Source organism: Oncorhynchus kisutch, linkage group LG29 (assembly GCF_002021735.2).
Source record: "Oncorhynchus kisutch isolate 150728-3 linkage group LG29, Okis_V2, whole genome shotgun sequence".
In the NCBI taxonomy this organism is placed as follows: Eukaryota; Metazoa; Chordata; class Actinopteri; order Salmoniformes; family Salmonidae; genus Oncorhynchus; species Oncorhynchus kisutch.
The window spans coordinates 41,353,569-41,425,657 of NC_034202.2; the positions used below are offsets into that span (position 1 = coordinate 41,353,569).

A 72,089-nucleotide genomic window follows, 5' to 3' on the forward strand; every position below is an offset into this window, starting at 1 on the left:
CTGCAGTAGAAACAAGGTCATGCTCAAAAATGTTTAATTATCTTCCCTCATCTTAAACGGGACCGATGGCAACTGCTCCCAAGGGAGTTGTTTTCCTACCAAAGGCTGTGCATCTGTTGCAGGTCAATAATATATTAACGTTACTATTAGAAAGGCTAACAACTTTGCTCTATCAAATAAGAATAACTCCTCCTATGCTAGTTAGCGAACTCCTTTTAGATGTGAGTAGCAACAGATAACTAGTTGCCCTTTCTCAGTGTAATTTTAGTGTCGTCGCTAATCCCGGTTCCAGACTGTATTTAGTTATTTGGTCGTCAAACACTAACTCGAGATGAACCGGAACATCATCACATTCCCTCCCCTGATTGGTCGGGTAGGAGGGCCTTATAGTCGCAGTGGTAACAAGTGATGACCTGTTCGTTAGGGACCAGCACAGACCAATACCAGAATGCAGTAATGTTCCTAGAATAGGTACAATTGATGTTCGCAGTTACTACATGGAACAAAAATATGAAAGCATCATGTAAAGTGTTGGTCTCATATTTCATGAGCTGGAAATAAAAGATCCCAGAAATGTCCCATATGCACAGAAAGCTTATTTCTCTCAAATTGTGTGCACAAATGTTTGAAAAACTGTTAGTGAGCATTCCTCCTTTGCCAAGATAATTCATCCACCTGACAGGTGTGGCATATCAAGAAGCTGATTTAAACAGCATGACCATTACACAGGTGCACCTTGTGCTGGGAACAATAAAATGCCACTCGAAATTGTGTAGTTTTGTTACACAACACCACAAATGTCTCAAGTTTTGAGGGAGGGTGCAATTGGCACACTGCAGGAATGTCCACCAGAGCTGTTGCCAAATAATTTGTTCATTTCTCTACCACAAGCTGCCGCCAATGTTGTTCTAGAGCATTTGCCAGAACATCCAGCCGGGCTCACAACCGCAGACTATGTGCAAACAGCCCAGGACCTCCAAATCCGTCTCCTTCACTTTTTGAATCGTCTGATACCAGCCACCCGGATAGTTGATGAAACTGAGGAGTATTTCTGTCTGTAATTAAGTCCTTTTGTGGGGAAGAACTCACTCTGATTGGCTGAGCCTGGCTCCCCATTGGGTGGGCCTATGCCCTCCAAAGCCCACCCATGGCTACGCCCCTGCCCAGTCATGTGAAATCCGTAGATTAGGGCCAAATATATTTATTAAAATTGTAACTCAGAAAACTCATTTAAATTGTTGCATTTATATCTTTGTTCAGTATATTTATCAACAAACATAAGACCGGCCTTAGATTCTTTATTTATTGTCATAAACATGTACAAAGCATAAAACAAACAAACAGATAGACAAAGTCCTTCCCCAAATCAATGAATTCCCAGTTGATCGTACGAGTCCGTCTCGTACAATAATCGACAGAGCGTAAGTAAAGCATCATTCCCAACATAAATAAAACCATCTAAACCTTGTTGCTACAGTGAAAGACAGACCTGTTGCTTCCAGATCAGACAAATAAAAGACAACTAAAACCATTTCAACATCGCCACGGTGATGGCATCAACCCCCTGCCACCAGTGGTTTCAGACTACAGCAAACGCCTGGTTTTCAGGGGCCGCATATGTATCAAGTATCTCAGTCAGAGGTTGGAACCGGTTCAGGGAACATAACTGAAAAACATTTTCCGAGGAACGAAATCAGAACCGGGAACGAAAGGGATCTCTAGTGTTCCAGGAACAAAACCGTTATTTTCAAATCTTGATTACCGGTTAATAACTTTTTTGGGATCTAGGATCAGGTCCCCCCCCGTCCATATAATCAGAAGAGTGTTGATCTAGGATCAGGTCCCCCTGTCTATTTAATCAGAGGAGTGTTGATCTTGGATCAGGTCCCCCTGTCCATGTAATGTTATTCATTGTGTTCTGAAAGGCAAAACTGATCCTAAATAAACACTCCTATTGTGAGAAGTTTGATCAATACGGCCCCATGTATTTCTAATGGTCTTAACATAATTTCTGAGTCCAGACAGTTTCCTTTAAACACTTTGTTGATCAGTGAACCAACTGTGCGTGTGCCCGTTCATCGGTCGATCTCTCCATCTTAGTAACTTCCATCTCACTCCTTCTTGTCCTGTCTCTCCCTTCGCCTCTGGCGGGCCTCGGCGGCCATCTTGAGCAGTGAGAGCAGGATGGGGACACACATGGGCAGGAAGAGAGGGATGTAGATGGCAAACTTCTGATCGTCAGGGAAATAGAGGAGGTGGAGGAGGGAGGGGTCGAAGAAGGCTCGTTCTGAATGGAGGATAGCTTCCTTACTGTACTGCAGGGCCAGGCCCAGGTTCCCCGCCTCCAACTGACCCACAGCCAACTGGAGAGAGGCAACTGCTGCTGACACCTGACGGACAGGAACAACAGCCAATCACCAGTTAGAGACCATGACAATAGCACGACAAGACTACTATTTCTCACACTCACACACACACACACACCTGTTCTGCGATGTTGTCGTTGATGACGATGTTTCCTATCTGGTCCAGCAGCTGGGCCAATGAGGTGATGGTTGTCGTTGCTGTGGCAACGTTCTCTACACTGCGACTCCACAGGAGGCGATCCAACTCCCAGTCAGCCAATCCCGCTGGGCCACACGGGCCAACCAGGAAGCCAGGAGGAGGGGTTGACGACTGGACACCCAGCATCAGCCTGAGGGAGAGACAGAGGGGACAATGGACACCAAGTTGGAACGGATTAATTTTGGTCCATCTGAACGTTTTGTCAGTGGATGGTAATTGTATGGATGCGTCATCTCCACTGACCGCCAACGTCCGTCTCCCAATAAAGACTGGAAAACCCGGATCAAAGCAACACGCCACTAGGACGTGGCCTTACTCAAACACGCCACTAGGACGTGGCCTTACTCAAACACGCCACTAGGACGTGGCCTTACTCAAACACGCCACTAGGACGTGGCCTTACTCAAACACGCCACTAGGACGTGGCCTTACTCAAACACGCCACTAGGACATGGCCTTACTCAAACACGCCACTAGGACGTGGCCTTACTCAAACACGCCACTAGGACGTGGCCTTACTCAAACACGCCACTAGGACGTGGCCTTACTCAAACACGCCACTAGGACGTGGCCTTACTCAAACACGCCAGTACTGACCGTAGCTGTGCTAGGAAGACTCCCATCACTCTGGTCATGTCTATGTTGATGTGAACAGGAAGCTCTGTCCCATTGACATTATACACCTAGAGAGAGGGAGAATACACACCTTCTTCACAAGACATTGTGTGTTGAGTACATGATGTACACTCCCTTCACAAAGTATTCACACCCTTCCACATGTTGTTGTGTTACAGCCTTTAAGGATTAAATACCCCATAATGAATTTAACATGGATTAAATACCCCATAATGAATTTAACATGGATTAAATACCCCATAATGAATGTAACATGGATTACATACCCAATCACTGGTCTACACACACAGTACCCCATAATGTCAAAGTGGAATTGTTTTTTTCAGATTTTTTACAAATTAATAAAAAATGAAAGTCAATAAGTATTCAACCCCTTGGTTATGACATGCATAAATAAGTTCTGGAGTGAAAATGTGCTTAACAATCACATAAATTGCATGGACTAAATAGTGTTTAACATGATTTTTGAATGACTACAGATCATTTCTAGGTAGGGCTCAGTTGAGCTATGAATTTCAAGCACGGATTCGACCACAAAGACCAGGGAGGTTTTCCAACACCAATTGGTAGATGGCAACAACGAAAGCAGACATTGAACATCCCTTTGAGCATGGTGAAGTCATTCATTACACTTTGGATAATGTATCACTACACCCAGTCACTATAAAGATACAGGAGTCCTTCCTAACTCAGTTGCCGGAGAGGAAGGAAACCGCACACCATGAGGCCAACGGTGACTTTAAAACAGAGTTTATTGGCTGTGAGGATGGATCAACAACATTGTAGTTACTCCACAATACTAACCTAAATGACAGAGTGAAAAGAAGGAAGCCTGTACAGAATAAATATATTCCAAAATATGCCAAATATTGCAACAAGGAACTAAAGTAATACTGCAGAAAATGTGGCAAAGCACTTCACTTTTTAATCCTGAATACTGAGTGTTATGTCTGGGGACAATCCAATACAACACATTACCGAGTACCACTCTCCATATTTTCAAGCATAGTGGTGGCTGCATCATGTTATGGGTATGCTCGTCAACAATAAGGACTGGGGAGTTTTTCCATGACAAAAACAATTATGGAATGGAGCTAAGCACAGGCATAGAGGAAAACCTGGTTGAGTCTGCTTTCCATCAGACACTGGGAGATGAATTCACATTTCAACAGGACAATAACCTAAAACACAAGGCCACATCTACACTGGAGGTGCTTACCAAGAAGAAAAATACATGGAGTGGCTGAGTTACAGTTTTGACTTAAATCTGCTTGAAAATCTATGGCAAGACTTGAAAATGGTTGTCTAGCCATGACCAACAACCAATTTGACAGAGCTGGAATAATTTCTTTCAGAATAAATGGGCAAATGTTATACAATCCAGGAGTGGAACGCTCTTAGAGACTTACCCAGAAAGACTCACAGCTCTTAGGGCCTTACCCAGAAAGACTCACAGCTCTTAGGGCCTTACCCAGAAAGACTCACAGCTGTAATCGCTGCCAAAGGAGATTCTAACATGTATTCACTCAGAGTATGTGTGTGTGTGTGTGTGTGTGTGTGTGTGTGTGTGTGAGAGAATGTGTGTGTGTGTGTGTGAGAGAATGTGTGTGAGAGAGAATGTGTGTGTGTGTGTGTGAGAGAGAATGTGTGTGTGTGTGTGTGAGAGAGAATGTGTGTGTGTGTGTGTGTGTGAGAGAATGTGTGTGTGTGAGAGAATGTGTGTGTGTGTGTGAGAGAATGTGTGTGTGTGTGTGTGTGTGAGAGAATGTGTGTGTGTGTGTGTGTGTGTGAGAGAATGTGTGTGTGTGTGTGTGTGTGTGTGTGTGAGAATGTGTGTGTGTGTGAGAATGTGTGTGTGTGTGTGTGTGTGTGAGAATGTGTGTGTGTGTGTGTGTGGTGTGTGTGAGAGAATGTGTGTGTGTGTGTGAGAGAATGTGTGTGTGTGTGTGTGAGAGAATGTGTGTGTGTGTGTGTGAGAGAATGTGTGTGTGTGTGTGAGAGAATGTGTGTGTGTGTGTGTGTGTGTGTGTGTGTGTGTGTGTGTGTGAGAGAATGTGTGTGTGTGTGTGTGTGTGAGAGAATGTGTGTGTGTGTGTGTGTGTGAGAGAATGTGTGTGTGTGTGTGTGTGTGTGAGAGAATGTGTGTGTGTGTGTGTGTGTGTGTGAGAGAATGTGTGTGTGTGTGTGTGTGTGTGTGAGAGAATGTGTGTGTGTGTGTGTGTGTGTGAGAGAATGTGTGTGTGTGTGTGTGTGTGTGAGAGAATGTGTGTGTGTGTGTGTGTGTGTGAGAGAATGTGTGTGTGTGTGAGAGAATGTGTGTGTGTGTGTGTGTTACCATGATGCCACCCCAGCGCGGGGAGCTGAAGGCGTTGGAGACAACAGTGTATTTGCGGTGGTCGGTGATGTAGAGGGGGGAGTGACGTGCGTCTGGAACGTACAGCAGGAAGTTCAGGACAGGGTTGGATGACGCAGCGCTGGAGCCTGGACACACACACACACACGAGAAATTACTGTAACTGTTCTCGATATTGGGACCTCGGGTCGGTCCGCACTGTGAACCCCAATGAATTATATATAACATTTATAAAATGCTAGGCCTATAGGCTATGCCTACACTGCGTTGTATGCCTTGAGTAAAACTGAGGCTGTAATATGCCAAAATGTGGAATAAGTCAAGAGGTCTGAATACGTTCTGAATGCACCGTACATAGGATTAGCTGAATGTGAGCGTATATACAATGGGTGTGTGTTCTCACCCAGCCTGGCCTCTACGGGGTTAATGACGTGAGACAGGCTGTCAGCGTTGAGTGTGTAGGCGTTGAGTGAGGGATCAAAACGTGGGTTGACCCCTAGGACAGCGTAGTAGAGGATCTGTGAGTCCAGACTGAAGTCGGCCACCGGGGCCAGCTTCGACAGGAGAGGCTGGATATAACTTTGGACTGCTGCCTCTATGTCCCAGTGCAGATGGTGAGACTTAGGGTCAGGGTTCAACAGGCTGAAGGTTATTTCATAACCTGCAGGGGGGGAGAAGAGAGAGAGAGAAAATGGAGAATCATTGTACCATCTACACCCCTGAGGATCATTGTACCATCTACACCCCTGGGAATCATTGTACCATCTACACCCCTGAGAATCATTGTACCATCTACACCCCTGAGAATCATTGTACCATCTACACCCCTGAGAATCATTGTACCATCTACACCCCTGAGAATCATTGTACCATCTATACCCCTGAGAATCATTGTACCATCTACACCCCTGAGGATCATTGTACCATCTACACCCCTGAGGATCATTGTACCATCTACACCCCTGAGGATCATTGTACCATCTACACCCCTGAGGATCATTGTACCATCTACACCCCTGAGGATCATTGTACCATCTACACCCCTGAGGATCATTGTACCATCTACACCCCTGAGGATCATTGTACCATCTACACCCCTGAGGATCATTGTACCATCTACACCACTGAGAATCATTGTACCATCTACACCCTTGAGAATCATTGTACCATCTACACCCCTGAGAATCATTGTACCATCTACACCCCTGGGAATCATTGTACCATCTACACCCCTGAGAATCATTGTACCATCTACACCACTGAGAATCATTGTACCATCTACACCACTGAGAATCATTGTTCCAGCTACACCACTGAGAATCATTGTACCATCTACACCACTAAGAATCATTGTACCATCTACACCACTGAGAATCATTGTTCCATCTACACCACTGAGAATCATTGTTCCATCTAAACCACTGAGAATCATTGTACCATCTACACCACTGAGAATCATTGTACCATCTACACCACTGAGAATCATTGTACCAGCTACACCACTGAGAATCATTGTTCCATCTAAACCACTGAGAATCATTGTACCATCTACACCACTGAGAATTATTGTACCATCTACACCACTGAGAATCATTGTACCATCTACACCACTGAGAATCATTGTACCAGCTACACCACTGAGAATTATTGTACCAGCTACACCACTGAGAATCATTGTTCCATCTACACCACTGAGAATCATTGTACCATCTACACCACTGAGAATCATTGTACCATCTACACCACTGAGAATCATTGTTCCATCTACACCACTGAGAATCATTGTTCCATCTACACCACTGAGAATCATTGTTCCATCTACACCACTGAGAATCATTGTTCCATCTACACCACTGAGAATCATTGTTCCATCTACACCACTGAGAATCATTGTACCATCTACACCACTGAGAATCATTGTACCATCTACACCACTGAGAATCATTACACTAGCTCCTCCTTCAACCCTTTGTTTCCACAGGACTGAGATCTGGGCTTGGACTCGGCCATTCCACAACCCTCCACTTCTTTTTGAGACATTCTGTTGTGGATTTGCTCCTGTGTTTTAGATAATTCTCCTGTTGCAAGATCCATTTTGGGTTCAGCTTTTTGACAGATGGCCTCACATTCTCCTCCTGTATTCTCTGGTACAATGTGGATTGATGATTGACTCAATGATGGCAAGCTGGCCTGGCACTAAGGCAGCATGCTCTATTGTTGGTGTGAGGTTCTTCTGTTTAAAGGCAGTGTTTTGTTTTCAGCAAACATGACTTCTGGCATTGTGGCCAAACAACTCCACCTTCGACTCATCTGTCCAGAGCACATTGTTCTTCACTCAGCTGTTGTCTGGCAAACTACAGTCGTGCATTTATATAATTTTTTTGAGAGCAGAAGCTTCTTCCTTCCTGACCTCTCACGTAGACCAAGTCTCTTTCTGATTGTTGACTCATGCAGTTCAACATCGATTGCGGAAAGAGATGCCTGTAGATCCCTTGATGTTACCCTGGGGTTCTTAGAGATTTCCTTTGCATCTTTCGGTCAGCTCTTGGGCTGAATTTGGTGGGACTTCCAGACTGCCAGTGGTGTGGAATTTTATCCATCTATAAATTATCACTCAGACACTGGAATGATTGACATCAAATTGCTTGGAAATGTATCTGAAACTCCTCCCAGACTCAACCACCTTCCTTCTGAGGACCTCAGAGAGCTCTTTTGATCTTGGCATAACGTGTTACCACACACCTGTATGTTTAAGACCAAACCAGACCCAGTTTCCGATCTTCATGGAAGGCTGGACCCTACCAAAACCAGACCCAGTTTCTGATTTTCATAGAAGGCTGGACCCTACCAAACCAGACCCAGTTTCTGATCTTCATGGAAGGCTGGACCCTACCAAACCAGACCCAGTTTCTGATCTTCATGGAAGGCTGGACCCTACCAAACCAGACCCAGTTTCCGATCTTCATGGAAGGCTGGACCCTACCAAACCAGACCAAGTTTCCGATCTTCATGGAAAGCTGGACCCTACCAAACCAAGTTTCCGATCTTCATGGAAGGCTGGACCCTACCAAACCAAGTTTCCGATCTTCATGGAACGCTGGACCCTACCAAACCAGACCCAGTTTCCGATCTTCATGGAAGGCTGGACCCTACCAAACCAGACCCAGTTTCCGATCTTCATGGAAGGCTGGACCCTACCAAACCAGACCCAGTTTCCGATCTTCATGGAATGCTGAACCCTACCAAACCAGACCCAGTTTCCGATCTTCATGGAAGGCTGGACCCTACCAAACCAGACCCAGTTTCCGATCTTCATGGAAAGCTGGACCCTACCAAACCAGACCCAGTTTCCGATCTTCATGGAAGGCTGGACCCTACCAAACCAAGTTTCCGATCTTCATGGAAAGCTGAACCCTACCAAACCAGACCCAGTTTCTGATCTTCATGGAAGGCTGGACCTTCCAAGTTGCTCTCTAATGATTTCTAAGCATCACCTGTTTTGGGCCGCCTGATTCTATGATAAAGGTGGGGGTTGGGCCGCCTGATTCTATGATAAAGGTGGGGGTTGGGCCGCCTGATTCTATGATAAAGGTGGGGGCTGGGCCAAGGTTTCCGCGGACGATAAAATAAATGAAGTCTATTGCTACACCCAATCAATCTGGGCGGACCGGTTTTGGAGAAAGAATCCCCTCTCGACGGGCACACTGGAAACGGATAATCAACACAGTTCTGCCCAGTCGGACAAGTTAGTCCCATATGAGGACCTCCTCTCTTCTTTGGGAGTTAGAATAGAAACACACCCGACACTAATGTCCCAGCAGCTAGAGGATTTATTATCCTATGAAGTTGGAGCACATCGACTAACCTGGACTAGGGTTAACTAGGGGTTGGGAGTAGGACTAACCTGGACTAGGGTTAACTAGGGGTTAGGACTAACCTGGGATAGGGTTAACTAGGGGTTAGGACTAACCTGGACTAGGGTTAACTAGGGGTTAGGACTAACCTGGACTAGGGTTAACTAGGGGTTAGGACTAACCTGGACTAGGGTTAACTAGGGGTTAGGACTAACCTGGGCTGGACTTGAAGGCTCTCATGCTGTCGGCCAGACCCTCCCTGCTACTGTAGTCGAGGCGGACGCGGTCGCTAAGGGCAGCGGTGATGTCACTGTGGCTGAATGACATGACCTTGAGAACCTGTTGTACCTGGGTCTCCAGGTGGGCTAGCACCTCCTTCAGGCCGACGCCCACTCTCATTGGCCTCCCCGCACGCAACAGCGCCGTCCGCCTCTGACCCACGTACACACTCACACCCTGGAACAAGAATGATAAGAATGTGTTCTTAACAGACTTGCCTAGTTAAATAAAAGGTAAAACACTATTTATTTTTAAAACACATAATATTATATGTGCAGTACCAGTCAAAAGTTTGGACACACCTCATTCTAGGGTTTTTCTTTATTTTCTACATTGTAGAATAATAGTGAAGACATCAAAACTATGAAATAACACATATGGAATCATGTAGTAACCAGAAAAAGTGTTAAACAAATCAACATAATAATTTATATTTTAGATTCTTCATAGTAGCCACCCTTTGGCTTGATGACAGCTTTTTTTATTCTACAATGTAGAAAATAGTAAAAATAAAGAAAAACCCTTGAATGAGTAGGTAACTTTTGACTGGTAGTGTATATAAATCACATACACACGCAATATTATAGACAAACACACATTCAAGATAATCAAATATGACGTGTATTTGTGTTCTCACCTCAGGTAGCAGTGTGGAGGATTCTGGGACCACATAGATGACCACGGAGCCACAGGGGCTCTCACTGAGCAGATGAAGAGACTGATCCGTCTCTGCGGGGGGGGGGCGAGAGTGTGAGATGAGTGTGAAGAGAGAGAGAGATGATAAATAATGACCGTTTTTATTCTTGATCTGATGAAACGCCACCCAGCTGATTGGCTGAGGCAGCCACTGACCTGCTGCAGTGGGCTGGTTCAGAGCATCTTCCTCCATGATGGTAGCTGTCCTGTATCTAGTCTCATACCTGTAACGCAACACTGTGGTCTCTGGAGGGGGGCGGATATGGGAAAGAGGGGAGGCAAGGGAGAGAGAGGGAGGGACAGAGGGATGGAGAGACAGAGGGAGGGACAGAGGGTCGGAGAGAGAGCGGGGGAGAGACAGAGAGATGTTAATATTTAGTAGGGCTGACCCCATATTGATTGTTTGGTTGAGCGGCTGTTGGTTGACTGAGATTTCTTTAGTCGGGCAGTAGAAAAACAAATAATGGTGCACAAGACTCCTGTCTGATTGGCTCCTGACTGATTGGCTCCTGTCTGAGTGTACTGATCCATTCTGGAGGCCGTGGGGATGGCACAGTCCATCAGTCTAAGACATGCTATTGAAATGGTATATGGTTATATTAACATGTTATATTACCACAACATGTTATATTACGTAACAACAATGGTGAATCATTAATAAATATTATTTTATCACGAAGCTGGATAGTGGTCGCTGTCCATGGTTCTGAAACACATCGAATTGGTACCTTTTCCTAGACCCCTCAAACTCAAATCTGGACCTCGAAGCCAGTTCCACTGCATTTTTTAATTGTGCATTTATCAGGTATAACAGAAAACCAGCAGGCTCTGGACCTCGTAGGGTAAGACTTGAGTACCCCTGTCCTAGACCATGTTGCTATGTGCATAATAGTGAACCAGCATATTGGTGTTGAGAACAATGAGGCAGCAGTGGAGTTAGGAGACGAGGAAACAGCCATTTCCTTAAATTGTCTAAGAAAAGTGATGAGAGAGGAAACTATAACTTAATTAGGTCTAGAATCAATAGTCTAACTGTTAAAATGTGCCTGGCTTTATAAATCATCTGTATTTTTTTACAGAAATAAGACAGACCTGCTTCTGTTGCCTGTTTCAGTGTTTGTTTAATAGCCTACTGATTCCCTGAGCACCAAGACTCCCACAACCACAACATGTTGGATAAACAAGTTCACAAATGTGGCTGTTTTTAGTCTTTGCTGAAAGAAAGGCTTTACTTTTTGGTTTGTCAGAACAGCTTCTCTGGTATTATTTATCATTTATTTAGTGTTGTTGACACGGTTTCAAATGGTCATAAATATAATATTTATAATAATAATAATAATCTCCTTTTTCTTGATCTACTTCAGATTGTTAGTTTTACAATAATTAATAGTAGTCTTAGTATCCCCATACTGTTTTTATTTTATTTACTTTTCTGCTCTTTTGCACCTCAGTATCTCTACCTGCACATCGCCATCTGCTCATCCATCACTCCAGTGTTAATCTGCTAAATTGTAATCATTCGCTCCTATGGCCTATTTATTGCCCACCTCCTCATGCCTTTTGCACACAATGTATATAGACTTTATTTTCTCTACTGTCATTGACTTGTTTATTGTGTTATTGGCTTGTTAATTGTTTAATTATGTGTAACTCTGTGTTGTTGTCTGTTCACACTGCTTTGCTTTATCTTGGCCAGGTCGCAGTTGTAAATGAGAACTTGTTCTCAACTAGCCTACCTGGTTAAATAAAGGTGATTTAAAAATAATTATAATTTATTAACAATAATAATAACAGCCTTGTAGATCCACCTCTCGTGGTATCTCCAGAACCACCCCCCTCCCCTCGTGGTATCACCAGAACCACCCCCCTCCCCTCTCACCGTCCACAGGGTGCTCCTCCAGGCGTGTGTGTGTGGGATCAATCTTCTTCTGGTGTTCAGCAGTCAGAGTTCCTCTAGAGAACACCACCTCCACTTCTACACTCAACTGTAGCTGTAACACACACAGCTCTGTTAACCTGCACACACATACACACAGCTCTGTTAACCTGCACACACACACACAGCTCTGTTAACCTGCACACACACACACAGCTCTGTTAACCTGCACACACACACACACAGCTCTGTTAACCTGCACACACACACACACACAGCTCTGTTAACCTGCACGCACACACACACAGCTCTGTTAACCTGCACGCACACACAGCTCTGTTAACCTGCACGCACACACAGCTCTGATAACCTGCACACACACAGCTCTGTTAACCTGCACGCACACACAGCTCTGTTAACCTGCACGCACACACAGCTCTGATAACCTGCACACACACAGCTCTGTTAACCTGCACACACACACAGCTCTGTTAACCTGCACACACACACAGCTCTGTTAACCTGCACACACACACAGCTCTGTTAACCTGCACACACACACAGCTCTGTTAACCTGCACACACACACACAGCTCTGTTAACCTGCACACACACACACACACAGCTCTGTTAACCTGCACACACACACACACACAGCTCTGTTAACCTGCACACACACACACAGCTCTGTTAACTCTCTCTCTCTCTCTCTCTCTGTTCTCTCTCTCTGTTCTCTCTCGCGCGCACGCGCAACACACATATACACACACAGCTCTGTTAACCTGCACACACACAGCTCTGTTAACTTGCACACACACACACACAGCTCTGTTAACCTGCACACACACACACACAGCTCTGTTAACCTGCACACACACACACACAGCTCTGTTAACTCTCTCTCTCTGTTCTCTCTCTCGTGCGCGCGCGCACACACACACACACACACACACACACACACAGCTGTGTTACCTGCAGCTGAGCTAGCTGGTTGATCTGGGTGACAGGTAGCCATGCCCTGTATGTCTCAGTGGTCTTCCACCACAAGGGAACTCCCACAGCGATCACCACCACTGCTATGGCCAGGGCCGCCAGACGCCCTCGGTGACGCTCTGCAACACACACATTATATTAGACTACTAGGGAATCAGAGAGTGATCCACACACAGTGATCCACAGCCTGTGGGTCATCTACAGCCATCTACTGACGGGTTATCTACAACCATCTACTGCCGGGACATTACAGTCATCTACTGACGGGACATCTACTGACGGGACATCTACTGACGGGCCATCTAAGGCTGTGGGCATCCAGCCGAGGAACTACACTTCCTCCCTAGTTAACGTTACCTTTACTTAGATGTTCGGAGCACACTAGATAATTAGCTCGATAATTAGCACCGTGGTCAACTCTGCCTTCCGAAAACAAGCGCAGTAACATGGACATATGGTCGTATGGGAGAACTAACCCTAATAAAAAAAGATGTGTAGTAATTTAACTTTTTGTTTTTTGAAAATGATTATTACTCGCTGATATGAAAGGGTACGTTCCTTATGTTTCCAAAACCGTACCCCGAGTTAACGTTCAGACCGAGCGTCGGGTCGGTTAATAGAAAGGCCCCGGTAGTTATCGGCTATGACTGAGAAAGCTAGACAGACAACTCTCTGGGCACAACACTACAACTAGGAAACAAACAAATATTTACAAATAGTCAATAAACGCTGCCTAATTCATTCTCTTCTGAATATACTGTTCTAAATGTGTGTGTGTTTTATAGCGCTAAAACTGCGGTAGTTTAAAGAAAACGACGCATTATTGTGCCAGACGCTTCACTCACCCACTTCTATCGCCGCCATCTCTGTCCATGCAACTGGGCAGGGCTAGAAGGGCAGGACAGCTGTCCAATCGAAAACTCGCTATTCCCCCTACATCCTACCCAATCACGAATCAAAAGGCGGGCTTTAAATATCTAGGGGAGATTCTCGTCCGTCTTCTTTAATTTAACCTTTAACCTAGCCAGGTCAGTTGAATAAGAACAAATTATTACTTTTTACAATGACGGCCTACCCGGAGTCTGCACACCCCATACAATTACAATCAGTCGATAAAAACGACAACTATCATCTGAAATCAAGCGATATGAATCAGACAGTGGAGCGCCGCCTGACCTATTCGTAGTTGATCAGAAGGTTCAAAATCAACATTTCATATCGTGATGTAAATGTACTGTACTGACAATAACGCGAGACTCCGACTACTCGTGGCACAGCTGGCTAGCTTAAGTGGCATTGCCAGACCGTGGTTGCGTTCCAGGATGCAGGTCGATTCGGGTGCGTTCCAGGATGCAGGTCGTTTCGGGTGCGTTCCAGGATGCAGGTCGATTCGGGTGCGTTCATTGCTAGGCTGCGGTTGCGTTGCTTTCCCGCGGGCGCGTCGCAGGTTTACACGGGTACTTTCCAGGTGGTCTTCATCACTTCATAATTTCTGGGGGTCTTAAAACGGATTGTTAATTTAACAGATTAGCATACTTGGTTCAGATTATTTCATTATTTACTGTTCTCTACTTTTATTTATTTTGTACAAATCCCAAATCACGATTGCAAGGATGACCAACTTTGTTCCTGGAGAGCTACCATCCTTTAGGTTTTCGCTCCAAACCCAGAAGTTACTAACGTGATTCAACAAGTTAGTTAGCTTGTAAATCTTAGTGGGGCAAACAAAACAAAAAAAATGTTTTGTTGAGATGCATACTAGCAAAGTCACTACATAACATAATACTAAACAATACATTAATTGCACTATAACGACGACAAATGTCGCCCACAAATGTTTAGGGCCGACATAAAGCTGTCCCAACAGCAGAGCTTTCTGTTCAGCACCATGGAGTGAATCCTTACCACTGCTACACCTGGCTATCAGCAGAGCTTTCTGTTCAGCACCATGGAGTGAATCCTTACCACTGCTACACCTGGCTATCAGCAGAGCTTTCTGTTCAGCACCATGGAGTGAATCCTTACCACTGCTACACCTGGCTATCAGCAGAGCTTTCTGTTCAGCACCATGGAGTGAATCCTTACCACTGCTACACCTGGCTATCAGCAGAGCTTTCTGTTCAGCACCATGGAGTGAATCCTTACCACTGCTACACCTGGCTATCAGCAGAGCCTTATCTGGCAGCAAAACATTTCATTCAGACTCATGTACTGCCTTTTAAATAAACATATCTAATATAGCTGACCACATCTCCCTGGCATATTGCATCATTTATACAGCAGCATATAAGACATGTTTGGACTCACCTTGTTGTGCTCGGCGGTCCTTCGTTGGCAAATTTTGTCGTCAAAGAAACAGATTTACAATTCTGAGTTGGATGACCGTTCAAAACGCATTGTCTGACTTCCCAGTCTGACCTCCCAGTCTGACCTCCCAGTCTGACTTCCCAGTCTGACTTCCCAGTCTGACTTCCCAGTCTGACCTCCCAGTCTGACTTCCCAGTCTGACCTCCCAGTCTGACTTCCCAGTCTGACCTCCCAGTCGGACTTCCCAGTCGGACTTCCCAGTCGGACTTCCCAGTCGGACTTCCTAGTCGGACTTCCCAGTCTGACTTCCCAGTCGGACTTCCCAGTCTGACTTCCCAGTCGGACTTCCCAGTCTGACTTCCCAGTTTGACTTCCCAGTCGGACTTCCCAGTCTGACTTCCCAGTCTGACTTCCCAGTCGGACTTCCCAGTCGGACTTCCCAGTCGGACTTCCCAGTCGGACTTCCCAGTCTGACTTCCCAGTCTGACTTCCCAGTCTGACTTCCCAGTCTGACTTCCCAGTCGGACTTCCCAGTCTGACTTCCCAGTCGGACTTCCCAGCTGCAATGCCTGCGGTTAGACACTGTCACCGATTCCTTCCAAACAACTCCTTGTTGAATTTACGATTTCCAACTTGTTGTGATGTTAATGTCCAACGGCCGATAAGCACAGATACGCTTTATCTATATTTTCTCCTCATTATTTCTCTTCATATGACAAGGATTAAAAAGGATTTGCCAGAAGACTTGATTCATGATGATGACTGCTAGCTAAGATTGTGAACAGTGTAATCTAGATGTAATTTTTATTCCGACATTTGGAACTACACAAATAAATATTCATGACATTTAAAACTATATAAATATAAAAATATATACAGAAATAAGACTCATAAATACCAAAAAGAAGTAACAAAGACAAATAGAAACAAATTTGTGTTGATTTGGCACTCGAGCATCACTACATTACCCATCCCCCAACACTGTCAACCAAGAGTCAAGACTACATTACCCATCCCCCAACACTGTCAACCAAGAGTCAAGACTACATTACCCATCCCCCAAAACTGTCAACCAAGAGTCAAGACTACATTACCCATCCCCCAAAACTGTCAACCAAGAGTCAAGACTACATTACCCATCCCCCAACACTGTCAACCAAGAGTCAAGACTACATTACCCATCCCCCAAAACTGTCAACCAAGAGTCAAGACTACATTACCCATCCCCCAAAACTGTCAACCAAGAGTCAAGACTACATTACCCATCCCCCAACACTGTCAACCAAGAGTCAAGACTACATTACCCATCCCCCAAAACTGTCAACCAAGAGTCAAGACTACATTACCCATCCCCCAACACTGTCAACCAAGAGTCAAGACTACATTACCCATCCCCCAAAACTGTCAACCAAGAGTCAAGACTACATTACCCATCCCCCAAAACTGTCAACCGAGAGTCAAGACTACATTACCCATCCCCCAAAACTGTCAACCAAGAGTCAAGACTACATTACCCATCCCCCAACACTGTCAACCAACAGTCAAGACTACATTACCCATCCCCCAACACTGTCAACCAAGAGTCAAGACTACATTACCCATCCCCCAAAACTGTCAACCAAGAGTCAAGACTAAACCAATTCACCTTGGTGATGTGCAGACTGGTTTTATATTATTCTTAACGATTTCGCACAAACCAGAAAAAAATGCAACAATATGTCTGTGAATCTATATATTCACAGTGTTATGAATTAATTGTGGTTTATTTGGTAGCATTTCGTAGTGTGACTGATTTTACTAATTGCATTAGTACTGTACAAAGTTAGAGGTGTGCTATTTGATAGATTCCCCCGCTCCCCCTACCTCGGGCTTCCAGTGGGGAGACCTGAGGTCAACCTACCCCCGCACCCCTCCCCATCTCGTAAAACTAGTTTTTCAACCACTCCACAAATGTCTTGTTAACAAACTAGAGTTTTGGCAAATCGGTTAAGACATCTACTTTGTGCATGACAAGTAAATCTTTCAACAATTGTTTACAGACAGATTATTTAATTTATAATTCACTGAATCACAATTCCAGTGGGTCAGAAGTTTACATACACTAAGTTGACTGTGCCTTTAAACAGCTTGGAAAATTCCAGAAAATGATGTCATGGCTTTGGAAGCTTCTGATGGCTAATTGACATCATTTGAGTCAATTGGAAGTATACCTGTGGATGTATTTCAAGAACTACCTTCAAACAAAATGCCTCCTTGCTTGACATCATGGGAAAATGAAAAGAAATCAGCCAAGACCTCAGAAAGAAAATTGTAGACCTTCACAAGTCTGGATCATCCTTGGGAGCAATTTCCAAACTCCTGAAGGTACCACATTCATCTGTACAAACAATAGTACGCAAGAATAAACACCATGGGACCACGCAGCTGTCATACCACTCAGGAAGGAGACGCATTCTGTCTCCTAGAGATGAACGTACTTTGGTGCGAAAAGTGAAAATCAATCACAGAACAACAGCAAAGGACCTTGTGAAGATGCTGGAGGAAACAGGTACAAAAGTATCTATATCCACAGTAAAACGAGTCCTATATCGACATAACCTGAAAGGCCGCTCAGCAAGGAAGAAGCCACTGCTCCAAAAGCGCCATAAAAAAGCCAGAATACAGTTTGCAACTGCACATGGGGACAAAGATTGTACTTTTTGGAGAAATGTCCTCTGGTCTGATGAAACAAAAATAGAACTGTTCGGCCATAATGACCATCGTCATCTTTGGAGGGAAAAGGGGAGGCTTGCAAGCCGAAGAACACAATCCCAACCGTGAAGCACGGGGGTGGCAGCATCATGTTGTGGGGGTGCTTTGCTGCAGGAGGGACTGGTGCACTTCACAAAATAGATGGCTTCATGAGGTAGAAAAATTATTTGGATATATTGAAGCAACATCTCAAGACATCAGTCAGGAAGTTAAAGCTTGGTAGCAAATGGACAATGACCCCAAGCATACTTCCAAAGTTGTGGCAAAATAGCTTAAGGACAACAAAGTCAAGGTATTGGAGTGTCATCACAAAGCCCTGACCTCAATCAATGTGCGAGCAAGGAGGCCTACAAACCTGACTCAGTTACACCAGCTCTGTCAGGAGGAATGGGCCAACATTCACACAACTTATTGTGGGAAGCTTGTGGAAGGCTACCCAAAACGTTTGACCCAAGTTAAAAAATTTAAAGTCAATGATACCAAATGCTAATTGAGTGTATGTAAACTTCTGACCCACTGAGAATGTGATGAAAGAAATAAAAGCTGAAATGTTTGACCCAAGTTAAACAATTTAAAGGCAATGCTACTGTAACGGATGTGAAACAGCTAGCTAGTTAGTGGTGCGCGCTAAATAGCGTTTCAATCGGTGACGTCACTTGCTCTGAGACCTTGAAGTGATGGGTAACGATGCTTCGTGGGTGACTGTTGTTGATGTGTGCAGAGGGTCCCTGGTTCGCGCCCGGGTATGGGCGAGGGGACGGTCTAAAGTTATACTGTTACACTACCAAATACTAATTGAGTGTATGCAAACTTATGACCCACTGGGAAAGTGCTGAAAGAAATAAAAGCTGAAATAAATCATTCTCTCTACTATTATTCTGACATTTCACATTCTTAAAATAAAGTGGTGATCCTAACTGACCTACAACAGGGAATGATTACGAGGATTAATGTCAGGAATTGTGAAAAACTGAGTTTAAATGTATTTGGTTAAGGTGTATGTAAACCTGTGAACTGTATATCCATTTCTAAAATCTTAGAACGCCAACTTAACAAACAGATCACTGACCATTTCGTATCACACCGTACCTTCTCCACGATGCAATCTGGTTTCCACGCTCAACGTCCTAAATGATATCATAACCGCCATCGATGAAAGACAGTACTGTGCAGCCATCTTCATCGACTTGGCCAAGGCTTCCGACTCTGTCAATCACCGCCTTAGATTTCTATGGCACTTGCTTGCAGTTCCTATTGCTTCCACTAGATGTCAACAGTCTTCAGAAATTGGTTGATGTTTTTCCTTTGAGAAATGAAGAAGTAGCCATTTCCTTTCTGGGAGTCGAGCCAAGTGTACTGTTGTGGTTGGGGCAACCTTGCTCCACTTTGTTTTCGTCCGGTATTGAACACAGTTTATTCCGTCTTAAATTTGATCATTTATTTACGTTGAAAAAATTCCTAAAGTTGGAATAGGAAAGTTGTTTGAAATGTTTGGACCAAGTTTACAGGTAACTTATTAGATCATTTGTAGTCATGTTGGGGGAGTTGGAACCGGTGTATTTTCTGAATCAAACGTGCCTAATAAATGGACATTTTGGGGATATAAAGAAGGACTTTATCAAACTAAAGGACCATTTGTGATGTTTATGGGACATATTGGAGTGCCAACAGAATAAGATCTTCAAAGGTAAGGTGAAGGTGAATTATATAGTTTTTTCTGAGGTTGATATATGACTGTCATGTGTTTGTTTGATGGGGTGCTGATAATCGCATGGTTTGCTTTCGCCATAAAGCCTTTTTGAAATCTGACACTGTGCTGATACTGTGTGATAACAAGAAGTTCATCTTTAAACCGATGTATATGATATTAATGTAATTATTATTATGAGTATTTCTGTTTTTGAATTTGGCACACTGCTATTTCACTGGGTGTTGTCAAATCCGGATTGGCGCGCGAAGGGATCACTAAGAAGTTAACCGTCTGATGGACTTGAGATAGAGGCTGTTTTTCAGTCTCTCGGTCCCAGCTTTGATGCACCTGTACTGACCTCGCCTTCTGGATGATAGCGGGGTGAACAGGCAGTTGCTTGGGCAGTTGTTGTCCTTGATGATCTTTTTGGCCTTCCTGTGACATCGGGTGGTGTAGGTGTCCTGGAGGGCAGGTAGTTTTCCCCCGGTGATGCGTTGTGCAGACCTCACTACCCTCTGGAGAGTCTTACAGTTGTGGGTGGAGCAGTTGCCATACCAGCCAGTGATAAAGTTTGTGATTGTTTTTGGTGACAAGCCAAATTTATTCAGCGTCCTGAAGTTGAAGAGGTGCTGTTGCGCGTTCTTCACCATGCTGTCTGTGTGGGTGGACCATTTTAGTTTGTCCATGATGTGTACGCCGAGGAACTTAAAACTTTCCACCTTCTCCACTACTGTCCCGTCAATGTGGATAGGGGGGGTGCTCCTTCTGCTGCTTCCTGAAGTCCACAATCATATTCTTTGTTTTGTTGACTTTGAGTGTGAGGTTATTTTCCTGACACCACACTCCGAGGGCCCTCACCTCCTCCCTGTAAGCCGTCTCGTTGTTGTTGGTAATCAAGCCTACCACTGTAGTGTCGTCTGCAAACTTGATGATTGAGTTGGAGGCGTGCATGGCCACGCAGTCATTGGTGAACAGGGAGCAGTGTTGAAGATCAGCGGGGTTGAGATGTTGTTTCCTACCCTCACCACCTGGGGGCGGCCCGTCAGAAAGTCCAGGACCCAGTTGCACAGGGTGAGGTCGAGACCCAGGGTCTCGAGCTTGATGACGAGTTTGGAGGGTACTATGGTGTTACCTGCTGAGCTGTAGTCAATGAACAGCATTCTCACATAGGTATTCCTCTTGTCCTGATGGGTTAGGGAAGTGTGCTGTGTGATTGCGTTGTCTGTGGACCTATTGGGGCGGTAAGCAAATTGGAGTGGGTCTAGGTGTCAGGTAGGGTGGAGGTGATATGATCCTTGACTAGTCTCTCAATGCACTTCATGATGACGGAAGTGAATGCTACGACAGTCGTTTATTTCAATTACCTTCGCTTTCTTGGGAACAGGAACAATGGTGGCCCTGGGAACAGCAGACTGGGATAGGGAGAGATTGAAAATGTCCGTAAACACACCAGCCAGCTGGTCTGCGCATGCTCTGAGGACGCGGCTATAAATGCTGTCTGGGCCGGCGGGCTTGCAAGGGTTAACATTTTTAAACGTTTTACTCACGTTGGCTGTGAAGGAGAGCCCGCAGGTTTTGGTAGTGGGCCGTGTTAGTGGCACTGTATTGTCCTCAAAGTGAGCAAAGAAGTTGTTTAGTTTGTCTGGGAGCAAGATGTCGGTGTCCGAGACAGGGCTGGTTTTCTTTTTGTAATCGTGGTCATGTGGCCATGTCGCTGGTCGGTAGCTAACGTGGTCATGTCGCTGGTCCGTAGCTAACGTGGTCATGTCGCTGGTCCGTAGCTAACGTGGTCATGTCGCTGGTCCGTAGCTAACGTGGTCATGTCGCTGGTCAGTAACTAACGTGGTCATGTCACTGGTCGGTAACTAACGTGGTCATGTCGCTGGTCCGTAGCTAATGTGGTCATGTCGCTGGTCAGTAACTAACGTGGTCATGTCGCTGGTCAGTAGCTAACGTGGTCATGTCGCTGGTCAGTAGCTAACGTGGTCATGTCGCTGGTCAGTAACTAACGTGGTCATGTCGCTGGTCCGTAGCTAACGTGGTCATGTCGCTGGTCAGTAACTAACGTGGTCATGTCGCTGGTCAGTAGCTAACGTGGTCATGTCGCTGGTCGGTAGCTAACGTGGTCATGTCACTGGTCGGTAGTTAACGTGGTCATGTCGCTGGTCAGTAGCTAACGTGGTCATGTCGCTGGTCAGTAACTAACGTGGTCATGTCGCTGGTCAGTAGCTAACGTGGTCATGTCGCTGGTCAGTAGCTAACGTGGTCATGTCGCTGGTCAGTAGCTAACGTGGTCATGTCGCTGGTCAGTAGCTAACGTGGTCATGTCGCTGGTCAGTAACTAACGTGGTCATGTCGCTGGTCCGTAGCTAACGTGGTCATGTCGCTGGTCGGTAACTAACGTGGTCATGTCGCTGGTCCGTAGCTAACGTGGTCATGTCGCTGGTCGGTAGCTAACGTGGTCATGTCGCTAGCAGCCTACACAATAAATCGTAAGGGGGCGCGGGTCTGTTGCAACCCACACTGAGTGTGACGTTTGGTGTGGCGTTCTTTTATGTTTTTAACTTGTACACTTTTTTTTGTAAACCATCTGTCAACAGTGGTGAGGTGTTGGACTGATCTTGTTGATCGTGTACATACCCGCTACAAACGGACTAAATGATGAAAACGCTGCTGGCAGCGGAATCCAATACAGCAGGGAGTTCCTACTACAATGCAACTCAAACACAAACGCGATGGATATCCCAATGGCCCATCTAATCCCTGATTGTCTGTGAGGGAATTACAAACCCAAATGCAAACGTGGAAAACGTGGGGGAATCAGACAAAGACTTACAAAATTAAAGAACAAACTTCAAGGATCTCTCTGTAGTTTGCTCTGTTCATCTTTCCCTCGATCCTGACAAGTCTCCTAGTCCCTGCCGCTGAAAAACATCCCCACAACATGATTCTGCCACCACCATGCTGCACCTTAGGGACGGTATTGGCCTGGTGATAAGCGGTGCCTGGTTTCTCCCAGATGTGACTCTTGGCATTTAGGCCAAAGAGTTCAATCTTGATTTCATCAGACCAGAGAATCTTGTTTCTCATGGTCAGAGTCCTTTAGGTGTCTTTTGGCAAACTGCAAGCGGGCTGTCATGTCTTTTACTGAGGAGTGGCTTCCTTCTGGCCACTCTACCATAAAGGCCTGATTGGTGGAGTGCTGCAGAGATGGTTGTCCTTCTGGGAGGTTCTCCCATCTCCACAGAGGAACTCTGGAGCTCTGTCAGAGTGACCATCGGGTTCTTGGTCACCTCCCTGACCAAGGTCCTTCTCCCCCGATTGCTCAGTTTGGCCGGGCGGCCAGCTCTAGGAAGAGTCTTGATGGTTCCAAACTTCGTCCATTTAAGAATGACAGAGGTCACGGTGTTCTTGGGGACCTTCAATGCTACAGACATTTTTGGTACCCTTCGCCAGATCTGTGCCTCGACACAATCCTGCCTCAGAGCTCTACAGACAATTCCTTCAACAATATGGCTTGGTTTTTGCTCTGACATGCACTGTCAACTGTGGGACCTTATAAAGACAGGTGTGTGCCTTTCCAAATCATGTCCAATCAATTGCAATTTTCCACAGGTGGACTCCAATCAAGTTGTAGAAACATCTCAAGGATGATCAATGGAAACAGGATGCACCTGAGCTCAATGTTGAGTCTCATAGCAAAGGGTCTGAATAATTTATCATTTTTTAAAACATTTGTTAACATTTCCAAAAAACTGATTTTGCTTTGAATTATGGGGTATTGTGATGTCATTATGGGGTATTGTGATGTCATCATGGGGTATTGTGATGTCATTATGGGGTATTGTGATGTCATTATGGGGTATTGTGATGTCATTATGGGGTATTGTGTGAAGATTGATCTGGGTTTGTATTTAATCCATTTTAGAATAAGGTTGTAATGTAACAAAACGTGGAAAGAGTGAAGGGGACTGAATACTTTCCGAATGCACCGTAGAAGCAACCCAGATTCGTCCGTCAGAACGCGTTTCCACTGCTCCAGAGTCCTATGGCAGCGAGCTTTACACCACTCCAGCAGACACTTGGCATTGTGCATGGTGATCATTCGTCCGTCAGAACGCGTTTCCCCTGCTCCAGAGTCCTATGGCAGCGAGCTTTACACCACTCCAGCAGACACTTGGCATTGTGCATGGTGATCATTCGTCCGTCAGAACGCGTTTCCACTGCTCCAGAGTCCTATGGCAGCGAGCTTTACACCACTCCAGCAGACACTTGGCATTGTGCATGGTGATCTTAGGCTTGTGTGAGGCTGCTCTGCCATGGAAACCCATTTCATGAAGCTCCCGACCAACAGTTCTTGTGCCGCTGTTGCTTCCAGAGGCAGTTTGGAACTAGTGAGAGTTGCAACCGAGGACAGGCGATTTTACGTGCTCTGTGAGCTTGTGTGGCCTACCACTTTGCGGCTGAGCCGTTGTTGCTCCTAGACCTTTCCACTTCCACTAGAGTATCCAATTAATGATAATTGATCTGGTACCATACTGTTTTTACCATGGACTTTCTACCTTAACCAGGACTCTAACGACTGGTACCATACTGGTAATAGATGGATCAGTCTTGCTGACTGCCTCAATTTCAATATAAACCTACTGGATAAGAGACTATTGTGATTGACAGGCTGGTATAAACCTACTGTATAACAGACTATTGTGATTGACAGGCTGGTATAAACCTACTGTATAACAGACTATTGTGATTGACAGGCTGGTATAAACCTACTGTATAACAGACTATTGTGATTGACAGGCTGGTATAAACCTACTGTATAACAGACTATTGTGATTGACAGGCTGGTATAAACCTACTGGATAAGAGACTATTGTGATTGACAGGCTGGTATAAACCTACTGTATAACAGACTATTGTGATTGACAGGCTGGTATAAACCTACTGGATAAGAGACTATTGTGATTGACAGGCTGGTATAAACCTACTGTATAACAGACTATTGTGATTGACAGGCTGGTATAAACCTACTGTATAACAGACTATTGTGATTGACAGGCTGGTATAAACCTACTGTATAACAGACTATTGTGATTGACAGGCTGGTATAAACCTACTGTATAACAGACTATTGTGATTAACAGGCTGGTATAAACCTACTGGATAAGAGACTATTGTGATTGACAGGCTGGTATAAACCTACTGTATAACAGACTATTGTGATTGACAGGCTGGTATAAACCTACTGTATAACAGACTATTGTGATTGACAGGCTGGTATAAACCTACTGTATAACAGACTATTGTGATTGACAGGCTGGTATAAACCTACTGTATAACAGACTATTGTGATTGACAGGCTGGTATAAACCTACTGTATAACAGACTATTGTGATTGACAGGCTGGTATAAACCTACTGTATAACAGACTATTGTGATTGACAGGCTGGTATAAACCTACTGTATAACAGACTATTGTGATTGACAGGCTGGTATAAACCTACTGTATAACAGACTATTGTGATTGACAGGCTGGTATAAACCTACTGGATAACAGACTATTGTGATTGACAGGCTGGTATAAACCTACTGTATAACAGACTATTGTGATTGACAGGCTGTTATAAACCTACTGTATAACAGACTATTGTGATTGACAGGCTGGTATAAACCTACTGTATAACAGATTATTGTGATTGACAGGCTGGTATAAACCTACTGTATAACAGACTATTGTGATTGACAGGCTGTTATAAACCTACTGTATAACAGACTATTGTGATTGACAGGCTGGTATAAACCTACTGGATAAGAGACTATTGTGATTGACAGGCTGGTATAAACCTACTGTATAACAGACTATTGTGATTGACAGGCTGGTATAAACCTACTGTATAACAGACTATTGTGATTGACAGGCTGGTATAAACCTACTGTATAACAGACTATTGTGATTGACAGGCTGGTATAAACCTACTGTATAACAGACTATTGTGATTAACAGGCTGGTATAAACCTACTGGATAAGAGACTATTGTGATTGACAGGCTGGTATAAACCTACTGTATAACAGACTATTGTGATTGACAGGCTGGTATAAACCTACTGTATAACAGACTATTGTGATTGACAGGCTGGTATAAACCTACTGTATAACAGACTATTGTGATTGACAGGCTGGTATAAACCTACTGTATAACAGACTATTGTGATTGACAGGCTGGTATAAACCTACTGTATAACAGACTATTGTGATTGACAGGCTGGTATAAACCTACTGTATAACAGACTATTGTGATTGACAGGCTGGTATAAACCTACTGTATAAGAGACTATTGTGATTGACAGGCTGGTATAAACCTACTGTATAACAGACTATTGTGATTGACAGGCTGGTATAAACCTACTGTATAACAGACTATTGTGATTGACAGGCTGGTATAAACCTACTGGATAAGAGACTATTGTGATTGACAGGCTGGTATAAACCTACTGGATAAGAGACTATTGTGATTGACAGGCTGGTATAAACCTACTGGATAAGAGACTATTGTGATTGACAGGCTGGTATAAACCTACTGTATAATAGACTATTGTGATTGACAGGCTGGTATAAACCTACTGTATAACAGACTATTGTGATTGACAGGCTGGTATAAACCTACTGTATAACAGACTACTGTGATTGACAGGCTGGTATAAACCTACTGTATAACAGACTATTGTGATTGACATGCTGGTATATACCTACTGTATAACAGACTATTGTGATTGACAGGCTGGTATAAACCTACTGTATAACAGACTATTGTGATTGACAGGCTGGTATAAACCTACTGGATAACAGACTACTGTGATTGACAGGCTGGTATAAACCTACTGTATAACAGACTATTGTGATTGACAGGCTGGTATAAACCTACTGGATAACAGACTACTGTGATTGACAGGCTGTTTGTTGACTGCAGAGTAGGAGGAAGAAGAAAGCGATTCACATCAAATGTTTCTAACTATTTTGCCATATTTATTGTAGATTTTCTGTAATTTTTCCCACTATTCATCACAGCAAAGCGCTTTCGAGAACAACAAACAAACAAAGGAACATCAACAAACGTCACAGTATTCCAACACAGTAGTGACTGACTTACTGGCCCCCCCCTACAAACCCCACACTCCACCCAGACCAGCCAATAGGATTCACCCTCACCTCCGGACTGTTCCACCGGTGGGGGAAAGGGGGTGAGTAAGACACAGAGTAAGACACAGAAGCATCACATAATAACTACAAGGTTACAACACAACACATAATAACACATTGATTGTGTACTTTAAAGCTATTATTATAATCAGAGAAGTGCAGTAGTCCTAGACAACACACTGGCCATTCCCACAAACAAAACACACTGGGCCATTCCCACAAACTGTTAAAACACACTGGGCCATTCACACAAACTGTTAAAACACACTGGCCATTCCCAGCAACTGTTTTAGATGGCAAGTAATAAAGTTATTATCAGTAGTTTATTGATCGATTGATTGACTGATTGATAGCTAGATAGTTAGGTGTGTGAGAAAAAGACAGAGGTTAGAGGATGAGACTTGGTGGTCAGTGGTTAGCTGTTTGTCTGTCTGTCCTTCCACCCTTTGTGTTCAGTCTCTACCTGACATTGGTACCTCTCTCTCTCCCTCTTCTCTCTCTCCCGCCCTCCTCTCTCTCACTCTCCCTCCTCTCACTCTCTTTCCCTCCTCTTACTCTCTTTTTCCCTCCTCTCTCCCTATCTCTCTCCTCTCTCATCCTTCTCCTCTCCCTCCCTCCCTCCCTCTTCTCTCTCTCTCTCTCTTCTCTCTCTCTCCCTCCCTCCCTCCTCTCACTCTCTCTCTCCCTCCTCTCACTATCTCTCTCCTCTTTCTCCCTCCTCTCTCATCCCTCTCTTCTTACTCATTCCTGGAACTCAACATGTCACACCCTGTTGTCTGTCAGATGTAATCTAGTATCTGATTGGTCCTTATCTGATGTTATCTTCTCTCTGGTTGGTCACTGTTTGATGTAATCTAGTATCTGATTGGTCCCTATCTGATGTTATCTTCTCTCTGGTTGGTCACTGTTTGATGTAATCTAGTATCTGATTGGTCCCTATCTGATGTTATCTTGTCTCTGGTTGGTCACTACTTTAGACCAGAGCCCTATGGCACCCTATTCCCTATATAGTGCACCACTTTAGACCAGGTCTATATAGGGAATAGGACTCCATTTGGGACTTAATAAAGCTTCTTCAGGATACCGCCCTCTCTCCCTTCAGCATCCACTTCATCATCAACTCCCCATACTAATTAATACTCATATTAACCACATCGTTATGTTGCCACGACAACGATGCTGTTTCTAAAATACGGTAGACAACGCAGGTCTGTGGTTGGTGGGTGAGGGGAGGGGCTGCAGCGGTGGGTTGTGATGTAGGCGTGGCCTGGGGTGTTCAGTACGCGTGATTGGCCACGTAGAGAGACTGTCCCGCCGCTCCGCTGTCTCCTGTTGACTCATACTTCCCCTGGGCAGCTAGACCGTTCACCTGGAGGAGGGGAGGGGGGAGAGGAGGGGGGAGGGAGGAGAGGAGAGGGGGGAGAGGAGGGGGGAGGAGGAGAGGAGGGGGAGGGAGGGAGGAGAGGAGAGGGGGGAGAGGGTGGAGAGGATGGGGGGGAGGAGAGGAGAGGGGGGAGGGAGAGGTGGAGAGGAGGGGGAGGGGGGAGGGGGAGAAGGTGGGGGAGGGGGGGGAGGGGGAGAGGGTGGAGAGGGAGGGGAGGAGAGGAGGGGGAGGGAGAGGTGGAGAGGAGGGGGAGGAGAGGAGGGGGGAGGGAGAGGTGGAGAGGGAGGGGGAGGAGAGGAGGGGGGAGGGAGAGGTGGAGAGGGAGGAGAGGAGGGGGGAGGGTGGAGAGGAGGGGAAAGGGAGGAGAGGAGGGGGGAGAGGAGAGGGAGGAGAGGAGGGGGGAGGTGGAGGAGAGGAAGGGGGAGAGGAGGAGGGAGGAGAGGAGGGGTGGAGAGGAGGGAGGGGGGGAGGGAGGGAGGAGAGGAGGGGCAAGGGGTGGAAAGGAGGGGGGAGGGAGGAGAGGAGGGGGGAGGTGGAGAGGGAGGAGAGGAGGGGGGAGGGAGGAGAGGGAGGACAGGAGGGGGGAGGGAGAGGTGGAGAGGGAGGAGAGGAGGAGGGGAGGGAGAAGCGTTACATTGAAAGATAGAAGAGATGGATAAGTGGTAGAAGACCGATGTAGAGTTAGATAGAAGGTCCTGTATTGAAGAGTTATTTTGTATCCACACCCCACACCCCCTCTCCTCAACTCACCTCAGCCCGTTTAAGGAACTCCTCGGCAGCAGCCTTCTCGTTGTCTCTCTCTCCTCTCCAGGCATTGAGGGCTGAGGCCTGCAGGGCACGACCATAGGAGAAGGTCAAGGCCCAGGGTTTACCCAGAGGACAGGTGTTGATAGCGTTCAGGTTAATACTGGCCTCCTCCTCTGACTGGCCCCCTGACAGGAACGTCACACCTGAGGAGGGAGGGTGGAGGAAGGGAGGGAGGGAGAGAGAGAAGAGGAAGGAAGGGAGGGAGGAAGGGAGAGAGGAAGGAAGGGAGAGAGGAAGGAAGGAAGGATATTGGATATCAGTTAGATATTGACAGAATGTAAAACAATCACACAAATATAAACTGTCTATGTGAGCATGCCAGTCTGTGTGTACCTGTGACAGCAGGGGGTACGGTGCGGCGGAGGGCAGTGACCGTAGCCATGGCGATCTCCTCGTTAGTGTATTTTTGGGGGCAGGAGTGTCCGGGAGTCACCATGTTGGGCTTCAGCAGGGTCCCCTCCAGATAGACGTGGTGGTCTGATAGGGCCTTGTACACCGCAGACAGAACCTACAGACAGACAGATAGACGTGGTGGTCTGATAGGGCCTTGTACACCGCAGACAGAACCTACAGACAGACAGATAGACGTGGTGGTCTGATAGGGCCTTGTACACCGCAGACAGAACCTACAGACAGACAGATAGACGTGGTGGTCTGATAGGGCCTTGTACACCGCAGACAGAACCTACAGACAGACAGATAGACGTGGTGGTCTGATAGGGCCTTGTACACCGCAGACAGAACCTACAGACAGACAGATAGACGTGGTGGTCTGATAGGGCCTTGTACACCGCAGATATTCTGTCACGTTCGTGTGTAGAGACGAACCAAGGCGCAGTGGATGTTGAGTTCCACATAATTTATTAAAAGTGAAACTTAGCAAAACGAAACAATAAACGAACAACGAACAGTGACTACAGAGATGCTACGTGCACTAACTCAAAACAATATGCCATAAACCACAGGTGGAGTAAGTCAGGGCATGACTGTGGGGCCAGTCTAGTTTATTATTTCTAGGTAGGGTTCTAGTTTAGTTTTTTCTATGTTGGTGTTTTAGTGTGATTCCCAATTAGAGGCAGCTGTTAATCGTTGTCTCTAATTGGGGATCATATTTAAGTAGTTATTTTTCCCACTGTGTCTTATGGGATATTGTTTAGAGTTAGTGCACTTAGCATCTCTGTATTCACGGTTCGTTGTTTGTTTATTGAACGTGACAGAACCACCACACCAGGACCAAGCAGCATGCCCGGGAGGAGATGGCATCCTGGTCTTTGGAGGAGGTTGAGGAGAGAATATCCTGGACTTGGGAGGAAGTCTTGGCAAGACACGAAAGCCTGCCGTGGAAATAGACGACAGGAAAAAAGGGAGGACAGCGACAACGCCAGGGTTCGCGGCCACAGAGAAAGCCAAAAAGACAGCTGGAATGTATTTTTTAGGAGGGGGGGGAGGCACATGGTGTGGTGCTCACCGGGGAGTGAGGGGGAGTTGATGGAGGAAGGTAATAAGAGATTCCGGAGAGAGATTTTGGGAAGGAGTATGCTGCAGTGCAGGCGCGTTGAAAAGCGCTTTCTCAGCCCGGCACCATCTGTGGCAGTTCTACGCACCAGGTCTCCAGTACGCCTTCTCAGTCCGGCACCATCTGTGGCAGCTCTACGCACCAGGTCTCCAGTGCATCTTCACAGTCCAGTACGTCCTGTGCCTGCTCCTCGCACTCTCCCACAAGAGAGTCTTCTGGCGACAGTTCCCAGTCCAGAGCTTCCGGCGACAGTTCCCAGTCCAGAGCTTCCGGCGACAGTTCCCAGTCCAGAGCTTCCGGCGACAGTCCCCAGTCCTGAGTTTCCGGCGACAGTTCCCAGTCCAGAACTTCCGGCGACAGTCCCCAGTCCTGAGTTTCGGTTCAGAGCTGAACCTCCTGAGACTGTCCATAGTACGGAGCCTCCTGAGACGGTCCACAGTCCGGAGCCTCCTAAGACGGTCCATGGTCCGGAATCTACTGCGACGGTCCACGGTCCAGAACCTCCAGCTCCATGGCAGGAGTCTTCCTCTGCGCTGATGTCCAGTCCAAACAGGGTGTCCAGTCCCACTCTGCATCTAGGTCCAGTCCAGGCACAGCGTTCAGCCTGGGTCCTTGGCTGGATCTGCGGGATGAGCGGGTTCTTCGTCCCGCACCAGAGCCGCCCCCGATGCTGGCGGGATGAGAGGGTACTTCGCTCCGCACCAGAGCCGCCCCCGATGCTGGCAGGATGAGAGGGTACTTCGCTCCGCACCAGAGCCGCCCCCGATGCTGGCAGGATGAGAGGGTACTTCGCTCTGCACCAGAGCCGCCCCCGATGCTGGCAGGATGAGAGGGTACTTCGCTCCGCACCAGAGCCGCCACCGACACTAGACACCCCCCCTAACCCTCCCTTTTGGTTTCAGGTTTTGCGGCCGGAGTCCTACTGTCACGGTACTGTCACGCCCTGACCATAGAGAGCCTTTATTTTCTATGGTGGAGTATTGTTTTACCTTCTCAGTGATGTACTGACAACGTTTCAGGTCATGGTCTCCGTCAGGAAGGATCTCAGGCTCCACGATGGGAACGATGCCGTTCTGAAAAACACACACACAGGGGTGTTACACACACACACACACACACACACACACACACACACACACACCCTACCTGTTGACAGATGCTGGCGTAGCGTGCCAGTACGTTGGCGTTCTCCATGATGGCGAGTTCTGAGGGGGTGTTGTCGCTGATCTTCAGGACGCTACGCCACTTAGCGAAGTCTGCTCCATCCTTCTTATACTGAGCACAACGCTCTGCCAGGCCATCCAGACCTACACACACACACACACGGTTATGTGGCTATGTGGTTATCTAGTTGTGTGATTATGTGCTTATGTACAACCAATAGCGATTGACCGTGTGTGTTCTCACCCTGGGTTGTGGTCTCTCCATCGGTTCCGGCCAGTGGGACAACACCTTTATCCACCTACATACATATATACATACATACATACATACAGACAGACAGACAGCACACAGACAGACAGACAGACAGCACACAGACAGACAGACAGACAGAGGGCACACAGACAGACAGCACACAGACAGACAGACAGCACACAGACAGACAGACAGCACACAGACAGACATACATACAGACAGACAGCACACAGACAGACAGCACACAGACAGACAGCACACAGACAGACAGACAGCACAAAGACAGACAGACAGACAGACAGACAGACAGACAGACAGACAGCACACAGACAGACAGACAGACAGACAGCACACAGACAGACAGACAGACAGACAGACAGACAGACAGACAGACAGACAGACAGACAGACAGCACACAGACAGACAGACAGACAGCACACAGACAGTCCTTGAAACATTTAATTGAAATACGGTAGAATTCCATTAATTCCTATGGAGAACAGCTCCTACTGGGCAGTACCAATATGGCCGACCGGTGGCTTCAAAACCTCTCAATGGCCAATACATAGAATCAGTTCATCCAGCTCCTACTGGGCAGTACCAATATGGCCGACCGGTGGCTTCAAAACCTCTCAATGGCCAATACATAGAATCAGTTAATCCAGCTCCTACTGGGCAGTACCAATATGGCCGACTGGTGGCTTCAAAACCTCTCAATGGCCAATACATAGAATCAGTTAATCCAGGGTTTATATACATCGTTGGGTGGAAGTGGAAATAGGGGTGGCATTGCTCTCTGCTAATGTGTGTGTGTGTCTGCTAATGTGTGTGTCTGCTAATGTGTGTGTCTGCTAATGTGTGTGTCCGCTAATGTGTGTGTGTGTCTGCTAATGTGTGTGTGTCCGCTAATGTGTGTGTGTGTGCGTGTGTGTCTGCTAATGTGTGTGTGTGTGTGTGTCTGCTAATGTGTGTGTGTGTGTGTGTGTGTGTCCGCTAATGTGTGTGTGTGTGTCTGCTAATGTGTGTGTTTCCGCTAATGTGTGTGTGTGTGTGTGTCTGCTAATGTGTGTGTGTCTGCTAATGTGTGTGTGTGTGTCCGCTAATGTGTGTGTGTGTGTGTGTCTGCTAATGTGTGTGTGTGTGTGTCTGCTAATGTGTGTGTGTGTGTCTGCTAATGTGTGTGTGTCTGCTAATGTGTGTGTGTGTGTCTGCTAATGTGTGTGTGTGTCTGCTAATGTGTGTGTGTGTGTGTCCGCTAATGTTTGTGTGTCTGCTAATGTGTGTGTGTGTGTTTCTGCTAATGTGTGTGTGTGTGTTTCTGCTAGTGTGTGTGTGTATGTGTGTGTGTGTGTTTCTGCTAATGTGTGTGTGTGTGTGTGTTTCTGCTAATGTGTGTGTGTGTGTGTGTGTGTCTCTGCTAATGTGTGTGTGTGTCCCTACCTTGATGCCCACTACAATCCCCCTGTCCTTGATGAGCTGGGAGAAGTTGGTCCCGTCATCAGCGTTCTGGTAGAGAGTCTCGTGGAAGAAGATCACTCCACCAATACAAGCATCCATTCTCTCATCAGCCGTGAACAGCAGCTGGCGATACAGACGACGGTTCTCCTCTGTGTTCTCTACACCGATGGGGTTGAGACGCTTACCCATGCTGCCTGCACACACACACACACACACACACACATTAGAGACACACACACACATTAGAGACACACACACACATTAGACACACACACACACACACACATTAAACACACACACACGTTAGACACACACACACACACATTAGACACACACACACCCACACGCACGCACACGTTAGAGACACACACACATTAGACACACACACACACATTAGACACACACACACACGTTAGAGACACACACACACACATTAGACACACACACACACATTAGACACACACACACACATATTAGACACACACACACTTTAGAGGCACACACACGCACATACATTAGACACAAACACACACACACACACAGACACACACACACATTAGAGACACACCACACACACACACACGCGTTAGAGACACACACACACATTTGAGACACACACACACATTAGACACACACACTAGACACACACGTTAGGGACACACACACACACATTAGACACACACACACACTTTAGAGGCACACACACACACACACACACACACACACACATACATTAGACACACACACACACACACACACACATTAGACACACACACACACCACACACACACACACACGTTAGAGACACACACACACATTTGAGACACACACACACACATTAGACACACACACTAGACACACACACACGTTAGGGACACACACACACACGTTAGGGACACACACACAGCCACTGACCGGTGGACTCATCTGCAGCCAGGATTCCTTTCCCCGGAGCCGTGATCCTCTCTGCTATCTCCTGCAGCTCCTTCTTCTGCTCTGTGGTCAGAGCTGGGTACTGGTGAGGCATCCTGGGGAGGGAGGGAGGGAGGGAGGGAGGGAGGGAGGGAGGGAGGGAGGGAGGGAGGGAGGGAGGGAGGGAGGGAGGGAGGGAGGGAGGGAGGGAGGGAGGGAGGGAGGGAGGGAGGGAGGGAGAGATGAGTGAGCATAGCATAACCTGCTATTCTACATAGGCCCAACATTCTGAATATAATATCATAGCATAACCTTTGTGTCTGCGTGTCCAGGGACAATATTTTTACTATTATATTTCATTCTTATAATTTTGTATAACTTTTTGTCCCATCCACCCCGCTTTCAGAGGACAAAGGTAATTTTATTCTACAATTTGAAATGTGTTCCATTCAGAATGTAGTTAGATCATCCCACATTAAATGTGTTCCATTCAGAATGTAGTTAGATCATCCCACATTAAATGTGTTCCATTCAGAATGTAGTTAGATCATCCCACATTAAATGTGTTCCATTCAGAATGTAGTTAGATCATCCCACATTAAATGTGTTCCATTCAGAATGTAGTTAGATATACATCCCACATGACAAGGTACTGAAACGTCTCCGTTATTCCTGATTATATGGTGTTTTCGCTCCAGCTATTACAGGTCATGAACCTCTGCTAAACCCAGCCCTCTGCTAAACCCAGCCCTCTGCTAAACCCAGCCCTCTGCTAAACCCAGCCCTCGGCTAAACCCAGCCCTTGGCTAAATCCAGCCCTCTGCTAAACCCAGCCCTCTGCTAAACCCAGCCCTCGGCTAAACCCAGCCCTCGGCTAAACCCAGCCCTCGGCTAAACCCAGCCCTCGGCTATTCTCAGCCCATCACACCTACACTGCATATACAAAAGTATGTGGACACCTCTTCAAATGAGTGGATTTGGCTGTTTCACCCACACCAGAGCATACAGCCGTACAATCTCCATAGACAAACATGGGGGGAGAGATAGAGAAGAGGCCTCACTGAAGACCTCAGTAACTTTCAACATGGCACCGTCATAGGATGCCAATTTTTCAACAAGTCAGTTTGTCAAATTTCTTCCCTGCTAGATCTGCCCCGGTCAACTGTAAGTTCTGTTATTGTGAAGTGGAAAAGTCTAGGAGCAACAACGGCTCAGCCGCGAAGTGGTAGGCCACACAAGCTCACAGAATGGGACACCGAGTGCTGATGTGTGTAAAAATCGTCTGTCCTCGGTTGCCACACTCACTACCGAGTTCCAAACTGCCTCTGGAAGCAACGTCAGTTTGTCGTGAGCTTCATGAAATGGGTTTCCATGGCCAAGCATCCTCACACAAGCCTAAGATCATCATGGGCAATGCCAAGCGTTGGCTAGAGTGGTGTAGAGATCGCTGCCATTGGACTCTGGAGCAGAGTCACATTCACTCCTCCTGTTGTTTACCAAGCATTTCACTGTTAGTCTACACCTGTTGTTTACCAAGCATTTCACTGTTAGTCTACACATGTTGCTTACCAAGCATTTCCCTGTTAGTCTACACCTGTTGTTTACCAAGCATTTCACTGTTAGTCTACACCTGTTGTTTACCAAGCATTTCACTGTTCGTCTAGACCTGTTGTTTACCAAGCATTTCACTGTTCGTCTAGACCTGTTGTTTACCAAGCATTTCCCTGTTGTCCACACCTGTTGTTTATCAAGCATTTCACTGTTAGTCTACACCTGTTGTTGTTAGTCTACACCTGTTGTTTACCAAGCATTTCACTGTTAGTCCACACCTGTTGTTTATCGAGCATTTCACTGTTAGTCTACACATGTTGTTGTTAGTCTACACCTGTTGTTTACCAAGCATTTCACTGTTAGTCCACACCTGTTGTTTATCAAGCATTTCACTGTTAGTCTACACATGTTGTTTACCAAGCATTTCACTGTTAGTCTACACCTGTTGTTTACCAAGCATTTGTAGTGGAAGAATGAGAGAAGGTGGTATTCTGGCGACAGGTAACTTGTAGGCGCCTAGGCCCAGCAGGAAGACTCAATCCCAATTCATAACATTGTCTGGATGGCTGCCACAGGGGTCAAAACAACTTATCTGTGGTAATCTCCAGGAAGCGACGTTCCCACGGAAACCTGGGAGCACAGACACTGTTGGAGGTTTGAAGACAGATGCAAAGTGCAAAGAAAATGTTCATTCAGGTTGGCGGTGAATTTCTGCTTGAATTTGGACAGTGAATTTGTTCCTACTTTAAGATCTTGCTACCAAGCTCCTGTGTGTATCACTTCTGTCAGAGACGATTGTGAAGTGAAGGCCACGTTAAGTCAGACTATAGCTGAGGACTATAGTCCTCTGAGTAGTCTGGTTGTTCTAGCGTTCATTCTTTTGTGATTAACAAATTACATTAGTTTAATAAATTACAGTAGTTTAATCAATTATATTAGTTTAATAAATTATATTAATTTAATAAATTATATTAGTTTAATCAATTATAATCAATTATTATTTAAGAAATTATATTATTTAAGAAATTATATTAGTTTAATCAATTATATTAATTTAATAAATTATATTAGTTTAATAAATTATATTAGTTGAACTGAGTAAATGCATTTCCTCATTTTACAGAGTCATTATTTTATTGACTATACGCTTATAATTTAGTAGGTCTACTGGTAGTTTCTCGGCTACCGACTTCATATCTCTGATCTGCGTGCCTCAATACATTAATGCTAGAACAGCGGTTTCTATCTCGTCTCTTACGGTGTGAGTTAGACACATGTTTATTCTAGTCATACTGAGAGGTGATACCTGGACTAGATTCTCTAGAGATGTACACAGTTGCATGTATTGACATAGTAAGGAAGTCAGATTGATTAATGTACTGTTCTATCATATTCACACATCATTTCTACATAACGGTTGGGTCATCACAACTAGACACGTGATAAATAGCATTTGATTTGAAGAGGGATGGGTGTCAAGTACCTGACCGTAGAGAGACTTTTAATTTCTCTATTTGGTTAGGTCAGGGTGTGATTTGGGTGGGCATTATAGTTTCTATTTCTTTGTTGGCCTGGTATGGTTCCCAATCAGAGGCAGCTATCTATCGTTGTCTCTGATTGGAGATCATACTTAGGCAGCCTGTTTTCCACCCTATGTTGTTTTTTTTGCACAGTTTTGTACTTTAACCATTTGTACGTTTTTACAACACTGTTTATAGACAAAATATGACATTTGTAATGTCTTTATTTCTTTGGAACTTTTGTGAGTGTCATGTTTACTGTTCATATTGATTGTTTATTTCACTTCTGTTTATTATCTATTTCACTTTTTATTTGCATTTTGTACATGTATTTATCCTTTATTTAACGAGGCAGTTAAGAACATTACTTTGTTAACATATGTCCCCATGCCAATAAAGCCCCTTCAATTGAAATTGAATTGAGACGGTGGGGGGGGGGGGAGAGAGAGAGAAAGAAAAATCGAGATGGAGAAAGGGGAGGTATTACCTAATTGTCCTTGTCTAAACTCTGCTGTCAGTCCTCATTAGATCTGAAAGAGGACACACACACACACACACACACACACACACACACACACACACACACACACACACACACACACACACACACTCTCTCTCTTTCTGCAGATCCATGTATTTTCCTCTCTCTCTCTCTCTCTCTCTCTCTCTCTTTCCACACCACTCGTTTTTCTGCCCATTCACCATTCTATCTGTCCTTCGTTGGTTATTAGTCAGTGGCTCTCTCTCTTTCAGTCCTGCACTCTCCATACACAACAGAACTGGTCCAAACCTGCCATCAAACCGTTCCAAACCTGCCCTAGGACCGGTCCAAAACAGTTCTAGAACCGGTCCAAAACTGTTCTAGAACCGGTCCAAACCTGTTCTAGAACCGGTTAAAACGGAAAGTATTCATACCCCTTGACTTATTTTACAATTTGTTCAGAACTATGACTGTGGAGGTCATGGAATTTTGGATAACGGTTATTTTTCAGCCAAACTACTACGGTCAGGTTCTAATAGTTCAAATAGCAAAACCACTGTCAGTCACACCGACCGTCTCCTCTACTGACCCTCTCCTCTACTGACCGTCTCCTCTACTGACCGTCTCCTCTACCGACCGTCTCCTCTACCGACCGTCTCCTCTACCGACCGTCTCCTCTACCGACCGTCTCCTCTACCGACCGTCTCCTCTACCGACCGTCTCCTCTAACGACCGTCTCCTCTACCGACCGTCTGCTCTACCGACCGTCTCCTCTACCGACTGTCTCCTCTACCGACCGTTTCCTCTACCGACCGTCTCCTCTACCGACCGTCTCCTCTACCGACCGTCTCCTCTATTGACCGTCTCCTCTACCGACCGTCTCCTCTACCGACCGTCTCCTCTACCGACCGTCTCCTCTACCGACCGTCTCCTCTACCGACCGTCTCCTCCACCGACCGTCTCCTCTACCGACCGTCTCCTCTACCGACCGTCTCCTCTACCGACCGTCTCCTCTACCGACCGTCTCCTCTACCGACCGTCTCCTCTAACGACCGTCTCCTCTACCGACCGTCTCCTCTACTGACCGTCTCCTCTACTGACCGTCACAGTGTGTCCTTTTAAAAACACTGTCAGTCACCAGGTGCCAGGTTTCATCTAGACGTGACGCTTAGCATTTAGGCCAAAGGGTTCAATCTTGGTTTCCTCAGACCAGAGAATCTCATTAGATCTGAAAGAGGACACGCTCACTGAGAGTCCTTTAGGTGCCTTTTGACAAACTCCAAGCGGGCTGTCATGTCTTTTACTGAGGAGTGGCTTCCGTCTGGCCACTCTACCATAAAGGCCTGATTGGTGGAGTGCTGCAGAGATGGTTGTCCTTCTGGAAGGTTCTCCCATCTCCACGGAGAAACTCTGGAGCTCTGTCAGAGTGACCATCGGGTTCTTGGTCACCTCCCTGACCAAGGCCCTTCTCCTCCGATTGCTCAGTTTGGCCGGGCGGCCACCAAATATGTTTTTAATTATGAAAAATATTAATCATATTTCAACCCATGAGGCCAAAGAGAGCGTTTTTTGTTGACTGCAGGGAAGGGTTACATCATTCTTTACTTAAGTACTTTACACCACTGCCTATGGGTACATACACAATGGCCTCCAGTCCACTCATTGACTTGAATGGGGATGGCTGTTCTATTCATTCTATCTCTATGGTGTGTGTTCCCTGTAGTACTGTCTGGCCTGGTAGGTAGTCCCGTTCTGATTGGCTCAGAACAGACTGCACACTGTTCTAAAGCATTCCACTACCTCACTCTACTGATTCTCACGTTTTCTCTCCCTCACTCCGTTCTCCCTCCTCTCCCTCACTCCGTTTTCTCTCCCTCACTCCGTTCTCTCTCCTCTCCCTCACTCCATTCTCCCTCCTCTCCCTCACTCTGTTTTCCCTCCTCTCCCTCACTCCGTTCTCCCTCCTCTCCCTCACTCCGTTCTCCCTCCTCTCCCTCACTCCGTTCTCCCTCCTCTCCCTCACTCCGTTTTCTCTCCCTCACTCCGTTCTCCCACCTCTCCCTCACTCCGTTTTCTCTCCTCTCCCTCACTCCGTTTTCTCTCGTTCCCTCTCCTCTCCCTCACTCCGTTTTCTCTCCCTCACTCCGTTCTCTCTCCTCTCCCTCACTCCATTCTCCCTCCTCTCCCTCACTCTGTTTTCCCTCCTCTCCCTCACTCCGTTCTCCCTCCTCTCCCTCACTCCGTTCTCCCTCCTCTCCCTCACTCCGTTCTCCCTCCTCTCCCTCACTCAGTTTTCTCTCCCTCACTCCGTTCTCCCACCTCTCCCTCACTCCGTTTTCTCTCCTCTCCCTCACTCCGTTTTCTCTCGTTCCCTCTCCTCTCCCTCACTCCGTTTTCTCTCGTTCTCTCTCCTCTCCCTCACTCCGTTTTCTCTCGTTCTCTCTCCTCTCCCTCACTCTGTTTTCTCTCCTCTCCCTCACTCCATTTTCTCTCGTTCTCTCTCCTCTCCCTCACTCTGTTTTCTCTCGTTCTCTCTCCTCTCCCTCACTCCGTTTTTTCTCATTCTCTCTCCTCTCTCCTCATTTTTCTCTCTCTCTTTTTTCTTCTGAAAATCACATTTGTCTCCCGTAGAATAACAATGGGGATGGATGGATGGCATTATGCTGTGTTTAGAGGATGGATGGCATTATGCTGTGTTTAGGGGATGGATGGATGGCATTATGCTGTGTTTAGGGGATGGATGGCATTATGCTGTGTTTAGAGGATGGATGGCATTATGCTGTGTTTAGGGGATGGATGGATGGCATTATGCTGTGTTTAGGGGATGGATGGCATTATGCTGTGTTTAGAGGGTGGATGGCATTATGCTGTGTTTAGGGGATGGATGGATGGCATTATGCTGTGTTTAGGGGATGGATGGCATTATGCTGTGTTTAGGGGATGGATGGCATTACGCTGTGTTTAGAGGATGGATGGATGGCATTATGCTGTGTTTAGGGGATGGATGGCATTATGCTGTGTTTAGAGGGTGGATGGATGGCATTATGCTGTGTTTAGAGGATGGATGGATGGCATTATGCTGTGTTTAGGGGATGGATGGCATTATGCTGTGTTTAGAGGATGGATGGCATTATGCTGTGTTTAGGGGATGGATGGATGGCATTATGCTGTGTTTAGAGGGTGGATGGATGGCATTATGCTGTGTTTAGGGATGGATGGCATTATGCTGTGTTTAGTGGATGGATGGATGGCATTATGCTGTGTTTAGAGGATGGATGGCATTATGCTGTGTTTAGAGGGTGGATGGATGGCATTATGCTGTGTTTAGAGGGTGGATGGATGGCATTATGCTGTGTTTAGAGGATGGATGGATGGCATTATGCTGTGTTTAGGGGATGGATGGCATTATGCTGTGTTTAGAGGGTGGATGGATGGCATTATGCTGTGTTTAGAGGGTGGATGGATGGCATTATGCTGTGTTTAGAGGATGGATGGATGGCATTATGCTGTGTTTAGGGGATGGATGGCATTATGCTGTGTTTAGAGGGTGGATGGCATTATGCTGTGTTTAGAGGGTGGATGGCATTATGCTGTGTTTAGAGGGTGGATGGCATTATGCTGTGTTTAGGGGATGGATGGCATTATGCTGTGTTTAGAGGGTGGATGGCATTATGCTGTGTTTAGGGGATGGATGGCATTATGCTGTGTTTAGAGGGTGGATGGCATTATGCTGTGTTTAGAGGATGGATGGCATTATGCTGTGTTTAGAGGATGGATGGATGGCATTATGCTGTGTTTAGGGGATGGATGGATGGCATTATGCTGTGTTTAGGGGATGGATGGATGGCATTATGCTGTGTTTAGAGGGTGGATGGCATTATGCTGTGTTTAGAGGATGGATGGATGGCATTATGCTGTGTTTAGGGGATGGATGCCTTTATGCTGTGTTTAGAGGGTGGATGGATGGCATTATGCTGTGTTTAGAGGATGGATGGATGGTATTATGCTGTGTTTAGGGGATGGATGGCATTATGCTGTGTTTAGAGGATGGATGGCATTATGCTGTGTTTAGGGGATGGATGGATGGCATTATGCTGTGTTTAGAGGGTGGATGGATGGCATTATGCTGTGTTTAGGGGATGGATGGCATTATGCTGTGTTTAGAGGATGGATGGATGGCATTATGCTGTGTTTAGAGGATGGATGGCATTATGCTGTGTTTAGAGGGTGGATGGATGGCATTATGCTGTGTTTAGAGGGTGGATGGATGGCATTATGCTGTGTTTAGAGGATGGATGGATGGCATTATGCTGTGTTTAGGGGATGGATGGCATTATGCTGTGTTTAGAGGATGGATGGCATTATGCTGTGTTTAGAGGATGGATGGATGGCATTATGCTGTGTTTAGGGGATGGATGGTATTATGCTGTGTTTAGGGGATGGATGGATGGCATTATGCTGTGTTTAGAGGATGGATGGCATTATGCTGTGTTTAGGGGATGGATGGCATTATGCTGTGTTTAGGGGATGGATGGCATTATGCTGTGTTTAGAGGGTGGATGGATGGCATTATGCTGTGTTTAGGGGATGGATGGCATTATGCTGTGTTTAGGGGATGGATGGCATTATGCTGTGTTTAGAGGATGGATGGCATTATGCTGTGTTTAGGGGATGGATGGCATTATGCTGTGTTTAGGGGATGGATGGCATTATGCTGTGTTTAGGGGATGGATGGCATTATGCTGTGTTTAGAGGGTGGATGGCATTATGCTGTGTTTAGGGGATGGATGGGTGGCATTATGCTGTGTTTAGAGGATGGATGGCATTATGCCGTGTTTAGGGGATGGATGGCATTATGCTGTGTTTAGGGGATGGATGGCATTATGCTGTGTTTAGGGGATGGATGGATGGCATTATGCTGTGTTTAGAGGATGGATGGCATTATGCTGTGTTTAGGGGATGGATGGCATTATGCTGTGTTTAGAGGATGGATGGATGGCATTATGCTGTGTTTAGAGGATGGATGGATGGCATTATGCTGTGTTTAGGGGATGGAAGGCATTATGCTGTGTTTAGGGGATGGATGGCATTATGCTGTGTTTAGGGGATGGATGGATGGCATTATGCTGTGTTTAGGGGATGGATGGCATTATGCTGTGTTTAGAGGATGGATGGCATTATGCTGTGTTTAGAGGGTGGATGGATGGCATTATGCTGTGTTTAGAGGATGGATGGCATTATGCTGTGTTTAGGGGATGGATGGATGGCATTATGCTGTGTTTAGGGGATGGATGGCATTATGCTGTGTTTAGAGGATGGATGGCATTATGCTGTGTTTAGGGGATGGATGGCATTATGCTGTGTTTAGGGGATGGATGGCATTATGCTGTGTTTAGGGGATGGATGGCATTATGCTGTGTTTAGGGGATGGATGGCATTATGCTGTGTTTAGAGGATGGATGGATGGCATTATGCTATGTTTAGAGGATGGATGGATGGCATTATGCTGTGTTTAGAGGATGGATGGCATTATGCTGTGTTTAGAGGATGGATGGCATTATGCTGTGGTTTAGGGGATGGATGGCATTATGCTGTGTTTAGAGGATGGATGGATGGCATTATGCTGTGTTTAGAGGATGGATGGCATTATGCTGTGTTTAGGGGATGGATGGCATTATGCTGTGTTTAGAGGATGGATGGATGGCATTATGCTGTGTTTAGGGGATGGATGGCATTATGCTGTGTTTAGGGGATGGATGGCATTATGCTGTGTTTAGGGGATGGATGGCATTATGCTGTGTTTAGGGGATGGATGGCATTATGCTGTGTTTAGAGGATGGATGGCATTATGCTGTGTTTAGGGGATGGATGGCATTATGCTGTGTTTGATGGCATTATGCTGTGTTTAGGGGATGGATGGCATTATGCTGTGTTTAGAGGATGGATGGCATTATGCTTGTGTTTAGAGGATGGATGGCATTATGCTGTGTTTAGAGGATGGATGGATGGCATTATGCTGTGTTTAGAGGATGGATGGATGGCATTATGCTGTGTTTAGGGGATGGATGGCATTATGCTGTGTTTAGAGGATGGATGGATGGCATTATGCTGTGTTTAGAGGATGGATGGCATTATGCTGTGTTTAGGGGATGGATGGCATTATGCTGTGTTTAGAGGATGGATGGATGGCATTATGCTATGTTTAGAGGATGGATGGATGGCATTATGCTGTGTTTAGGGGATGGATGGCATTATGCTGTGTTTAGAGGATGGATGGCATTATGCTGTGTTTAGAGGATGGATGGCATTATGCTGTGTTTAGGGGATGGATGGCATTATGCTGTGTTTAGAGGATGGATGGATGGCATTATGCTGTGTTTAGAGGATGGATGGCATTATGCTGTGTTTAGGGGATGGATGGCATTATGCTGTGTTTAGAGGATGGATGGATGGCATTATGCTGTGTTTAGGGGATGGATGGATGGCATTATGCTGTGTTTAGAGGATGGATGGATGGCATTATGCTGTGTTTAGAGGATGGATGGATGGCATTATGCTGTGTTTAGGGGATGGATGGCATTATGCTGTGTTTAGAGGATGGATGGATGGCATTATGCTGTGTTTAGGGGATGGATGGATGGCATTATGCTGTGTTTAGAGGATGGATGGCATTATGCTGTGTTTAGGGGATGGATGGATGGCATTATGCTGTGTTTAGAGGATGGATGGATGGCATTATGCTGTGTTTAGAGGGTGGATGGATGGCATTATGCTGTGTTTAGGGGATGGATGGCATTATGCTGTGTTTAGGGGATGGATGGCATTATGCTGTGTTTAGAGGATGGATGGCATTATGCTGTGTTTAGGGGATGGATGGCATTATGCTGTGTTTAGGGGATGGATGGCATTATGCTGTGTTTAGAGGGTGGATGGCATTATGCTGTGTTTTAGGGGATGGATGGATGGCATTATGCTGGTGTTTAGAGGATGGATGGCATTATGCTGTGTTTAGGGGATGGATGGATGGCATTATGCTGTGTTTAGGGGATGGATGGCATTATGCTGTGTTTAGGGGATGGATGGCATTATGCTGTGTTTAGGGGATAGATGGCATTACGCTGTGTTTAGAGGATGGATGGATGGCATTATGCTGTGTTTAGGGGATGGATGGCATTATGCTGTGTTTAGGGGATGGATGGCATTATGCTGTGTTTAGGGGATGGATGGATGGCATTATGCTGTGTTTAGGGGATGGATGGCATTATGCTGTGTTTAGGGGATGGATGGCATTATGCTGTGTTTAGGGGATGGATGGCATTATGCTGTGTTTAGAGGATGGATGGATGGCATTATGCTGTGTTTAGAGGATGGATGGATGGCATTATGCTGTGTTAGGGGATGGATGGCATTATGCTGTGTTTAGGGGATGGATGGCATTATGCTGTGTTTAGGGATGGATGGATGGCATTATGCTGTGTTTAGAGGATGGATGGCATTATGCTGTGTTTAGGGGATGGATGGCATTATGCTGTGTTTTAGGGGATGGATGGCATTATGCTGTGTTTAGGGGATGGATGGATGGCATTATGCTGTGTTTAGGAGATGGATGGCATTATGCTGTGTTTAGAGGATGGATGGATGGCATTATGCTGTGTTTAGAGGATGGATGGATGGCATTATGCTGTGTTTAGGGGATGGATGGCATTATGCTGTGTTTAGGGGATGGATGGCATTATGCTGTGTTTTAGGGGATGGATGGATGGCATTATGCTGTGTTTAGAGGATGGATGGCATTATGCTGTGTTTAGGGGAGGATGGCATTATGCGTGTTTAGGGGATGGATGGCATTATGCTGTGTTTAGGGGATGGATGGCATGGATGGCATTATGCTGTGTTTAGGGGATGGATGGCATTATGCTGTGTTAGAGGATGGATGGCATTATGCTGTGTTTAGAGGGTGGATTGATGGCATTATGCTGTGTTTAGAGGATGGATGGATGGCATTATGCTGTGTTTAGAGGATGGATGGCATTATGCTGTGTTTAGAGGGTGGATGGATGGCATTATGCTGTGTTTAGAGGATGGATGGATGGCATTATGCTGTGTTTAGGGGATGGATGGCATTATGCTGTGTTTTAGGGGATGGATGGATGGCATTATGCTGTGTTTAGGGGATGGATGGCATTATGCTGTGTTTAGGGGATGGATGGATGGCATTATGCTGTGTTTAGGGGATGGATGGCATTATGCTGTGTTTAGAGGGTGGATTGATGGCATTATGCTGTGTTTAGAGGATGGATGGATGGCATTATGCTGTGTTTAGGGGATGGATGGCATTATGCTGTGTTTAGGGGATGGATGGATGGCATTATGCTGTGTTTAGGGGATGGATGGCATTATGCTGTGTTTAGGGGATGGATGGCATTATGCTGTGTTTAGGGGATGGATGGCATTATGCCGTGTTTAGGGGATGGATGGATGGCATTATGCTGTGTTTAGGGGATGGATGGCATTATGCTGTGTTTAGAGGATGGATGGATGGCATTATGCTGTGTTTAGAGGGTGGATGGCATTATGCTGTGTTTAGGGGATGGATGGCATTATGCTGTGTTTAGGGGATGGATGGCATTATGCTGTGTTTAGAGGATGGATGGCATTATGCTGTGTTTAGGGGATGGATGGCATTATGCTGTGTTTAGGGGATGGATGGATGGCATTATGCTGTGTTTAGGGGATGGATGGCATTATGCTGTGTTTAGGGGATGGATGGCATTATGCTGTGTTTAGGGGATGGATGGCATTATGCTGTGTTTAGGGGATGGATGGCATTATGCTGTGTTTAGGGGATGGATGGATGGCATTATGCTGTGTTTAGGGGATGGATGGCATTATGCTGTGTTTAGAGGATGGATGGATGGCATTATGCTGTGTTTAGAGGGTGGATGGCATTATGCTGTGTTTAGGGGATGGATGGATGGCATTATGCTGTGTTTAGGGGATGGATGGCATTATGCTGTGTTTAGGGGATGGATGGCATTATGCTGTGTTTAGGGGATGGATGGATGGCATTATGCTGTGTTTAGAGGATGGATGGCATTATGCTGTTGTTTAGGGGATGGATGGCATTATGCTGTGTTTAGGGGATGGATGGATGGCATTATGCTGTGTTAGGGGATGGATGGCATTATGCTGTGTTTAGAGGATGGATGGCATTATGCTGTGTTTAGGGGATGGATGGCATTATGCTGTGTTTAGAGGATGGATGGATGGCATTATGCTGTGTTTAGAGGATGGATGGCATTATGCTGTGTTTAGGGGATGGATGGCATTATGCTGTGTTTAGAGGATGGATGGCATTATGCTATGTTTAGAGGATGGATGGATGGCATTATGCTGTGTTTAGGGGATGGATGGCATTATGCTGTGTTTTAGGGGATGGATGGCATTATGCTGTGTTTAGAGGATGGATGGCATTATGCTGTGTTTAGGGGATGGATGGCATTATGCTGTGTTTAGAGGATGGATGGATGGCATTATGCTTGTGTTTAGAGGATGGATGGCATTATGCTGTGTTTAGGGGATGGATGGCATTATGCTGTGTTTAGAGGATGGATGGATGGCATTATGCTGTGTTTAGGGGATGGATGGATGGCATTATGCTGTGTTTAGAGGATGGATGGATGGCATTATGCTGTGTTTAGAGGATGGATGGATGGCATTATGCTGTGTTTAGGGATGGATGGCATTATGCTGTGTTTAGAGGATGGATGGATGGCATTATGCTGTGTTTAGGGGATGGATGGATGGCATTATGCTGTGTTTAGAGGATGGATGGCATTATGCTGTGTTTAGGGGATGGATGGATGGCATTATGCTGTGTTTAGAGGATGGATGGATGACATTATGCTGTGTTTAGAGGATGGATGGATGGCATTATGCTGTGTTTAGGGGATGGATGGCATTATGCTGTGTTTAGAGGATGGATGGATGGCATTATGCTGTGTTAAGGGGATGGATGGATGGCATTATGCTGTGTTTAGAGGGTGGATGGATGGCATTATGCTGTGTTTAGGGGATGGATGGCATTATGCTGTGTTTAGGGGATGGATGGCATTATGCTGTGTTTAGAGGATGGATGGCATTATGCTGTGTTTAGGGGATGGATGGCATTATGCTGTGTTTAGGGGATGGATGGCATTATGCTGTGTTTAGAGGGTGGATGGCATTATGTTGTGTTTAGGGGATGGATGGATGGCATTATGCTGTGTTTAGAGGATGGATGGCATTATGCTGTGTTTAGGGGATGGATGGCATTATGCTGTGTTTAGGGGATGGATGGATGGCATTATGCTGTGTTTAGGGGATGGATGGCATTATGCTGTGTTTAGGGGATGGATGGCATTATGCTGTGTTTAGGGGATGGATGGCATTACGCTGTGTTTAGAAGATGGATGGATGGCATTATGCTGTGTTTAGGGGATGGATGGATGGCATTATGCTGTGTTTAGAGGATGGATGGATGGCACTATGCTGTGTTTAGAGGATGGATGGCATTATGCTGTGTTTAGGGGATGGATGGCATTATGCTGTGTTTAGAGGATGGATGGATGGCATTATGCTGTGTTTAGAGGATGGATGGATGGCACTATGCTGTGTTTAGAGGATGGATGGCATTATGCTGTGTTTAGGGGATGGATGGCATTATGCTGTGTTTAGAGGATGGATGGATGGCATTATGCTATGTTTTAGAGGATGGATGGATGGCATTATGCTGTGTTTAGGGGATGGATGGCATTATGCTGTGTTTAGAGGATGGATGGCATTATGCTGTGTTTAGGGGATGGATGGCATTATGCTGTGTTTAGAGGATGGATGGATGGCATTATGCTGTGTTTAGAGGATGGATGGCATTATGCTGTGTTTAGGGGATGGATGGCATTATGCTGTGTTTAGAGGATGGATGGATGGCATTATGCTGTGTTTAGGGGATGGATGGATGGCATTATGCTGTGTTTAGAGGATGGATGGATGGCATTATGCTGTGTTTAGAGGATGGATGGATGGCATTATGCTGTGTTTAGGGGATGGATGGCATTATGCTGTGTTTAGAGGATGGATGGATGGCATTATGCTATGTTTAGAGGATGGATGGATGGCATTATGCTGTGTTTAGGGGATGGATGGCATTATGCTGTGTTTAGAGGATGGATGGCATTATGCTGTGTTTAGGGGATGGATGGCATTATGCTGTGTTTAGAGGATGGATGGATGGCATTATGCTGTGTTTAGAGGATGGATGGCATTATGCTGTGTTTAGGGGATGGATGGCATTATGCTGTGTTTAGAGGATGGATGGATGGCATTATGCTGTGTTTAGGGGATGGATGGATGGCATTATGCTGTGTTTAGAGGATGGATGGATGGCATTATGCTGTGTTTAGAGGATGGATGGATGGCATTATGCTGTGTTTAGGGGATGGATGGCATTATGCTGTGTTTAGAGGATGGATGGATGGCATTATGCTGTGTTTAGGGGATGGATGGATGGCATTATGCTGTGTTTAGAGGATGGATGGCATTATGCTGTGTTTAGGGGATGGATGGATGGCATTATGCTGTGTTTAGAGGATGGATGGATGGCATTATGCTGTGTTTAGAGGGTGGATGGATGGCATTATGCTGTGTTTAGAGGATGGATGGCATTATGCTGTGTTTAGAGGATGGATGGCATTATGCTGTGTTTAGAGGATGGATGGATGGCATTATGCTGTGTTTAGGGGATGGGTGGCATTATGCTGTGTTTAGAGGATGGATGGCATTATGCTGTGTTTAGGGGATGGATGGCATTATGCTGTGTTTAGGGGATGGATGCATTATGCTGTGTTTAGAGGGCGGATGGCATTATGCTGTGTTTAGGGGATGGATGGATGGCATTATGCTGTGTTTAGAGGATGGATGGCATTATGCTGTGTTTAGGGGATGGATGGATGGCATTATGCTGTGTTTAGGGGATGGATGGCATTATGCTGTGTTTAGAGGATGGATGGCATTATGCTGTGTTTAGGGGATGGATGGATGGCATTATGCTGTGTTTAGGGGATGGATGGCATTATGCTGTGTTTAGAGGGTGGATGGCATTATGCTGTGTTTAGGGGATGGATGGATGGCATTATGCTGTGTTTAGGGGATGGATGGTATTATGCTGTGTTTAGGGGATGGATGGCATTACGCTGTGTTTAGAGGATGGATGGATGGCATTATGCTGTGTTTAGGGGATGGATGGCATTATGCTGTGTTTAGGGGATGGATGGCATTATGCTGTGTTTAGGGGATGGATGGATGGCATTATGCTGTGTTTAGAGGATGGATGGCATTATGCTGTGTTTAGGGGATGGATGGCATTATGCTGTGTTTAGAGGATGGATGGATGGCATTATGCTGTGTTTAGGGGATGGATGGCATTATGCTGTGTTTAGGGGATGGATGGCATTATGCTGTGTTTAGGGGGATGGATGGATGGCATTATGCTGTGTTTAGGGGATGGATGGCATTATGCTGTGTTTAGGGGATGGATGGCATTATGCTGTGTTTAGGGGATGAATGGCATTATGCTGTGTTTAGGGGATGGATGGATGGCATTATGCTGTGTTTTAGGGGATGGATGGCATTATGCTGTGTTTAGAGGATGGATGGCATTATGCTGTGTTTAGAGGATGGATGGATGGCATTATGCTGTGTTTAGAGGATGGATGGATGGCATCATGCTGTGTTTAGGGGATGGATGGCATTATGCTGTGTTTAGAGGATGGATGGATGGCATTATGCTGTGTTTAGAGGATGGATGGCATTATGCTGTGTTTAGGGGATGGATGGCATTATGCTGTGTTTAGAGGATGGATGGATGGCATTATGCTATGTTTAGAGGATGGATGGATGGCATTATGCTGTGTTTAGGGGATGGATGGCATTATGCTGTGTTTAGAGGATGGATGGCATTATGCTGTGTTTAGAGGATGGATGGCATTATGCTGTGTTTAGGGGATGGATGGCATTATGCTGTGTTTAGGGGATGGATGGCATTATGCTGTGTTTAGAGGATGGATGGCATTATGCTGTGTTAGGGGATGGATGGCATTATGCTGTGTTTAGGGGATGGATGGCATTATGCTGTGTTTAGGGGATGGATGGCATTATGCTGTGTTTAGAGGGTGGATGGCATTATGCTGTGTTTAGGGGATGGATGGATGGCATTATGCTGTGTTTAGAGGATGGATGGCATTATGCTGTGTTTAGGGGATGGATGGCATTATGCTGTGTTTAGAGGATGGATGGATGGCATTATGCTGTGTTTAGAGGATGGATGGATGGCATTATGCTGTGTTTAGAGGATGGATGGCATTATGCTGTGTTTAGGGGATGGATGGATGGCATTATGCTGTGTTTAGGGGATGGATGGATGGCATTATGCTGTGTTTAGGGGATGGATGGATGGCATTATGCTGTGTTTAGGGGATGGATGGATGGATGGCATTATGCTGTGTTTAGAGAGTGGATGGATGGCATTATGCTGTGTTTAGAGGATGGATGGCATTATGCTGTGTTTAGGGGATGGATGGCATTATGCTTTGTTTAGGGGATGGATGGCATTACGCTGTGTTTAGAGGGTGGATGGATGGCATTATGCTGTGTTTAGAGGATGGATGGATGGCATTATGCTGTGTTTAGAGGATGGATGGCATTATGCTGTGTTTAGAGGGTGGATGGATGGCATTATGCTGTGTTTAGAGGATGGATGGCATTATGCTGTGTTTAGGGGATGGATGGCATTATGCTGTGTTTAGAGGATGGATGGATGGCATTATGCTGTGTTTAGGGGATGGATGGCATTATGCTGTGTTTAGGGGATGGATGGCATTATGCTGTGTTTAGAGGGTGGATGGATGGCATTATGCTGTGTTTAGGGGATGGATGGATGGCATTATGCTGTGTTTAGGGGATGGATGGATGGCATTATGCTGTGTTTAGAGGATGGATGGCATTATGCTGTGTTTAGGGGATGGATGGCATTATGCTGTGTTTAGGGGATGGATGGCATTATGCTGTGTTTAGGGGATGGATGGCATTATGCTGTGTTTAGGGGATGGATGGCATTATGCTGTGTTTAGGGGATGGATGGCATTATGCTGTGTTTAGGGGATGGATGGCATTATGTTGTGTTTAGGGGATGGATGGCATTATGCTGTGTTTAGGGGATGGATGGCATTATGCTGTGTTTAGGGGATGGATGGCATTATGCTGTGTTTAGGGGATGGATGGATGGCATTATGCTGTGTTTAGAGGATGGATGGCATTATGCTGTGTTTAGGAGGATGGATGGCATTATGCTGTGTTTAGGGGATGGATGGATGGCATTATGCTGTGTTTAGAGGATGGATGGCATTATGCTGTGTTTAGGGGATGGATGGCATTATGCTGTGTTTAGAGGATGGATGGATGGCATTATGCTGTGTTTAGAGGATGGATGGATGGCATTATGCTGTGTTTAGAGGATGGATGGCATTATGCTGTGTTTAGGGGATGGATGGATGGCATTATGCTGTGTTTAGGGGATGGATGGATGGCATTATGCTGTGTTTAGGGGATGGATGGATGGCATTATGCTGTGTTTAGGGGATGGATGGATGGCATTATGCTGTGTTTAGGGGATGGATGGATGGCATTATGCTGTGTTTAGAGAGTGGATGGATGGCATTATGCTGTGTTTAGAGGATGGATGGCATTATGCTGTGTTTAGGGGATGGATGGCATTATGCTTTGTTTAGGGGATGGATGGCATTACGCTGTGTTTAGAGGGTGGATGGATGGCATTATGCTGTGTTTAGAGGATGGATGGATGGCATTATGCTGTGTTTAGAGGATGGATGGCATTATGCTGTGTTTAGAGGGTGGATGGATGGCATTATGCTGTGTTTAGAGGATGGATGGCATTATGCTGTGTTTAGGGGATGGATGGCATTATGCTGTGTTTAGAGGATGGATGGCATTATGCTGTGTTTAGGGGATGGATGGCATTATGCTGTGTTTAGGGGATGGATGGCATTATGCTGTGTTTAGAGGGTGGATGGATGGCATTATGCTGTGTTTAGGGGATGGATGGATGGCATTATGCTGTGTTTAGGGGATGGATGGATGGCATTATGCTGTGTTTAGAGGATGGATGGCATTATGCTGTGTTTAGGGGATGGATGGCATTATGCTGTGTTTAGGGGATGGATGGCATTATGCTGTGTTTAGGGGATGGATGGCATTATGCTGTGTTTAGGGGATGGATGGCATTATGCTGTGTTTAGGGGATGGATGGCATTATGCTGTGTTTAGGGGATGGATGGCATTATGTTGTGTTTAGGGGATGGATGGCATTATGCTGTGTTTAGGGGATGGATGGCATTATGCTGTGTTTAGGGGATGGATGGCATTATGCTGTGTTTAGGGGATGGATGGATGGCATTATGCTGTGTTTAGAGGATGGATGGCATTATGCTGTGTTTAGAGGATGGATGGCATTATGCTGTGTTTAGGGGATGGATGGATGGCATTATGCTGTGTTTAGAGGATGGATGGATGGCATTATGCTGTGTTTAGGGGATGGATGGATGGCATTATGCTGTGTTTAGGGGATGGATGGCATTATGCTGTGTTTAGGGGATGGATGGCATTATGCTGTGTTTAGGGGATGGATGGATGGCATTATGCTGTGTTTAGGGGATGGATGGCATTATGCTGTGTTTAGAGGATGGATGGCATTATGCTGTGTTTAGAGGATGGATGGCATTATGCTGTGTTTAGGGGATGGATGGCATTATGCTGTGTTTAGGGGATGGATGGCATTATGCTGTGTTTTAGGGGATGGATGGATGGCATTATGCTGTGTTTAGAGGATGGATGGATGGCATTATGCTGTGTTTAGGGGATGGATGGCATTATGCTGTGTTTAAAGGATGGATGGCATTATGCTGTGTTTAGGGGATGGATGGATGGCATTATGCTGTGTTTAGGGGATGGATGGCATTATGCTGTGTTTAGAGGATGGATGGAAGGCATTATGCTGTGTTTAGAGGATGGATGGATGGCATTATGCTGTGTTTAGGGGATGGATGGATGGCATTATGCTGTGTTTAGGGAATGGATGGCATTATGCTGTGTTTAGGGGATGGATGGCATTATGCTGTGTTTAGAGGATGGATGGCATTATGCTGTTTTTAGAGGATGGATGGATGGCATTATGCTGTGTTTAGGGGATGGATGGCATTATGCTGTGTTTAGAGGGTGGATGGCATTATGCTGTGTTTAGGGGATGGATGGCATTATGCTGTGTTTAGGGGATGGATGGCATTATGCTGTGTTTAGGGGATGGATGGATGGCATTATGCTGTGTTTAGAGGATGGATGGATGGCATTATGCTGTGTTTAGAGGATGGATGGCATTATGCTGTGTTTAGAGGATGGATGGCATTAGGCTTGTGTTTAGGGGATGGATGGCATTATGCTGTGTTTAGGGGATGGATGGCATTATGCTGTGTTTAGAGGATGGATGGATGGCATTATGCTGTGTTTAGAGGATGGATGGATGGCATTATGCTGTGTTTAGGGGATGGATGGCATTATGCTGTGTTTAGAGGGTGGATGGCATTATGCTGTGTTTAGAGGATGGATGGCATTATGCTGTGTTTAGGGGATGGATGGATGGCATTATGCTGTGTTTAGGGGATGGATGGCATTATGCTGTGTTGAGAGGATGGATGGCATTATGCTGTGTTTAGGGGATGGATGGCATTATGCTGTGTTTAGAGGATGGATGGATGGCATTATGCTGTGTTTAGGGGATGGATGGCATTATGCTGTGTTTAGAGGGTGGATGGCATTATGCTGTGTTTAGGGGATGGATGGCATTATGCTGTGTTTAGAGGATGGATGGATGGCATTATGCTGTGTTTAGAGGATGGATGGATGGCATTATGCTGTGTTTAGGGGATGGATGGCATTATGCTGTGTTTAGGGGATGGATGGCATTATGCTGTGTTTAGAGGGTGGATGGCATTATGCTGTGTTTAGGGGATGGATGGATGGCATTATGCTGTGTTTAGAGGATGGATGGATGGCATTATGCTGTGTTTAGAGGATGGATGGATGGCATTATGCTGTGTTTAGGGGATGGATGGCATTATGCTGTGTTTAGAGGATGGATGGCATTATGCTGTGTTTAGAGGATGGATGGCATTATGCTGTGTTTAGGGGATGGATGGATGGCATTATGCTGTGTTTAGGGGATGGATGGATGGCATTATGCTGTGTTTAGAGGATGGATGGATGGCATTATGCTGTGTTTAGGGGATGGATGGCATTATGCTGTGTTTAGGGGATGGATGGCATTATGCTGTGTTTAGGGGATGGATGGCATTATGCTGTGTTTAGGGGATGGATGGATGGCATTATGCTGTGTTTAGGGGATGGATGGATGGCATTATGCTGTGTTTAGGGGATGGATGGCATTATGCTGTGTTTAGGGGATGGATGGCATTATGCTGTGTTTAGGGGATGGATGGCATTATGCTGTGTTTAGGGGATGGATGGCATTATGCTGTGTTTAGGGGATGGATGGCATTATGCTGTGTTTAGGGGATGGATGGATGGCATTATGCTGTGTTTAGAGGATGGATGGATGGCATTATGCTGTGTTTAGGGGATGGATGGATGGCATTATGCTGTGTTTAGGGGATGGATGGCATTATGCTGTGTTTAGAGGATGGATGGCATTATGCTGTGTTTAGGGGATGGATGGCATTATGCTGTGTTTAGAGGATGGATGGCATTATGCTGTGTTTAGAGGATGGATGGATGGCATTATTCTGTGTTTAGAGGATGGATGGATGGCATTATGCTGTGTTTAGGGAATGGATGGCATTATGCTGTGTTTAGAGGATGGATGGCATTATGCTGTGTTTTGAGGATGGATGGCATTATGCTGTGTTTAGGGGATGGATGGCATTATGCTGTGTTTAGGGGATGGATGGATGGCATTATGCTGTGTTTAGAGGATGGATGGATGGCATTATGCTGTGTTTAGGGGATGGATGGCATTATGCTGTGTTTAGGGGATGGATGGATGGCATTATGCTGTGTTTAGGGGATGGATGGATGGCATTATGCTGTGTTTAGGGGATGGATGGATGGCATTATGCTGTGTTTAGGGGATGGATGGCATTATGCTGTGTTTAGAGGCCAAACTCAATTACATTGTTTCCAATATGACAGAGATGGCAAATTCCGCAGAGGCCTCCTGCTGGGGGGGGACAAAGGAGAACAGAGATAGAAGGAGGAGGGGTACGTACTCTATGATGACTAATGTGTTTGGCACAGTTGGACAACACATTCCTCTCAGGACGGAGGAGCCAGAGACATTTGGATCAGGGATGGGCAACTCCAGTCCTTGGGGGACTGATTAGTGTCACACATTGGCCCATCCCTGTAGCTAACACACCTGTTGACAGTGACCCTGGGCTTTTAGAGGTTGTGTGTGGTGCAGCACGCAGCAGAATTTCTATTTTGAGCTCTAACAACCTCCTTCAGCTCTAACAACCTCCTTCAGCCCTAACAACCTCCTTCAGCTCTAACAACCTGTCAGCTCCTTCAGCTCTAACAACCTGTCATCTCCTTCAGCTCTAACAACCTCCTTCAGCCCTAACAACCTCCTTCAGCTCTAACAACCTGTCATCTCCTTCAGCTCTAACAACCTCCTTCAGCTCTAACAACCTGTCATATCCTTCAGCTCTAACAACCTCCTTCAGCCCTAACAACCTCCTTCAGCTCTAACAACCTGTCGTCTCCTTCAGCTCTAACAACCTGTCGTCTCCTTCAGCTCTAACAACCTGTCGTCTCCTGCAGCTCTAACAACCTGTCATCTCTTTCAGCTCTAACAACCTGTCGTCTCCTTCAGCTCTAACAACCTGTCATCTGCTTCAGCAGCAGTTTCTAATTTGAGCTCTCACAAACCTTTCATCTCCTTCAGCAGCACAGATATACGTTAATAGGATCACCCAGGCCTGCTGCACGTGCATACCATAAAGCCTGACTCACCTCCTAAATCGTTAGTTAGGCAAGCAGACCGACAGACAGACAGACAGACAGGCAGGCAGGCAGACAGCAGGACAGACAGAAAGACAGGCAGACAGACAGACAGCAGGACAGACAGAAAGACAGACAGGCAGGCAGGCAGGCAGAAAAGGTCTCTAGTTATGTCTGGTAAAGAGTATAATCTTAGTATAGTCCGAGTATAGCCTGAGTATAGTCTGAGTATGGCCCGAGTATAGTCTGAGTATAGTCCGAGTATAACCTGTATAGTCTGATTATAGTCTGAGTATAGTCAGAGTATAGCCCGAGTATAATCTGATTATAGTCTGAGTATAGCCCGAGTATAGCCCGAGTATAGTCTGAGTATAGTCTGAGTATAGTCAGAGTATAGATTGGGTATAGTCTGAGTATATTATTACAGCAATGACCACCAGAAATGACTAGTCATGCAGGATACCCTCGCCACACACAGTAGACTTTCCCACAGTGACAACGCCCCAATCAGATGACATCACCATGACTCAAGCTAACCTGCTTGAGAGGGTAGTGAGGGGGGAGGAGAGGGTAGGAGAGTAGGAGAGGGTAGTGAGGAGAGGGTAGTGAGGAGAGGAGGAGAGGGTAATGAGGAGAGGAGGAGAGGGTAGTGAGGAGAGGGTAGTGGGGAGAGGAGAGGAGGAGAGGGTAGGAGAGGAGGAGAGGGTAGTGAGGAGAGGGTAGTGGGGAGAGGAGAGGAGGAGAGGGTAGGAGAGGAGGAGAGGGTAGTGGGGAGAGGAGGAGAGGGTAGTGAGGAGAGGGTAGTGAGGAGAGGAGAGGAGGAGAAGGTAGGAGCGGAGGAGAGGGTAGTGAGGAGAGGAGGAGATGCATAGTGCTCTGGAGAAGAACCCTGACATTAAGGACTGTCCTATGCCTATTTACCACATCAACTCCCTGTTTACCGTAGTTTTCAGTAAATATCGACAATAAGACTGTGCTATGAAATTGCCCGTGTTCAGGTGTCGTTAAACTCGTTATTAGTCCGTAATAAGCGTCTCTGTCCTTCTCTCTCCTCGTCTGTCTGCAACAGGCTGACAACTTCATCTTCAGCCAGCTAGACTGCTACTGCCCTCGCTTCGTCCCGCAACGTCCTTATTTATATTCATTTAAACAGAAAACACTAAATGACTAATAGAAATGTTCACAGAAATGTCTAGGGCTTGAGACAAGGTAACTGCTGCTCCTATAGTTCTAGTATCTCTGTCTGTCTCTGTCTGTCTCTCTGTCTGTCTCCGTCCCTCTCAGCTCCTTCACCTCCAACCGCGCAGACAATAACAACCGAACAGCTACAGTATAATTCATAGTTTCTCTCGCTACAAAATATATATCAACATATGTGTCCACAAATACCGACAAGACATTTGGCTAGTTAAGTAGCTGTCACGTGCATAAGCTTTTTTGACAGAACGGTTCAGCTGACTGGGCAATTAACACGTTTCTCATCGAAGTGACAGAACAGCAAAATGTCATGTTACTGAAATGAGAAATATCACAAAGAGGAGTGTGTCTTACCTGATAATATTGTAGTTATCTAGTTAAATAGGTTATGGGCAGGTGTTGTCTTCGGTGTAGAGGAGAGTAGACGGTGGACTGCTGCTGTTCGGAGGTCTGTTCGTTCAGTGCCGCAGCGCAACGTGACCCTGTTACAAAACTCTCCTTACCGGGAGGGGCCCGACGTCATCACCCCAGACACCGAATATTCATGAGGACGCCGAGACAGATGGGGATGGTGAGGCCCTGGCGTCGACGAGCACAGCTTGCGCTCCGGGGTGGTCATATCGATAAGCCCTGAGTCAGGATGTGTCTCTGTTGTATATGACGCAGGTGATTATGGGAATTGTTATGGAAGTCTTGATTTAATCAGCGGGGCTCTTGATGGGCCATTTTGTGAGACTGTCTGACAGACAGAAGGCCAGGTTGTGACAGACAGAGACAGACATACACACACATCTCCCTCTCTCCCTAGAGAAAGAGAAGTCCTCTACTCTCTCTCTACCCTCCTTCCCTATCCTTCCCTCCCAGCAACACCATCCTCAGTCCTTCCTCACCCTCCTCTCTCTCTCTCTCTCTACCCTCTCCTTTTCTCTTTCCCCTCTCTCCGTCTTTATCCTCGCTCTCTTACAGAAAAGGGTTCTAGCTTGATGAAGTGGAAACATTTAATTGAAGAGAACTGCATCTACAAACCAAGCACATCCTCCCTTCCTCAGACACACACACACACACACACACACACACACACACACACACACACACACACACACACACACACACACACACACACATACACACACACACACACACACACACACACACACACACACACACACACACACACACACACACACACACACACACACACACACACACACACACACCAGGGTGACTTGTTGCTCTAAAACACAGATTGATTTGGTGTTCAGTAATAAACCAGAGAGAGTGACTAAATCATTCAATATGGTTACTAGGCTGTGTGATCATAATCTGACACTTATAGCCAGAAAGCTGTCTAAGAGCAGGTTTAACCTCTCTACTGTTAGAAAGCCGGATCAACTCAGAATACCTAAAAGTGAATTAAATAATTTTGAAAAAGCAATTAAGGGAATAAACTGGAATGATCTCTTGTCCTATACAGACGTGGAAGCTGATAGTCAGGTTTTTCTATCCACAATCCAGACTACAATAAATGGCTTCCTAAAGAAAATCAAATCCAAACCTGGCCAAAAGAGCACTCTTCCTTGGCTAAATGGAGAAATCTGGAAAGTGATGAAAGAACGAGATTATGCTCTAAAAATAGCCCTAAAATCTAAATTAGAGCATGACAGACGTAGGTTTACCATGTTGAGAAATAAGGTGATGAAAGAAATCAGACAGGCCAAGGCAAACTTTTTTATTAACATCATTGGTGAAGCAAAGGGAAATTCTAAATTGATATGGGAGAATCTAAAAAAGTTAACAGGGAAAGACCATAGTAACACTGCAAAAAGACTAGAAATCATGGTGAATAACAATCTAACACAGGATGCAGTCGAAATAGCAATAGCCTTCAATTCCTACTTTATTGACTCTGTCAGGGTACTGACACAGAACCCCTCCACTTGTTTCTTGGGCTCAGTGCTAGTGAATGACACTCAACCTGTCTTCATCATAAGGGAGGTTTCTGAGTCAAAGGTGAACAAGGTGATTAGCTCACTAAATAACTCTAAAGCCAAAGATGTGTTTGGGATGGACTCTACCTTTCTTAAAAACTACAAAGAGTCACTCATTGGCCCCATTACTAAGGTCACCAACACATCTATTGGTCTCGGTGTGTTTCCAAGGGTATGGAAGTCGGCCATAATAACGGCCATCTTTAAATCAGGAGACCCTGCTAACGTGAGTAACTACAGGCCCATTAGTATATTACCTGTGGTGTCAAAGGTTGTTGAAAAGTGTGTAGCAGAACAACTGATTGCCCACCTCAACAACAGCCCCTTCACATTACACTCCATGCAGTTTGGCTTCAGAGCGAAACACTCCACAGAAACGGCCAACTGCTTTCTTCTGGAAAATGTGAAGTCCAAGATGGACAAAGGGGGTGCTGTTGGGGCTGTGTTTCTGGACCTAAGGAAGGCTTTTGATACTGTTAACCATGAGATTCTCATCACAAAATTGTCCAAGTTCAACTTTTCCCCTGATGCCTTGAGATGGATGAAATCATACCTTGAAGGCAGAACTCAGTGTGTCAGAGTGAGCAATGAGCTGTCGCCCACTCGTAGCTATGATGTGGGCGTGCCCCAAGGGTCAATACTGGGGCCCCTCCTGTTCAGCCTGTACATTAATGATCTGCCTTCTGTCTGTACTGGGTCTGAAGTTCAAATGTATGCAGATGATACGGTGATATATGTGCATGCAAAGAGCAAACAACAAGCTGCACAAGAACTCACTACTGTAATGGTCCAGGTTACAAAGTGGCTCAGTGACTCGTGTTTGCATCTCAATGTGAAAAAAACTGTTTGCATGTTCTTCACAAAGAGGGCAACAGATGCTACTGAGCCAGATGTCTATGTGTCAGGGGAGAAGCTCCAGGTGGTATCCGATTTTAAGTACCTTGGCATCATACTTGATTCCAACCTCTCTTTTAAAAAGCATGTGAAAAAGGTAATTCAAATAACCAAATTCAACCTAGCTAATTTCCGATTTATACGAAATTGTTTGACTACAGAGGTAGCAAAACTGTACTTCAAATCTATGATACTCCCCCACTTAACATACTGCTTGACTAGTTGGGCCCAAGCTTGCTGTACAACATTAAAACCTATTCAGTCTGTCTACAAACAGGCTCTCAAAGTGCTTGATAGGAAGCCCAATAGCCATCATCATTGTCACATCCTTAGAAAGCATGAGCTCTTGAGTTGGGAAAATCTTGTGCAATACACCGACGCATGTCTTGTATTCAAGATCCTCAATGGCCTGGCTCCCCCTCCACTCAATATTTTTGTTAAACAGAAAACCCAGACATATGGCAGCAGATCCACAAGGTCTGCCATGAGAGGTGACTGTATAGTTCCCCTAAGGAAAAGCACCTTTAGTAAATCTGCATTCTCTGTGAGAGCTTCCCATGTCTGGAATACACTGCCATCAGACACACATAACTGCACCACATATCACACTTTCACCAAATGCTTGAAGACATGGCTAAAGGTCAATCAGATTTGTGAACATGGTCCCTAGCTGTGTGTTGCCGCTCTCCATGTTGTCTGTTGTCTGTAGCTTGTGAGGTGTGGAAACACTTTGTTGCTTTTATGAATTTTGTCTTGCTGCTTTTTGTTCTATGTTGCTCTGTCTGTATGCTATGTCTTGCTTGTCCTATGTTGCTCTGTCTGTATGCTACGTCTTGCTTGTCCTATGTTGCTCTGTCTGTATGCTATGTCTTGCTTGTCCTATGTTGCTCTGTCTGTATGCTACGTCTTGCTTGTCCTATGTTGCTCTGTCTGTATGCTACGTCTTGCTTGTCCTATGTTGCTCTGTCTGTATGCTACGTCTTGCTTGTCCTATGTTGCTCTGTCTGTATGCTATGTCTTGCTTGTTCTATGTTGCTATTGTCTATATTGTAATTGTTTTTAATAACCTGCCCAGGGACTGCGGTTGAAAATTAGCCGGTTGGCTAAAACCGGCACTTTTACTGAAATGTTGATTAATGTGCACTGTCCCTGTAAAAATAAAAATAAACTCACACACAAACTCAAACACACACACACACACACACACACACACACACACACACACACACACACACACACACACACACACACACACACACACACACACACACACACACACACACACACACACACACACACACACACACACACACACACACACACACACACACACACACACACACACACACACACACACACACACACACACACACACACACACACACACACACACACACACACACACACACACATGTTTTGTACTGCTAGATATTACTGTACTGTTGGAGCTAGAAACACAAGCATTAGGTATTACTGCACTGTTGGAGCTAGAAACACAAGCATTAGATATTACTGCACTGTTGGAGCTAGAAACACAATCATTAGGTATTACTGCACTGTTGGAGCTAGAAACACAAGCATTAGATATTACTGCACTGTTGGAGCTAGAAACACAAGCATTAGGTATTACTGTACTGTTGGAGCTAGAAACACAAGCATTAGGTATTACTGCACTGTTGGAGCTAGAAACACAATCATTAGGTATTACTGCACTGTTGGAGCTAGAAACACAAGCATTAGATATTACTGCACTGTTGGAGCTAGAAACACAAGCATTAGGTATTACTGTACTGTTGGAGCTAGAAACGCAAGCATTATATATTACTGCACTGTTGGAGCTAGAAACACAAGCATTAGGTATTACTGTACTGTTGAAACACAAGCATTAGGTATTACTGCACTGTTGAAACACAAGCATTAGATATTACTGCACTGTTGGAGCTAGAAACACAAGCATTATATATTACTGCACTGTTGAAACACAAGCATTAGATATTACTGCACTGTTGGAGCTAGAAACACAAACATTAGGTATTACTGCACTGTTGGAGCTAGAAACACAATCATTAGGTATTACTGCACTGTTGGAGCTAGAAACACAAGCATTAGATATTACTGCACTGTTGGAGCTAGAAACACAAGCATTAGGTATTACTGTACTGTTGGAGCTAGAAACACAATCATTAGGTATTACTGTACTGTTGGAGCTAGAAACACAATCATTAGGTATTACTGTACTGTTGGAGCTAGAAACACAATCATTAGGTATTACTGCACTGTTGGAGCTAGAAACACAATCATTAGGTATTACTGTACTGTTGGAGCTAGAAACACAATCATTAGGTATTACTGTACTGTTGGAGCTAGAAACGCAAGCATTATATATTACTGCACTGTTGGAGCTAGAAACACAAGCATTAGGTATTACTGCACTGTTGAAACACAAGCATTAGGTATTACTGCACTGTTGGAGCTAGAAACACAAGCATTATATATTACTGCACTGTTGAAACACAAGCATTAGATATTACTGCACTGTTGGAGCTAGAAACACAAACATTAGGTATTACTGCACTGTTGGAGCTAGAAACACAATCATTAGGTATTACTGCACTGTTGGAGCTAGAAACACAATCATTAGGTATTACTGTACTGTTGGAGCTAGAAACACAATCATTAGGTATTACTGTACTGTTGGAGCTAGAAACACAATCATTAGGTATTACTGCACTGTTGGAGCTAGAAACACAATCATTAGGTATTACTGTACTGTTGGAGCTAGAAACACAATCATTAGGTATTACTGTACTGTTGGAGCTAGAAACGCAAGCATTATATATTACTGCACTGTTGGAGCTAGAAACACAAGCATTAGGTATTACTGTACTGTTGAAACACAAGCATTAGGTATTACTGCACTGTTGAAACACAAGCATTAGGTATTACTGCACTGTTGAAACACAAGCATTAGGTATTACTGCACTGTTGAAACACAAGCATTAGATATTACTGCACTGTTGGAGCTAGAAACACAAGCATTATATATTACTGCACTGTTGAAACACAAGCATTAGGTATTACTGCACTGTTGAAACACAATCATTAGGTATTACTGCACTGTTGGAGCTAGAAACACAAGCATTAGATATTACTGCACTGTTGCTAGAGCTAGAAAACAAGCATTTCATTGCACCTGCGATAACATCTGCAAATCTGTGTACGTGACCAAAACAAGTTGAAACACCCCAAGTTGGAAACAGTTTAATAGTTGAGCTGATGGAAGTTAGGACAACACAGAGCATTGGTGCAATAACAACATCATCACAGACCAGGGGGTAGAAGACCTAACATGACTGAGAAGGAGAAAAAACACATCTGACAGCAACAATCACATCCCAGTCCAATACATATTTCAAGTACTTCCACACACATGAGATTTAGTTTGGTACAATGGAATCAATAGAATAGTCCCAAAGGTGCAAATTCTAAATCCAGTGAAAATATGTTGTATTTGACTCAGGTCTAATAAGAATAAGGAACGGATCAGATGTGAGGCATTCTGGGTAAGAAATAAGAGCAGTCCTTTATAAAAATATAAAAACTCCAGTCTATACAGTATTAGCATAGTAGTACATCTGCTATAGACAGGCTAGAGTTGTCATAGAGATGTTATAACAGGTGTTATAGCAGGCTGAATCCCAGGTAGAGTTGTCTAGTTCTGCAGTTATTCAGCTGGTATCCTACTGCTACAGTGGTATATAGTGATACGCAGGTTAACTCATAACCCCAGTCCCCGTGGGCAGTTATATCCGCAGGGAGGGCGGGTTAAGTGTCATGAGAGGTGGGTTGAATAAGGACAGGTCAGTTGAATAAGGACAGGTCAGTTGAATAAGGACAGGTTGTTGAATAAGGACAGGTTGTTGAATAAGGACAGGTCAGTTGAATAAGGACAGGTGGGTTGAATAAGGACAGGTAGGTTGAATAAGGACAGGTAGGTTGAATAAGGACAGGTAGGTTGAATAAGGACAGGTTGTTGAATAAGGACAGGTAGGTTGAATAAGGACAGGTTGTTGAATAAGGACAGGTAGGTTGAATAAGGACAGGTTGTTGAATAAGGACAGGTTGTTGAATAAGGACAGGTTGTTGAATAAGGACAGGTTGTTGAATAAGGACAGGTCAGTTGAATAAGGACAGGTGGGTTGAATAAGGACAGGTAGGTTGAATAAGGACAGGTAGGTTGAATAAGGACAGGTTGTTGAATAAGGACAGGTAGGTTGAATAAGGACAGGTTGTTGAATAAGGACAGGTAGGTTGAATAAGGACAGGTTGTTGAATAAGGACAGGTAGGTTGAATAAGGACAGGTTGTTGAATAAGGACAGGTAGGTTGAATAAGGACAGGTGGGTTGAATAAGGACAGGTAGGTTGAATAAGGACAGGTGGGTTGAATAAGGACAGGTGGGTTGAATAAGGACAGGTAGGTTGAATAAGGACAGGTGGGTTGAATAAGGACAGGTTGTTGAATAAGGACAGGTTGTTGAATAAGGACAGGTTGTTGAATAAGGACAGGTTGTTGAATAAGGACAGGTGGTTGAATAAGGACAGGTTGTTGAATAAGGACAGGTTGTTGAATAAGGACAGGTTGTTGAATAAGGACAGGTTGTTGAATAAGGACAGGTTGTTGAATAAGGACAGGTTGTTGAATAAGGACAGGTTGTTGAATAAGGACAGGTTGTTGAATAAAGGACAGGTTGTTGAATAAGGACAGGTGGGTTGAATAAGGACAGGTGGGTTGAATAAGGACAGGTTGTTGAATAAGGACAGGTTGTTGAATAAGGACAGGTTGTTGAATAAGGACAGGTTGTTGAATAAGGACAGGTTGTTGAATAAGGACAGGTTGTTGAATAAGGACAGGTTGTTGAATAAGGACAGGTTGTTGAATAAAGGACAGGTTGTTGAATAAGGACAGGTGGGTTGAATAAGGACAGGTGGGTTGAATAAGGACAGGTTGTTGAATAAGGACAGGTTGTTGAATAAGGACAGGTTGTTGAATAAGGACAGGTTGTTGAATAAGGACAGGTTGTTGAATAAGGACAGGTGGGTTGAATAAGGACAGGTTGTTGAATAAGGACAGGTAGGTTGAATAAGGACAGGTTGTTGAATAAGGACAGGTGGGTTGAATAAGGACAGGTTGTTGAATAAGGACAGGTTGTTGAATAAGGACAGGTTGTTGAATAAGGACAGGTTGTTGAATAAGGACAGGTTGTTGAATAAGGACAGGTTGTTGAATAAGGACAGGTTGTTGAATAAGGACAGGTTGTTGAATAAGGACAGGTTGTTGAATAAGGACAGGTGGGTTGAATAAGGACAGGTTGTTGAATAAGGACAGGTAGGTTGAATAAGGACAGGTTGTTGAATAAGGACAGGTTGTTGAATAAGGACAGGTTGTTGAATAAAGGACAGGTTGTTGAATAAGGACAGGTTGTTGAATAAGGACAGGTGGGTTGAATAAGGACAGGTTGTTGAATAAGGACAGGTTGTTGAATAAGGACAGGTCAGTTGAATAAGGACAGGTGGGTTGAATAAGGACAGGTTGTTGAATAAGGACAGGTTGTTGAATAAGGACAGGTGGGTTGAATAAGGACAGGTTGTTGAATAAGGACAGGTTGTTGAATAAGGACAGGTTGTTGAATAAGGACAGGTTGTTGAATAAGGACAGGTTGTTGAATAAAGGGGGGAAAAATACATATTTATGTATTATGTATCATTCTTCTGCTATTTTTATATCTATAGGCTCCATTTAGTTATTTTCTTCATTATATTATGCTATATCTGGCGTTAATCTGGCCTAAGCTTTAAGGCCTAACTGTACGGGCGCCAAATATCCTACACGCCAATCAGCAAATGCTGTCGGTAATATTTCTGATTATTACATCCATTTCTGGTATCTGATCTGGTTGTGTTAGATCTACATTTTGATTGGCTCCCACAAGCCTCATATCAACGTAAGAATATCTGTTTTGAGTTGAACTTGACTGAGCTGATAATGAAATCCAATAGGAATCAACGTTTAAAAATGTAAACGAGTAAACTCCTCGTTGATTGACGTTATACTGACGTCCCCATAAGTATTTGGCTGGTAGTGTTTTCGCTGATTATATCAGCGACCACTGGCCTATTGCTTGCATTAGAGATACCAAATTGAAAAACTCTGACCCTGGCATAAATGTGAAAAGACACGTTAAAAGTTATTGCCCCAGGCATTCCTTCATGATCTATATTATGTTTCTACTTTTCTGCATTTCTTCTACTAGCTGCATACCAGGACCTGTTTTGGCACTTTAAATCTTATCATCCATTTGTCCACCTCTGGCTGATAAGCATGCCTCTTTCAAGCGACCCAGAAAACCAAACTAATCCATGGTCCATCTCCTGGACTCTTAGACGTTCTTGTCCTGAGTTATTTTCTAACTGTAAATGGTGTTCTTAATGTTACTCAATCTGGATTCAGACCTAAACATAACATCACTATGGCTCCCATGATGCTTCAGACCTAAACATAGCACCACTATGATGCTTCAGACCTAAACATAGCACCACTATGATGCTTCAGACCTAAACATAGCATCACTATGGCTCCCATGATGCTTCAGACCTAAACATAGCACCACTATGGCTCCCATGATGCTTCAGACCTAAACATAGCACCACTATGGATCCCATGATGCTTCAGACCTAAACATAGGACCACTATGATGCTTCAGACCTAAACATAGCACCACTATGATGCTTCAGACCTAAACATAGCATCACTATGGCTCCCATGATGCTTCAGACCTAAACATAGGACCACTATGATGCTTCAGACCTAAACATAGCACCACTATGGCTCCCATGATGCTTCAGACCTAAACATAGCACCACTATGGCTCCCATGATGCTTCAGACCTAAACATAGCATCACTATGGCTACCATGATGCTTCAGACCTAAACATAGCACCACTATGGCTCCCATGATGCTTCAGACCTAAACATAACACCACTATGATGCTTCAGACCTAAACATAGCACCACTATGGCTCCCATGATGCTTCAGACCTAAACATAACACCACTATGATGCTTCAGACCTAAACATAGCACCACTATGGCTCCCATGATGCTTCAGACCTAAACATAACACCACTATGATGCTTCAGACCTAAACATAGCACCACTATGGCTCCCATGATGCCTGTCGTAAATGATATTGCAAATGCCTTAGATGCCTTAGATGCCTTAGATGCCTTAGATGCCTTAGATGATAGAAAGAATTGAGTTGCCATGTTTGTAGCTTTTAATACTGTAGACCATGTTATTCTGTTGAATATGCTGTCCTCCATAGGGTTGGGTAATGATGCCTTGTCGATGGTTTAATAATGATCTCAGTGACAGAACTCAGGCCATCAAGGTAGATGGGGAGGGGGGGGGGTCCAATCTGAGTACCTTAAGTTACATGAAGGGGTTCCCCAAGGAACGATACTCAGCCCACATTGTTTACAATCTGTATAAATTGGTAACATTGGTAATGCTGTAAAAAACAACAACGTAATATTAATTAGTCTACAGACGATAGTGTTGTATTCCATTGCTCCATCGGTTGGACAAGCCTTTTCACATTTGAAGTCTGATTTCCAACCACAGCAGAGGTCACTACTGGATCTAGAGTTAGCGATAAATGCAAGTAACACTGAAACATGCATGAGAGCATTAGCTGTTCCGGATGACTGTGTGATCACGCTCTCCGTAGCCGATGTGAGTAAGACCGTTAAACAGGTCAATATGCAAGGCCAGATGGATTACCAGGATGTGTACTCCGAGCACTGACCAACTGGCAAGTGTCTTCGCTGACATTACCAACATGTTTCAAGCAGACCACCATAGTCCCTGTGTTACGTTCCCCAGTTTCTGTAGTTTGTGTATTTTTACCTTCTTTGCTTTGGTTCCATCCAGCCCCTTTTACGGAATAAATTCCTTGTAAACGGTACCACTCTCTGTCTTTGTCATCCTTACACGCACCTACAGTCCCATACCTCTTTCACTTCACGGGGAGTTGAGTTGTAGCAGGGTGTTGCGTTCCCTCTTCATAGAGGCGTGCGTAACACCCTGTACCAAGAACACTAAGGTAACCTGTCAAAATGACTACCGACCTGTAGAACTCACATCTGTAGCCATGAAATGCTTTGAAAGGCTGGTCATGGCTCACATCAACACCATTATCCCAGAAACCCTAGACCCACTCCAATTTACATACCGCCCCAACAGGTCCACAGATGATGCAATCTCTATTGCACTCCACACTGTCCTTTCCCACCTGGACAAAAGGAACACCTATATGAGAATGCTGTTCATTGACTACAGCTCAGCGTTCAACACCATAGTGCCCTCAAAGCTCATCACTAAGCTGAAGACCCTGGAACTAAGCACCTCCCTCTGCAACTGTACATCCTGATGGTCCGCCCCCAGGTGGTAAGGGTGGGTAACAACACATCCGTCATGCTGATCCTCAACACGGGGCCCCTCAGTGGTGCGTGTTCAGTCTCCTTCTGTACTCCCTGTTCACTTATGACTGCAAGGCCAGGCACGACACCATTAAGATTGCCGATGACACAACAGTGGTAGGCCTGATCACCGACAACGATGAAACAGCCTATAGGGAGGAGGTCAGAGACCTGGCAGTGTGTTGCAAGGACAACAACCTCTCCCTTAACGTGATCAAGACAAAAGAGATGATCGTGGACTACAGGAGAAGGAGGACCGAGCACACCCCCATTCTCATCGACGGGGCTGTAGTGGAGCAAGTTGAGAGATTCAAGTTCCTTGGTATCCACATCACCAACAAACTAACATGGTTCAAGCACACAGGGACAGTCGTGATGAGGGCATGACAAAACCTATTCCCCCTCAGGAGACTGAAAAGGTCCTCAGATCCTCAAAAGGTTTTACAGCTGCATCATCGAGAGCATCCTGACGGGTTGCATCACTGCCTGGTATGGCAACTGCTCGGCCTCCAACCGCAAGGCACTACAAAGGGTATTGCGTGCGGCCCAGTACATCACCGGGGCCAAGCTTCCTGCCATCCTGGACCTCTATACCAGGCGGTGTCAGAGGAAGGTGGGGGCGCTACTGCACATCTTGTATGAAAAGGCTGACTGGACGGGGTGCTAGTGGAGATGGAGTAGAAGCGTTGCCTCAGATCTCCTTACCGTGAATTTTGAAATCTTAATTTCTTTAACATTTTATTTCCAGTTTGCCCAAAACAATATATACACGTTGTTTAGTATATTCCCCAGGCACTAACTAGCAGCGGAAAATGTGAAATATGGTTGACGAAAACCAACAGAACATCTAATGCAAAGTTGACAATGGCCCAGGGCTAACAAGCAGCAGCTAGCGCCATTTTGAGTACTGATGGCGACAACTCTCCAGATAACCATGGCGACAACTCTCCAGATAACCATGGCGACAACTCTCCAGATAACCAGCAACAAGATTCTACCCCGGCCATGTGTCAACAAATGAAAGAGGGTATAATGAAAACTATCAACGATCGTTTTGACAGGCTGAAGCAAAGTTTGAATCTCTCAAGACAGCACAGGCCGAACTGAGGGTCCGCATGGACACAGCCGATGAGGCTCTGTCTGATCATGATGCCCGGATCGGAGGCCTGGAAACCACTTGCGCAGAGCTTAAAAAGAAGAATGAGGAGCTCCAAGCCAATGTTCTCAATTTAGAAGGCAGGAGTCTCAGGCTGAACATCAAACTCGTGGGGATTTTGGAGGACGAAGAGCAAGGGAACCCCACAGAGTTCTTGTCCAAGCTCATTCCCAAGCTACTGGGCAACACCCCTCATAATTGACCGTGCACACCGCTATCTACAGGCAAAGCCCTCACCAGGTGCCAGCCATGCACACCGCTATCTACAGGCGAAGCCCTCACCAGGTGCCAAGCCGTGGACACCGCTATCTACAGGCGCAGCCCTCACCAGGTGCCAAGCCATGCACACCGCTATCTACAGGCGAAGCCCTCACCAGGTGCCAAGCCATGCACACCGCTATCTACAGGCGAAGCCCTCACCAGGTGCCAAGCCGTGCACACCGCTATCTACAGGCGAAGCCCTCACCAGGTGCCAAGCCGTGCACCATAATCACCAGCATGCATCACTTTCAGGAAAAGGAGTTCATTCTTCAACTTGGACAACAGCAAACTATGGAAAACCAAGTCCAAAAGGTTCTCCTCTTCATCCGACTACACCATGGAGGTGATGGAGCAACGGTGCGCATTCCGAGATGTGATAATAGTCCATGAGAGAGGTGGAGGGAGGGAGGGTTTCTCTGGGGGAGCAGTGGGGAGGGAGGGTTTCTCTGGGGAAGCAGTGGGGAGGGAGGGAGGGTTTCTCTGGGGAAGCAGTGGGGAGGGAGGGAGGGTTTCTCTGGGGGAGCAGTAGTGAGGAGGGAGGGTTTCTCTGGGGGAGTAGTGTGGAGGGAGGGTTTCTCTGGGGAAGCAGTGAGGAGGGAGGGAGGGTTTCTCTGGGGGAGCAGTAGTGAGGAGGGAGGGTTTCTCTGGGGGAGTAGTGTGGAGGGAGGGTTTCTCTGGGGAAGCAGTG

General features: G+C 45.5%; 2 protein-coding genes across 2 annotated transcripts; both read right to left on the minus strand.

The window, feature by feature from the left end:
- Positions 1-1,281: 1,281 nt before the first annotated feature.
- Positions 1,282-14,607, minus strand: pigs (phosphatidylinositol glycan anchor biosynthesis, class S). The gene is made up of 11 exons (XM_031809577.1): positions 14,097-14,607; positions 13,231-13,370; positions 12,263-12,374; positions 10,540-10,629; positions 10,325-10,416; positions 9,624-9,864; positions 5,958-6,215; positions 5,537-5,682; positions 3,163-3,248; positions 2,485-2,695; positions 1,282-2,390 (listed from the first exon to the last, which is right to left on the minus strand). The coding sequence occupies exons 1-11, from the start codon at positions 14,113-14,115 to the stop codon at positions 2,112-2,114; spliced, it is 1,674 nt and encodes a 557-aa protein (XP_031665437.1). The 5' UTR covers positions 14,116-14,607; the 3' UTR covers positions 1,282-2,111.
- Positions 14,608-27,001: 12,394 nt separating this feature from the next.
- On the minus strand, positions 27,002-59,375 carry aldocb (aldolase C, fructose-bisphosphate, b). The gene is made up of 9 exons (XM_031809435.1): positions 58,919-59,375; positions 34,697-34,809; positions 33,764-33,975; positions 32,315-32,369; positions 32,054-32,214; positions 31,897-31,980; positions 29,725-29,899; positions 29,335-29,534; positions 27,002-28,569 (listed from the first exon to the last, which is right to left on the minus strand). Exons 2-9 carry the CDS (start codon positions 34,806-34,808, stop codon positions 28,477-28,479), a joined length of 1,092 nt encoding a protein of 363 aa, XP_031665295.1. The 5' UTR covers position 34,809; positions 58,919-59,375; the 3' UTR covers positions 27,002-28,476.
- Between the last annotated feature and the right edge of the window lie 12,714 nt (positions 59,376-72,089).

Coding starts and splice junctions, on each gene's coding strand:
- pigs (XM_031809577.1), bottom strand. Junction 10,417..10,539: donor GAACCAGCCCACTGCAGCAG/GTCAGTGGCTGC, acceptor CCCCCCCCGCAG/AGACGGATCAGTCTCTTCAT. Junction 2,391..2,484: donor ACGACAACATCGCAGAACAG/GTGTGTGTGTGT, acceptor CCTGTCCGTCAG/GTGTCAGCAGCAGTTGCCTC.
- aldocb (XM_031809435.1), bottom strand. CDS start 34,808: ATGCCTCACCAGTACCCAGCTCTGACCACAGAGCAGAAGAAGGAGCTG. Junction 32,370..33,763: donor GGATTGTAGTGGGCATCAAG/GTAGGGACACAC, acceptor ATATGTATGTAG/GTGGATAAAGGTGTTGTCCC. Junction 29,535..29,724: donor CGTACCCCCTGCTGTCACAG/GTACACACAGAC, acceptor CTCCCTCCTCAG/GTGTGACGTTCCTGTCAGGG.